Source organism: Cynocephalus volans, chromosome 10 (assembly GCF_027409185.1).
Source record: "Cynocephalus volans isolate mCynVol1 chromosome 10, mCynVol1.pri, whole genome shotgun sequence".
NCBI lineage: Eukaryota > Metazoa > Chordata > Mammalia > Dermoptera > Cynocephalidae > Cynocephalus > Cynocephalus volans.
The window spans coordinates 43,246,909-43,318,321 of NC_084469.1; the positions used below are offsets into that span (position 1 = coordinate 43,246,909).

Below are 71,413 nucleotides of genomic sequence, written 5' to 3' on the forward strand. Positions count from 1 at the left end.
TGAAGCCATAAGTCAGCAACTGAATTTTGTGAGTCCATCTGGTAACTGGGAGGCCCAAGATGTCTGCAATCTGTGTTACTGTGATTGATCCCAACTACAAAGAGAGATCTGCCTGGGTTCTGGTTTGGGATCCAGAGGGACTGAGCTGACCACTAATTATGATCCCGTAACTTCAAGGGGGGAGTGGTCACATGGCCCAATTCTAAGGGTAAATTGTGTATATGACCTATCCCTTCTGTTTATCAATAGAATCCTGCAGCTCCCACCCAAGGTGACAAGCTCTTAAGATATGTAAATGCTTTTATTCTCCCATCTCTGTATCTGCCGTGTCCAATATGGTAGTTACTAGCTACATGCGGCTCTTGAGTACTTGAAATCTGACTAGTGTGACTGAGGAACTGAATGTTTAGTTTTATATAATAGAAATTGAAAAACTGGTCCTTGGTTCAGTTATTGGAAAACTTTTAAGTATGTTTGGAATGACTTAAATATGTGAATCTACTCCCCCTCCTCCCACCAAGACTCCAATTATACGTATAATACGCTGTCTGAAGCTGTCCTTCAGCTCTGTTCACTTTTGTTTGTTTTATATCATCCAGGTTTCTACTTAACGTGTTCAATATTTTCTTTAGCTTTTTGAACATATAAAAGATATTTATAATAGCCATTTTAATGTCCTTGACTGTGAAATCCATCATCTGTTTCATTTTGGGGTCTGTTTCTATTGACCGAGTTCTCTCTTCATTATGGGCTGTGTTTCCTTGCTTCTTTGCCTCCTTGGTAATTTTTGATTGTCTGATGCCAGACACTGAAAAGTTTACCTTGTTTGGTGCTCCCCCACCTCTTTTCTTTCTTTTATTTATTTATTGTTTTTGTATTCCTTAAATATTTGAGGGGTTTTGTTTTGGATCACAGTTAAATTATGGGAAGCATTTTGATCCTTTTAAGCTTTTATGCTTTATGAGGAGTGACCAGAACAGCCCAAGTCTAGGGCTACTCTCCCCCGCTACAAAGGCAACACCCTTCTGAGTACTCCCCCTGATGCTCAATGTATTACAAGGCTTCTCCACTCTGGCTGTTGGGAATGTGAACTGTTTCCATCCCTGTGTGAGCTGCAGGAATTGTTTTATCTGCTCCTTTCTGGAAGTTATTTTCCCTGCCTCAGGTAGTTTACTTACATGCCTACACTGACCAGTAGCTGGAGACTTGAGGGGAACCAGCTGCAGATTTCTTTGTGCAGCTTTCTCTTCTCTGGTCATCTGTGCTGTGAATTCTAGCCACCATTACCCCCCTCTACATTCTGAATTCATGGAGAGCACTGGTTTCTGTCTGGAATAGTAGCCAACCTTCCCCATTTATCCAGAACCTAGGGGGCTCCCAGGGTCAGGACTGTCAGTGCTAAAACTTCAAAGTCCTAGGTGCCCTGTAGTGGGCTCCCTGTCCCTGTGCTGGAGCTTGCAAGCTCCTTCCAGGCAGTTTGCCATGGGAGGCATAGGGCTCATGTCATTTGTTTCTTTTCTATCAGGCATCCCCATTCCACAATTCCTGTTTTCCAGTATTTAAAAACCATTATTTCTTATATTTGGTCTGGTTTTTGTTGTTGATAGCAGGAGGCAAAATCTGTCCCTGGTACTCCATCATGGATGGAAGTGGAAGTCTTCTAGTCTAGTGACATCTACTGGAATTATTGATAATGTTTGTAATTAGGTCTATTTTATTATTTGATTTTTGTTTGTTTCCTCTGATTTTGTTCCTCTTTTCTTTCTTTCCTGCCTTATTTTGGATTATATGAATATGGTTATAATTCTATTTTAACTTATCCATTGACGTTTTAGCTATACCTCTTTGCATCATTTTTTTAGTGGTTGTTCTAGGGATTACAATATCTCCCCTTATCTTTTCACATCTACTTAAATTTAATATTGTATCACTTCACAAAAAAATATGTTTTGTTTTGTTTTTGCAGCTGGCTGGTATGGGGATTGGAACCTCTGACCTTGTTGTTACAACACCATGCTCTAACCAACTGAGCTAACCAGACAGCCCCACTTCACATAAAATATGAAAACCTTATAACCTTATCAGTCCATTTACACTTCCTTCCTGTCCTTTGTGTAGTAGTTGTCATATGTATTATATCTATACATATATTGTAAACCCTGTTAAGGTCAAATAAAAATATAGAGATGAATCTCTAAGAAAATGTTTTATTTGGGACAAATCGGATTGGAATCTGGAACATACATACAAACTGGGGTGGTCTCTAGTATATCCAAAGAACAAAGAAAGGATTGGGAGTTTCATTAGAGAGAGAAATGCTATGTATTGTTTTGAAAGAAAGCTCATTGGCACTAGTGAAGTTTTGGGGAGTTGGCAGACTTTGACTGCTGAGTAACGGCAGTAGGTAAAAGTCATGGTAGATGGTTTCAACAGCTACTAGGTAAAACTAGTCTTAGGGTTGTAGCAGGCTGTTTCAGCAGGTAGAATTGCAAAAAAATTCTTCTTGGAGTGAGTGCTGTGTGACTGACTGCTTTTTCCCCTGGCCTCTTGACTATGATTTAGTGGGGTTTTTTGTTTGTCTGTTTGTTTGGCAGCTGGCCAGTAAGGGGATCCTAACCCTTGATCTTGGTGTCTTGGTGTTGCAAGGCTGTGCTCTAACCAGCTGAGCCAACTAGTGAGCCCCTTCTCTGATTTATTTTGGGTATGATAAGAATGACCTAATTTGTATAGCCCACTTTCACAACCCCTCAAGACAATGTTATGATTTGTGCTTTAAATAGTTATATGTATTTTTATATAAATTAAGAGAAAAACAGACATTTATATTTACCCAGATAATTACCATTTCTGATGCTCTTCATGTCTTTCTGAATATCCAAGTCTCCATCTGGTACCTTTTCCGTTTGACCCATAGAACTTCCTTTTCATTTCTTGTAATGCAGATTTGCTAGAGAAAAATTCTCTTTCATTTATTGTCTTTCAGCACTTCAAAGACATAGTTTCATTGTCTTCTGGCTTCCACTGTTTCTCATCTTTCTGATAAGAAAAAAGAAATTGTTTCCCTGTATATAATGTCTTGTTTTTCTTTAACTGCTGTCTAGATTTACTCTTTATCGTTTGTTTTTAGTAGTTAAACTACAATGTGCCTATGCAAGTTTTCTTCACATTCATCCTACCTAGGATTCAATGGCATTTTCACCAAACTTAGGAAAAATTTTGCTGTTATTTCTTCAAATATTTTTTCTCTCTCTCATATCTCTCACCTCTCCTTCTGGGACTTGAAGTACATCTTGTTAAGCCTTTTGATATTGTTCTACTGGTCTCTTAGGCTCTGTTTATTTATTTTTTCCAGTATTTTTTTCTTTGTTCTTTTGATTAGACAATTTCAATAGATCTATCTTCAAGTTTATTGACTCTTTCCTATGTCATTTCCATTCTGCCTTTAAGCCCACTTGGTGACCTTTTCATTGCAGATACTGATATTTCATTTGGTTCTTTTATATAGTTTCTATTTCATCACCATTTCCTATCTTTTCATTCATTTCAAACATATTTTCCTTTATCTCACTGAGCACATTTACCATAGCCACTTTGAAATCCTCATATACTGATTTCAACATCTGATACATCCTAGGGTTGTATTTATTTTATCTATCAAAAAGGGGGCACATTTTCCTGTTTCTTCATTTGTCAAATAATTTTGGATTGTATCCTGGACCTTACAAATGTTATATTGTTGAAAATATGGATTTTGTTATATACCTTCAAAGACAGTTGATATTTGTTTTAGCAGGCAATTAACTTAGTATTTAATGGTCTCTTGGATAATAGCTTAAATCTCTGCTCACTTTTTGTTCTAGTTTGGCTACTTGAAATCTTCTCCATACATGAATGGTTCAGTAGTCAACTAGATACTTGGACATAGCTTATACATAGATTCTTGGGCTTCCCCTTTCTGACTCGCTTTTCAGTGGCTTTGGTTGTTCCGTACTCTGTCCTCAGCTTCTTCAGTCCAGAAATAACTGTGGGTTTTCTATCAAAGTTTCAGGCTCTTTGTTTAGATCCCACCAAGTGCAGCCTGTCCTTAGTCTATAAGCCATAAAAAACAGGTTATTCCCATTGGGTAGGTCCCTTTGTCTAAGTGTGTAGTGCCTTCCAACTGCCTGCTTTGGTTCACTCTCCAATGCCTTCAGATATATATGTATATTTATGAATATATATATATTCAGTTATAAATATATATATAAATATATATATATTTATGAATATATATATTCAGATATAAATATATATATATTCAGATATAAATATATATAATTATGTCTAGAGTTTGAGTTGTTATATGAGGGAGGATTCGTCTAGGATTATTGTTGGCCATCTCGGAAGCATAATTCCACAGGTGTTTTAAATTCTTTTAAATTTGAAAACAAAACTTTAAAAAGTAACAGGCAAATAGAGAGATAACATTTTAGGCCATGTTTGTCCCATGGATGGTATGGTCCTGCATGTTCAGCCTCACCTCCTCTGGTCCACTCTATGCTTTGCCATCAGATGATAAGATTCCAACTCTGCTTCAGCTCGTCTCTTCCCTGCACAGAAACTTTGGGTAGTTTTCATTGCTTATACGATCAAGTCCTGTCTGCTCATGTTCTTTCCAACTTGATTTTTCCTCCATCTTTTTATACTGAACAGTTTCAAATTTACAGAAAAATTGAGTACTGCATGAACACCCAGATACCTCTTATCCAATTTCTTAGTTGTCAACATTTTGCCACATTTCCTTTATGTGTTTATATCTGTTTCTCGCGCTCACTACACACACACACACACACACACACACACACACACACACACACACACTCTCTCACACTATTCTGACCCTTTAAAAATAAGTTGCAGATATCATGAAGCTTCAACTCTAATTACTTCAGCATATTTCTCCTTGAATAAGGACATTCCCCCAAGTAATCACACCACATTATCACATTGAAGAAAATTAATGCTAATTCCATAAAATCATCTGATATATATTCCATATTTAAATTTTTCCAACTGTCCCCAATTTTTCTTGGTAGCCTTTATGCAGGGGACAACCAGGGATCATGCCGTGCATTTCACTGCTGTCTCTTTATCTACAACTGTCCTCTTGCTTTTTTTTTTTGGCCAGAAAACAAGTCTTAATACATTTAAAAAGACTAAGATCATAGAAAATATGTTATCTGACCACAATAACAGAAGGGATTTTAGAAAATTCACAAATGTGTGGAAATTAAACAAGACTCTCCTAAGTAAACAATAGGTAAAAAGAAAAATCATACGGAAATTAAAGAGTACTTTGAGATAGAAATTGAAGAGCAACTTATCAAAATTTATAGGATGCAGGGCTCACTCAGGGCTTAGAGGAAAATTTATACTTGTAAACACCTATATTAAAAACAAGAACAATCCCAAATCAGTAATGTAAACTTCTACCTTAAGAAAATATTAAAAGTAGAGCATTCTTTCTTGTATATTTGTGATAGTGATTATTGGGTTTTTTAAATTTTTATTTTATTAATTTTTTTTTTTTTGCATTCTGTGATGTTGCAGAGCAGTTGAGAGACCACCCCAGTTGGGAGGGAGGGGGAGAGGGGAAAGGGGAAGGAAATGTGATGGAAGAAGGAAGAAGGAGGAGGGGCAGGATTGAGGTCTGTGGCACCCCCCACATTCCCACGGGGGAGACCGGGGCTTCCAGAGGTGGCTTGATCACTGCAGGGCTGGGTGCAGATGTCAGGTGGGTGTGGCAAAAGCTCTCACCTCTCACCTCCCCAGCTCAGGAACCTGGGGCCCTTCTTGCTGTGGTTTGGTGGTCACTGCTAAGCTGGCTGTGGGTGTGGGGAGGCCTGGCTGAGGCCCTCAGCCCCCCACAGCCCCAGCTCTTGGGAGAGCCCATGGTGCTTCCTACAGCACCTCGGTGGTCATTGCTGGGCTGGTTGCTCATGTTGGGGGGGTGACCGAGGCCCGATGCCCTCCACTGCCCCAGTTCAGGAGAGCCCAGGGCACTTCCTGCAGTGGATCAGTGGTCATCACTGGGGTGGTTGCGCTTGTTGGGGGTATGTGGCCAAGGCCTCAGCCCCTACCCTTGGGACTGATTGTGGGTATTGGGGGTCATGGCTGAGGCCTCTGACCCTCCCCTCTTTTTGGCTTGGTAGCCCAGGGGACTTCCGGTCCTTCTAGGTGTTATAGGTGTTCTCTGGTGAAATGAGACATTTACTAGTTAATATCAAACTCTGTCTCTGGTTGTGGGTACTTTTTTTTTTTTTTTTTTTCAGTTCTGTGTTGGATTATTTGCTTTTCCAGCCACTCAAACTCTGTGCTAGAACTAATTTGCTGTCCTTTGCTTACTTCTAAAATGGAGGAACTTCCTATGGGGACCAGTACTTGAGCTCTGTGATGCTTTGCTGCTGATTCCCTAGGGAAGGCTTTTTGTGCAGCTCAGGTTTTAACGGTTGACTTTATAGGTGCTTCCAGAGTTAGTGAAATCTAGTGCACCTGAGTTGTATAGAAACTCTGGTCTGGGCCTGGGTCTTTTCATCTAACTGAACCCCGTGCAATTCTATGTTCCTGAACAGTCTCCTCTGAGTGGCCCTATCCTAATTGGGGGGCAGACCAGCTGTCCATGCTGTGCCCCAATGTTCCCCTGGTGGGCCCGTCTCTCCCAATGCCCATGCTCCAAACACTTGCCATGGGACAGGCCATGCACTGTTCCCTTGAGATGACGCACCAGCCTCTGAGTGGCTCCTTTTTTTCAGTTGTTGCGGCTCCTCAGTCCTATTTGGGTCCATGGGAAAACTATTAGTGGTCTTGCTGGCCTGGGGGCCACCAAGGCCCTCTTCTCCCCTGCAGCCTTCAAGCAACTTCATTTGAAAGGCACAGCTGTGGACTTTTGCCAGCTCCTGCTCTGTGCGCTCAGCAGCTCCAGCCTGGAAATGGCCAAGATTTGAAATGGTTGGAGCGGTTTTTTCTTTCTCTCATCATGGCTTCTCCCACCTTCATGCACTCTGTAGGTCTCTCCTCCTCTTCCACTAGCTCTAGTGGCCCCTCTTGGCTGTCACTGCTTTTTTATAGTTGTAAATCGGTCAATTTGTGTGAGAGAGTGACACTGGGGACCATCTATTCTGCCATCTTGACCAGAAGCTGATTATTTTTTGGATTCCAGATGCAGGACTTCCTTGAGGATTTCTTATAGGGCTGGTCATGTGGTGGTGAATTCCTGCAGTTTTGGTCTGGAAAATACACTATTTTTCTCTCATTTTTGAAGGATACCTTGCTGGGTATAGTTTTTTTCTTTTAGTATTTTGAATATCTCATTCCATTTTCTTTTAGCCTGCAGAGTTTCTATTGAGAAGTCTGCTGTTAGTCTGACAGGGGCTCCCTTATAGATGACCTGGTGCTTTTCTCTTGCTTCTTTTAAGCTTCTCTTTGTCTTTGAGTTTTGCCAGTTTGACTATAATGTGTCTTGGAGAGGATCTTTTAGGATTGAATCTGTTTGGGGATCTTTGAGCCTCCTGGATCTGAAGGTCCATATCTCTCCATATACTTGGAAAGTTTTCCATTATTATTTCGTTGAATAGGTTTTCCATGCCTTTTCCTTTCTCCTCCCCTTCTGGAACACGTATGATTCGAATGTTTGTGTGCTTAAGGTTGTTTGCTAGCTCTTTTAGATTTTCTTCATTTTAAAAATTCTTCCCCCCCCCCTTTTTGTTTTTTGGTCTGCCTGGGTTATTTTGAAAAGACTATCTTCAAGATCTGAAATTCTTCTGCTTGTTCTAGTTTGTTGCTTAAGCTATTGGTTTTGTTTTTTATTTTGTTGAGTAAATCTTTCAGTTCCATGAGTTCTGCTACATTCTTTTTTAAGATATTAATCTCTGTAAATTTCCTCTTTCATATTCTGGATTTTTTTTCCCCTCATTTCATCATGTTGTTTGGGTCTTCTTGTATATCAGTGAGTTTCCTTAAGATTGTTGCTTGGAATTCCTTTTCAAACATTTCAAGGATTTCCTGCTCTATAGTGTCCAGTATTTGAGAATTACTGTATTCTTTTGGTAGTGTCATATTTTCTCAGGTTTTTATGTTTCTCATATCTCTATGTTGATGTCTGGTCATTTGGTAGAGCAGTTGCTTCTTCTATTACTCTGGAGTGGGCTTTGAGGAGAGAAACATCCTCTTCTTTTTCTGGTCTCTGGTAGAGACTCCTCTCCTTGTGTCAAAGCAGTTAAGTGTCTGGTGGGCCACCTGCATGGTGGCTATGGCTACTACTGTGGCATTGAGCCACTTTTGTGGCAGCCATGACTGTGGTGGCTACTGAAGTGGGCCCCTGTGCAGAAGTGGTGTTTCTGGCATGCTCTCTTGCCTGCTTCCAAGTGGAGGGGGCTGTACTCGGCTCCTAAAGTCATTATTTATTAATTCAAATAGAGAGAACAGAAATTCTTCTGTGGTTAAATGACCATATTGATAAAAAATGCTATAGACAAATATTAGGGCCTGAATGTTAAGTACACATTCTTGAAACCAAATTATATTTGTAAGCCCAACAATATCAGAACATTCTTTATACACAATGTTTATAGAGATGAATCACATATTATTTGTAATTCCTGACTTATTGACTATTTATGGTTTCACTTTTCAGTAAGATGATATTCTTTCCTCTAACAAAACACAGCTTGCCTTAACCAGTGTTTCATTCTGGGAATGATCTTGTTAGATTCTCCTATAAACATGTATTTGGGGTTAATTAATTAACTAATTAATTCTAAGTATTTTTGAGTACCTGCATGTAGCCAATAATATTCTGGGAACTGGGGGATATGGTAATAAGTAAAAAACACAAATATCATTATTTTCATGGATTTTCCATGCTACTGAGGGAAGAGACAATAAAAAATAAACAAGTAAATAAACACTGTGTTGGGTAGTAATAGATTCTTTGGAGAAAAATGAAGCAGGGTAGGGGGATTGGAAATTTGGGGAGGTGGTGTTGCAATTTTCAGGAGGGTAGAAGCATAACACCTCACCAAAAGGATGTGGTAAAGCCCTGAAGAAGGTTGAGGAGCATAAACCATGGAATACAGGGTGCAGTAGAAAGCATTTTAGGCAAAGGGGACTGCAAACACAAAGACCATAGGGCAAAAGTGTGCTTTTGTGCCAACCACAAATGCTTTATTCCAGTCCTCAGCCCATTAAACCCTATCGTTTAAATGCTCTCAGATCACTATCTTTACCTCTTAACTTGTATTTTTTTATATTGACATATACTTGCAAATATTTGTGAAGTAGTGTGTTGTGTCAATACATGCAAATACTGCACAATTTATTTCTTCAATTGTGATAGCTCTGTACAGCAATTGCCATTTCTTCTGATCTGCGGAGTGCCCTGAAGCGGTCAGCAGTGGGATGGTACAGGTGAGCTGTACCACACACCTCATTCAAGGAGCTTCCCCAGATCTTTGGGCCTCTTCTCCCCCAAGACATTGTCTGCACTCGTCTTCAAAGACCTTTTCACCATTTGCCTTGGTTTAGTCTCATACTAATTAGATCTGTGCTGCCCAATATAGTAGCTGCCCACGGCTAGTATGAACTGGACGGCCTGTAAATATAAAATGCCAGATTTCGGACACTTACTGCAAAAACTGTAAAAGTATAACATTTTTACAATAGCGCTCACATGTTGAAATGATGATATTTTGGCTATACTGGGTCAATCAGGATATATTACTAAATTTAATACCATCTGCTTTTTTTTTTTTTTTAATGTATCTACCAGAAAATGCATAATTAGATCAATGGCTCGCATTCTATATCAGGTGGGTAGTGCTGGGTCAGACCCTCACTAGACTGCGGGTCCCGGGTGGGGAGGGGCCCCAGGCCGCGTCCTGAAGCAGCATCCAGCAGGTAGCTGGCAGTTCCAGTGCACGGCTATGGCACTGCAGTGCCCAACGCAGGCTACGAAGCTGGGAGCGCCCTGCTGGAAGCCGCAGCTCAGGCGACTCCTTTCGCCCACGGAATTGACGGTGAGCCGGGGACGCGCTGCTCGGGTGGGAAGGCGCACGCTCAGGGTACAGACCCAGGCGAGCGAGGCGGCGAGGATCTGCACCGCCCGCGGCCCGTCGCCCCGCCTCTTTGCGGCAGAGCCCAGGCCGGTGCAAACCGGTTCAGTGTCCTGACGGATCTCCCGCGTCACCCAATCCTCAGCACGCCCCCGACTCCCCACCTCTCAGTGGGAGACCAGGAACGTCAGAGCGCCAGCGTCCCGGGAGGTGGCTGTGGACCAGACGGACTGTACTGACAGCCTATGAGGACAGCCGGAGGTGCCGCGGGCTGGAGGAAGACCAATGGCGTCGGCGCGGGGGCGGGTCCTCATTGGCTCCACCCCCCCTCCAGGTCTCCCGGGAGTCTTTGGGCGCGCGAGGAGGAGGCCGGCGTGGGCGGGGCCTGGCCCAGGCTGGCGCCTGCGCAGTGCGGCGCCGCTCGTCCGAACGATGACATAATCTTCACCCGCGGCCCGGCGCCCCGCCCCGCGCCGCCCTCCGCGAACCGAGAGAGCGCAGCGTGGGCGGCCCCAGGGCGGCCGCAGCTCGGGGCGGTGCCTTCCTCGCCCCCGCCTTCCCTCGGCGTTCTCGCAGCCCCATCTTTGTCCGGCTCCTGCGCTTTGTTCCCGGGCGCGTCGCTGAGCAGCCTCCGCGCCGCGCTGGCGTCGTCCTCGCCCCCGTCGCCGCCGCCCTCCGCGCGCGGCCGGGTCTTACCCCCCATGGTGTCCCGGCCGGAGCCCGAGGGCGAGGCCATGGACGCCGAGCTGGCGGTGGCACCGCCGGGCTGCTCGCACCTGAGCAGCTTCAAGGTGGACAACTGGAAGCAGAACCTGCGGGCCATCTACCAGTGCTTCGTGTGGAGCGGCGCGGCGGAGGCCCGCAAGCGCAAGGTGCGCGCTCCCCGCCGGGAGCTGCCCGGGCGGCCCCGGCCCCGGGACGCCCCCGCCTTCTGCGGCGCCGCGCGGTTCGCATCCTCCGGGGACGTTCGGCCCTGCGTAGGGGCGAGGGGGAGGTGGAAGGGAGGCCTACGACCCTCCTGCTGCCCCTCCCCCGGGCTGCGCTCCCCTGCTGGGGGAGGGGGAGGGGTCCTTCTCCTTTCCCACTTCCCTTCCCCCACCCCTGCCCCCTCCCCCTCTTCCTCTCTCAGCTCCGGGCGCGGGGGTGGGGACAGAGCAGGGGCGGGGGGGGGGGGGGGGGCGAGTGCCACCGTGGGCAGAGGACTGTCGAGGCAGGTCTCTGGCGTTCCAGCGCGAGGCCCCTGCGAGGAAGCCTCCGGGGCTGGGAGGTTTCGGTTGGGGGCGCCGAGGAGGAAATAACAGAATATGAGAAAAGAGAGGAAGACTGCGCCGGGCCTGAGCCGGGGTCTGCGGCGTTTAGTCCCTGTCGCCGTCTTGGGGATCCTTTGCACTGGAGTGTCCATCCACTCAGGTCGGGCGGGGTCACCTGCACGAGGACACGGAGCCGGACGTCCAGGACGAGGGGTCCTTAGGGTGTCGCTGTGGTCCTTGGGGTTCGCAGGCACAGAGAATACAGGGCGATGGTGGCTCTTCCCGCAGTTGGGCTTTGGGGCGGGAGGCTGGAGGCGGAGGGAGCCTTGCGCCCGGGCGAGGACAGCCGCGTCCAGCAGAGGCGCGTGGCCACGACCATGCGGGTCTGTGCTGCAGCCACGCAGGGTGGGTTTGAAAGAAAAGACCAGGCTGATGGGAAGGTGGGGCTTGTGCCTCCTGCGATGAGGCTCTCACCAGGAACTGAGCCCCTCCAAGAGCCATTGAGAAAGTGATACTCAGCGTTACATTGTTTCCCAGTCAGGACACCCGAGCAATTAGGGTTTTTATATAACGTTATTCTCTCCAAGTATCTGAATAAACATTGATTTTACAGTTTAACGCGATTTTGCTTATTACAATCTGAGATTGGGAGTTGTTTGTTAGGCAGTTTCCCCCGTGATTAGCACTTTTTAGTGGGAAAACTAACAGATTCGCTGGGATCGTAGGGAATGTTAAGCGTTAATTTTCTTTTTATCAGTAATGCTGAGGATCGTTATCTCAGAATGAATGAACTAAATCAGAGGTGAAAGAGATTTCTGTTAGGATCAGAGTCGGATGCTTGCTAACGGGCTCCCTTAAATGTGTTCCCTTAAAAAACACTGCCTTATTAAAACCGGTGTACTACAGGTGACAATCTATCATATTTTTAGCTGCTGTCATATTTTTAGTTTTGGAATTAAGACGTGTAACGTGTGTAAGATTCGTTTCTGCGTTGGATTAAGTAGGGGATCTCCCCTCCCCTTTTCCTTCCTCCCTTCCTTCGCCTTCCATCTCCCCCTCCCTGGTGATTTTTAACAAAACTGAAGGAGTCAAGTTTAAACCATCATTAACTTTACCTAATTTCCTGAAGGAAGGGTTTGTTTGTTTGTTTGTTTTGCTATATATGGCTCTGATTAATCTTTTAATTTCTAATTTCAGTTGCTTAGTTTGAAAGCTGTTGAACCACATCTGTATTATTCAGTAGTAAGAACTTGAGTTATGGACAGGGAGTGATAAATGTTTCTTTAAAATTCGGATCTGTTAGTAATTGCAGTGCCGTTTGGTGATATATCAGCAGTGAACCCTTAATGTCCTTCATCTGTTTTTGTTTGATTTGGGGGGAGTCATTTTCTTGTATCACTTCATGTCTTACGTGCATTTCTAGCACTCTCTAGTGGTACAGCTAAGGAAGAGTTGGTTTGAGAAATAGTTTAACCCTGGTGATTGATTAACCATGAATAATACCTGTTTGACAGTTTGCATGGGATTCTCAGCAGATCTGTAGACTGAGGATATTTGTGGTTTTAATGATATGAACTTTACTATGAAATAATACTTCAACTTAAATTATAATATTTGTAAACAAACAAAGGTGCCTTCGAGGTTGACATCTCAGCTACAATTTAACTACAAAAATGGATCCCTAGATGAACAGGGGTTACACGTTTTCTTATCTAAGGACAGGTGGGTTATGTTTTTTGTATCTAAACTTTGATTATTCTTTTTATAGGCAGGGATGAGAAGACATCAGATTTGATAACTTTCTGCCCAGTTTAGGCTTGAATTGTAGTAAAACTCTGGTGCTGCTGAATGGAAAAAATGTTTCCACAATTTGGGACTCAGTATTACCACAGTGGACTCTCTCATTTGCATTTCTGGTGCATGTTAAATGTAACATTTCTTACCACTTTAAGGTTTATGTGTAAAGATAAAAAGTTAGTAAAAAGTCAAGAAGTGGGGCCAGCCCTGTGGCTCACTCGGGAGAGTGCGGCACTGGGAGCACCGAGGCTGCGGGTTCGGATCCTATATAGGGATGGCCGGTGCACTCACTGGCTGAGCGTGGTGCAGACCACACCGTGCCAAGGGTTGCGATCCCCTTATCGGTCAAAAAAAAAGTCCATAAGTGTAACAGTTTTACTGGTTATTATAACAACACATTCTACTTTATATTTTGAATACATAGACACTTTGGGGGACAGGTAGTGTTTTTAAAATAATAATCTCTCTCTTCTTTGACTCTAAAAATTTTCAGCAGCTTGTCCTCAAAACACAGAGCTATAGTAAATTAAATACTTTACCAAATATGCTTTACCACAAGTGGAAGCATTGTTGAACATACTGTTAGCAATTTTGAACCATTACAATTCTGGCTTAATTTGGGTCGTAATCTGAAGGAAGGCTCCTAAGGCCTGGAATTTGGGGCCTAAATAAACCCTTTGGATAAAAGTTTTTAGGGAAACTTTTTGGTTTGGGAAAAGGGCTAGAAGGGAAGGAAAGCTACCCAAGCAATGGTAGATGAGAGGCCAGAAGGCTAACAGTCCAGAAATTGCACCTTACTTGAGTATTTTTTCTATTTTCTGTGTTTGTGGTCTTAACACCACTATTTAAGGAAATGTGGAATGGCACCCTTTGGAAGAGAGGGTGGCGATTCCATCTTTTTTTGGACCTGCCATGCTCTCTTCGGTCCAGAGTCAACTCTGAACTACTGCAGACTTACCCCTGTGTTTCTGCCTTGAAGAATAGAAGTCATAATTGTTAAATGACCATTTAAACAGTAGGTGTCAGATAGCAAGATAATAAATATCTGCAGTAAGCTCAAGCCTGGTAATCAGTTTAAAGAAGGAATAATCTTAGACAAGACGTTTTAACTGTGTATGTTTTGGTTTGCTGAGGGGTTGAAGTGTGATATGTCTACTTATTTCAAACCTGAGGTGTCTTTGAAAAGTGCAGTTTTATGTGTAGCAAACATTGGGGAGTAGAGTCAGAAAAGGAGAGAAATAAAAAAAACTCAACATAAAACATTAAAGTTTGACCATAATGGCCTAGTGTCCATTTAGTATCTTCACAAGTGACTACAGGAGCTCTCAGCCTGTGGACACTGTGCCTGAGAAGAGTGTAGCTTATGCATCAGTGTTTTAGAGGCATGGGTCGGGTGTGGAAAGGGAGGTCATTTCAGGTGAAAAAGGGTCTTGCATTATTAATCTTGAGTCAGTGGTACTTTGCCATGTGTCTTGGAAAGTGGTTGACTGTAGGGTTCTGTACTGGTCATCCTTGCTGTCCGTGCTTTTCCATTCTGGAGTCTGATCCTTCTCTTCAGTTATGAAAGAGCGTCTTATGTTTGAGCTTGAGTAGAAATCATTATTAGGGATAGCAGTTCTCTGTTACTGGCTTAGAGAAACAAAATACCTGGGTGACTGATAGAGAACACACAGGGTCTAGCAGAGAGAGTAAGAGCCATGAAGTCTGTGTGTGTCACTGTCTCCATCAGTGACTAAACTAGTCCTTGGCTCAGCCAGGTGTGAGAACACTGTTGAGAGCTCTGTTCTGTCTTTCATTAATTGTTTTTATTTGTTCAGTCTAGCTCATTTTCTGATATGTCCTTTTTTAGGTAGACCTTTTTCCTTTTCAAAATTTGTTTCTTTGAGGAATTAACTTTTTACTTTATAGGTGAACTGGATCTTTCAAATCATTACAACAAAACATTACACCATTCATACTAAGTAGGGGATAGGCCATTCAAGTAAAAGGTCTAAAATATGAAGCTTTTTCTTTTTTAATTAAAAGTTTCATTTTGAGATCATTGTAGATTGACATGCTGGTGTAAGAAATAATAGAGTGATCCTGTATGTTTTCTCCAGTTCCCCCAGTGGTAACATTTTGCAGAACTACAGTACAGTGTTGCAAGCAGGATATGGACATTGACACAATCCACCCATCTTATTCAGGTTTCCCCAGTTTTACTTCTACTCGTTTGTGTATGCACACACATTCTATGCAAATTAATAAATTATACTTTAGAATAATTTTAGATTTACAGAAACATTATAAGAACAATAAAGAGCTCCCCCATCAGTTTATCAGACTGTGTTTTTGATGACCGTGACAGTTTTGAGGAGTACTCATCTGGTATTTTGTAGAATGTCCCTCAGTTTGGGTTTGTCTGATGTTTTTCTCATGGTTCAACTGTGGTTGTAGGTTTGGGAGAGGAAGACCGCAGAGGTAAAGTGCCCTTCTCATCACATCCCATTAGGGTTGGTTGGTGAGCTCAGCTGGTTAGAGCACAGCCTTGTAGCACCAAGGTCACGGGTTCGGATTCCTGTACTGGCCAGCCACCAAAACAAAACAAATTACGTTGTATCGAGGGCGGTGCTATCAAGATGTCTTACCATTGTTGGTGGTAAGCTTGACCATGTGGCTGAGGTCATATTTGTGAGGTTTTCCCACTATAGAATGACTTGTTTTCCCTCCTTTCGTACTGTCCTTTTTGGAAGGAAATCACTCTGCACAGGTCATCCTTGAGCAGACAGTTTTGTTCCTCCTCCTTGAAGGTGGAGTAGCTACATAATTATTTGGAATTTTTTATATGGAAGATTTGCCCATTCTCGCCCATTTATGTGTTTATTCAAACATTTATATCAGTATGGACTTGAGCACTTTTACACTTTGGGTTAAAATCCAATACTACATTATTTTGTTGCTCCAATTGTTCTAGCTTTAGCCACTGGGAACACTCTCAGTTGGCTCCTAGGTTCCTTTGACATGTGTACATTATTTTTGTTTTTGTTTCTTGTTTTTGATCACTTTCTAACTTTCCGATGCTTCAAGATGTTCTAGGCTCATCTTGTATAGTTTCTGCCCCAGCCTTAGACTCTACCATTTCTCCAAGGATCCATGGTTTGTTTTATTGGAGGATGGAATTAGAAACCAAGATCTGGGCACTGGTGTGCTCATTGCTGCTGGGGTATCGTGGCTTCTCGGCCTCCTCAGGGGACAGAGCTAGGAAGTAGGCATGTGAATGCTAATCCGTGTGTACACACAGGTCTATAATTATGTTGATATATATCCATCTGCATGCATATTAAGCTATGCATGAGTTCATGTTGATGTCTCCAACTCTAATCTAGTTGGATCATTCTAGCTTGTCACTCTTGCTTATCTGTTCAGCAGAGAGAAACCTGGCTCGCACCATTCACAATCCATTTCTCTGTCTGTTCAGCCTCAGAATATATGTTTAGAGGTTTCAGAATTGTACCCTTTTAGGAAACAACCTAACCACCTAGTCTACCATGCTTAGGTATGGATCCTTTTCCCTTTAGTCTTACACTTTCCACTCATTTCCAAGTTACTTAGATTACCTTTCCCCCCAGGACTTTTCAGTGAGAGTGTGTCCTATGTCTGTAATACAACCAGATTCTTCTGTCATAGCCTGCTCTTCATCCTGGCATCCTCTGACTACCTCATCAGTTATTTAAAATTTTGCACACATTAAGTTTTGCTCTTTGTGCTGTGAAGTTTAGTAGATTTTGATAGATGTATCCACCACTTCAGCACTACACAGAACAGTTTCACTGCCCTAAAAAAAGTCCCATATTCAATCCTCCCCAACTCCTGGGCAACCACTGATCTGTTCTCTATGTCTGGGTTTTCCTTTTCCAAAATATCATATAGTTGGGTTCATATAAGCTGTAGCCTTTTCAGACTCGCTTCTTTCATTTAGCAGTGTGAATTGCGTGGCTTGATAGTTCATTCCTTTGGGGTTTTTTTTGTTTGTTTGTTTTCTTTTTTTGTTTGTTTGACATTTGGTGGCTGGCCAGTACAGGGATCAAACTCTGCACCTTGGGTTCATTCCTTTTTATCACTGAATAGTATTCCATCTTCCATTATTGGCTGAACTGTTGTCTTTTAAGGCTTTTTATCTACTGATTCTCTCCTCATCCCTTTCTTTTTCTTAGTTTTTTGTTTTGCTTTGTTTTTTCCTTTTGATTTATCTGTTGAATAACTTGGGCCTTTTGACTTGTTGACTTTCCCTGGATTTTGCTGATTGCACACTCATGTTGCAAGTTGAGAATGTTTTTGTTTTTGGCTGGCTGGCTGGCTGGTAAGGGGATCCAAACCCTTGACCTGGGTGTTATGAACACCACCTTTTCCCAAATGAGCTAACCAGCCAGTCTCCAAATGTTTTTTTGTCCCCTGTATTTCCTGCAAATTGGCAGCCAGTCCAGAGGCTGGGTCAGACTTGAACTTGATTACCTTGGCAAGATCTTAACTAGTGATATGTCTTCTATCAAGACTCTCCTGTCTTTAGCGCACAGACCTCATCAGATTGGTATCAAGCAGACAGAAGCTTAGAAAGGAAGTAAGTAAACTCAATTTTCAGGGACTATAATAACCTACCCTACAGATTGAGTGTTTTTCTTGCCTCTCGTTTTATGTTGGCTAGCACCTGTAGCAGAGTGTTGAAGAACAGAAATTAAAATAGAATCAGTAAATTTTATTATTACAGCAGCTCTGGTAAAAGACTCCAGGAATAAAGTGGGAACAACAGATTAAAATAAGGCTTCAAGATAATCTGCTTGCTCCCTGTACACAAGTAATTGACAACTGGGCGGCGAGCTCAAATTTGCCCCAGCCCTGCTTCTGCCCAGATGTGTGCCCCTGACCAGCTCACAGCATCTCTTGGGCTTCCCTCATGTTCCATTTATGATAATAGTACATTGCATTTACCTAGCATTTTACTTTTTATAGAGCACTTTTCATATTTAATTTCATTTTGGTTTTGGCGCTTGTGATATACTTTTTAGATAGGTCTGGGAGGTAAGTCTTCTGACCTTCCCAAGGACACTGCTAGTAGATGCCAGATCTGGGCCTTAAAATTAGATCAGTCTGAGTTTATGCTTCTGCTAAATGAGGTGGTCATTCCTGTAAATTTAAAGGGTTGGACTGTATGGATTCTAAGATCTATTTTAGCTCTGAGATGATTCAAAGGTCTGAGTCTGGCTTTCTGAGGTTGGGTAATTTATTTGAGAAGATTGTTTAATTTTGGTCAAGTCTTTAGCTTTTTAGTGCCACAGTTTTTTTTATGTCAAAAATAGAATGTTTATACCTGTCTTTTCACTTTTATCAGAGCTCATGGTGGTAGAAAAGAATTTTGAGTCCTTGAAAAAGTCACTGAAAAGGATGCATAAGATAATTAAACTTACTTTCTTAAAATTGTCACATTTTGATAGGCCAGTAGTAGTTGGAAGTCATGGGTAATGTGTGACACGTACGTTAGCGCTTAAAGTGCCATTTCATGCTTATACATTTCTGTAAGCTGGACTCAAAGTTCCCTGTGCAGTTAAGTCCCCCCACTGGTGTGAGCCACACTTGTGGACTTCAAGGACTGTTCACCCCTGCCCCTTCCCATCTTGGGGCAGGGGTGGGGGAGTGTGAGAAAGGAGATAAGAAAGAATAAGATACCCAAAGGAATATTCTTAATATTGAGACTGAATTAATGGACTTTCAGTGTGTTTCTTGCATTATATAAAATCAACAGCTACTAGATTACTTAAATTATTGATCCTTCCATTCTTGTCACATACAACCTAGTTATGTTTCAGGATTTACGTGCAGGCTACAGAATCTACATGAATTAGTTTATAGGAGAAAGGGATTTACTATAGAAATCATTGCAAGGGCTGCAGGAGCGGTGGACTCTAGGTTGACTCTCCAGGAGTGCTCACCAGCCTGCAGAACCCTTTGGCCTCTGTCGTCACTGTGCTGCCTCCTCGACTGGAAGCTGTTAGATCTGCAAACTGACCTAAAGCCACTGCTGACTGAGGCACCAGGAATGGATTCTCCCATAGAGCCTCTGGTGGGAGTGCCATCCTACCTCTTGCAGAAGCCACCCAGCCAGGAAGCTGTCTGCGGGGTGGGAAGCAGCCACAGCAGCCATGGGCTTCAGAAGCAATGCCCCTTTGCATGGTCCACGCCAGCAACGTGCATACCCTCCCTGCCACTTTCCCTGGCCAATCAGACCAGCACCATCTTCTGCAAGTGTGTCCTAAATCATGTTGGGTCTGAGCTGCAAGGGTGTCTAAGGAGTTAGAATAATAGCTAACGTGAATCCTGTATTCGTGTCCCGTGGCTGTTGTAACAAATTACCACAAACTGAGTGGCTGATAACAACAGAAATTTATTGTCTCAAATTCTGAGGCCAGAAGTGCAAAATAAGGAGAGAGGCACTGATACCTTCCTGTCTTGGTGGCTTCTGCAAGAGGTAATATGGTGCTCCCATCAGAAATCTACGGGAGAGTCCGCTCCTGGCCTCTTCCAGAGACTGGCCGCCCCCATCTTTATATTGCCTTCATTTCCATGTCTGATCTCTGCTTCTCTCAAGGATACTTTTCATGGCCTTTAGGGCCTGCTTGGATCATCAAGTATAATCTCCTCATCTCAGGACCCTTAATTTAGCTTTTTCCAAATCGGGACATTCACAGATCTGGGGGTTAATCACCTGCCTTTGTTTAAACATCTTGAGTATTGGTTTCAAACCTACAAATGTAATTATTATGAGTCTTATGATATCTAAGGTTAGTTCGAGCTACTCTAGTTTATGGAGTGGCTTTACCTTCTGTGGTAAATGAACTCAGGACACATATTATAAAAACCTTTCTGTAATTTAACAATGCCCATTTGGGGATCTAGAACTGAGCTGTGCAATATAGTTGTCACTAGCCACATATGCTATTTACACAAATTAAAATGAAATAAAATATAAAATTCAGTTTCTTGGTTTCACTGCCTGCATTTCAAGAGCTTGATAGCTACATATGGCTGGTGGCTACTATAACAATTCAGATGTAGAACATTCCAACATTGTATAATGTTTCTGTCAGACAGTGCTAATATGTAGAGAAATAATACAAACGACATATGGTTAAGATTTTATGAATACATCAAAGACAGCTTTCTGAATTCTGTATTTAGTACCAAGTGCTTTGTTGGTTTGCTGTTTAATTGATGTTAGAAGAAGAAGCTGTCTCTTAACTGTGTTGAATCCATCAGTCCAGTAAAATATGTCTTTACTGGTGAGTGGTGAACCCCAACAGTTGAGCATCCGAGGTCTGTAAACGTTTGTAAACGTATAAACACTGTCACCTAGAGGAAGACATTAGGTCCTTATTCCTTCTTTCTCTTAGGGAATCTCTTAGGGATTCTGTTTATTCCATGTGAATTGATAGCATACCCCTTATAAGAAAGAAACATTTATTCCGTAGAATTCTGCAAAATTTTGATCTCTCTGCTGAAATTATACCTTTTGTATACAAACTTTTCTGATTCCCCCCAATCCTCCTTAATCAGATGTGATTGTTCTTTTAATTTTCATAGTATTTCATCTATATCTGTTAGTATACCCACATAGATTACCACTGTGTGTGTTTATTTTGTATTATGGTTTCTTATTCCTCCTCTTAAAGGAAGTGGAAACCTTGGTGACTTTTCATAAAGTGAACACACTCACGTCCCTGCTGCACAGAGGAGAGAGGGCAGCACCCCAAACTCCAGAAACCCCCTCTTGCCCATTTTTGGTCCCTACCCTCCACACACAGGGGTATCCACTATCCAGACTTTGCATAACTATGAGTTAGCTTTGCCTGTTTTTGTACTTCATATAATGGGAGCATACAGTATATACTTATTTGTGTCTAGCTGCTTTTACTCAGTGTTGTATTTGTGAGATTTACCCATGTTGCTGAGTACACCAAAGATTCCTTTATTTTGCTACACAGCATTACATTGAATACCACAATTTATTCTTTTTACTACTGATGAATGTTTCTATTTCCAGTGTTGGGGTATTACAATTAATATTGCTATGAACTGCAGAGGATATTGACATTAATGAGATAGAAATAAAACACATGTATTTTGCAGGACCAAAGCCTGTAGCTTAGAAGGCCAAATCCTGTCGTTTAGAGGACCAATGTCCTGTAGTTTAGGAGGCCAGAGCCTCTAGCTTAGGGGGCCAAAGCTCAACCCTTTACAAAAACACGAAGAAATGCTAAGATTAAGACCAGAAAACTTTCACAGAACTAAAGACTTAGCTGCAGATAAGAGAATTGAAGCACAGTGAAAATTGATTGCTCTGGGGGCAGTTGCCCTTGGTGCAGCTAAACCTAAATGATGGGAAAGTATGTGAGCTGAAATCTTCAAGGATATTCTGCTAGTTAGTGCTTGGGTGATGTTCCACATCTTACCCTAAGATGTTTCTTTGAGTTTCTTGGGGAGTTAAGCACTGCTGTGGTGATTAATCTCATTGTTTCTTTTTGTACGTCACATAGCTTAGTTTTATGACTCCTTTTGATGGTAAATTGCTCGAACTATTTTAAGTTACACCTGCTTTAATGAAGATTGTCATGTAGCCAGTTTGTTTATGTTTTCACTATGACTGATTAACCACCTGTTTTTCTTCTATAACTTCCTTGTCTTTACAATAAAAACTGAAGCAAAAATTGACTCGGCTGTGCCTGGGCTCTCCTCTCTTGAAGGGGTTTTCCCTGGGTGCAGTCCCTTTGGGCTTCCCATTGCTCTGAATACATGGGCTTTGAGTAATCTTTTGTGTCTCCGTCACTCTGTGAGAGGTGCCAATGAACATTCTCTTACGTGTCTTCTGTGGTATATAAACCAAGGAGTGGAATTGTTGGGCAATAAGGTAGAAATTCAGCATAATAGTTTTCCCTTAATACGTTTTTGAAAATAAGCCTACAACAGATAGTAAGAATACTAAAATGAATATATACATTTATCTAGATTGATCAATTGTTAAATTTTTGCTCATTTGTTTTATGTCTTTGTATACCTTTTTTCCCGAATCATCGAGAGTTGGTTATAGACTTCATGATAGTTTACATGTAAGTGCATCTCCTAAAAACTAGGACATTCTTCTACATAACCACAATGCAATGATCACACTCAAAGTTTAATTTTGATATAATAGAATTATCTAGTACAGTCATGTGTTGCTTAACGACATGGATACATGCTGTCATTAGGGGTCATTAGGCGATTTGATCATGTGAACATCATAGATTGTACTAACACAAACCTAAATGGTGTCGCGGACAATGCCCCTAGGATATATGGTACAGCCTGTTGTTCCTACGCTGCAAACCTGTACAGCATGTTATTGTACTGAATTCTGTAAGCAACTGTAACACAATGATAAGTATTTGTGTGTCTAAACATATAAAGATAACGGGTTGTGCAACAACTTTACCATGGCTACTGCTCTGATGTCACTAGGTGGTAGGAATTTTTCAGCTCCATTATAATCCTAAGGGACCACCATGGTATATGTGGTCTGTATACAGTGCATGACTATATATAGTCCATGGTTAAATATCCCAGTTGTCCATAATGTCCTTTATGAATCAAAAAGTTTGCAGATTGGGTTCAGCTCAGGATCATGCCCCGCATTTATTTTCATGTCTCTCTAGATTCTGTTCATCTAGAATTCCCCACCTGTTGTTGTCTTTCATTACACTGACATTTTTGAAGAACTCAGGCTAGTCATTTTGCTAGTCATTTTTGCAAGTCCTTCCATTTGGACTTGTCTGAATGTTTCTCATGAGCAGATTCAAGGTGAGCCTCATTTGTAGGAGCACCCCGTGGGTCCTCTACTTTGCTGGAGCCCATGGTCACATTTGCTCAAGGTGGTGTTGGCCAGAGTCCTCTGTTGTAAAGGTAACTGTTCCCCTTTAATTGGCAGAAGTAGTATCTGGGATGATACTTTGAAACTGTAAATACCCAGTGCCCCAAGGAAGAGAGATACATACATACATACAATTTAATGTATTTTTTTACTGAGGTGAAATTCACATTAACATAAAATTAACCATTTTACTTTATTTATTTATTTTTTTCTTTTTTTTTTGGTGGCTGGCCAGTATAGGGATCAAACCCTGGACTTTGGTGTTACCAACACCATGCTCTAAGCAGCTGAGCTAACTGGACAACCCCCACAGTTAACCATTAAAGTGAATAGTTCAGCAGCACGTAGTGCATTCACAGTGCTGTGCGGTCACCACCCCACCTCCGTTGAGTTACAAAACATTTTCATCACTTCCTGTTCTCCCTCTCCTTAGTACCTGGCAACCTCCAGTCTCAGTTCTGTCTTGGTGCATTCACCTATTCTGAACATTTCATGTAAACGGAATCACACCGATTTATGTGATCTTTTGAGTTTGGCTTCCTTCACTTAGCATGTTTTTAGGGTACAGTCATATTGTGGTCTGGATCAGTACTTCTTTCCTTTTCATGGTGGAATAACATTCCATCCTTTCTGTACCAGTTTGTTTGTCCAGTCATCCATTGATGGGTGTTTGGGCCGTTTCTACTATTTTGGCTTTTGTGAATGACCCAGTATTTTTCTACCCAATGGCTTAACATTCATTGATGATTCTTGTCTGAATCAATTATTTCTATGAAGATTGTAAAATGAAGATTTTGTATTTTTGTATTTCCTACTACATTTCCTACTCCTTTGAAGAAGACTTTGAAGAGTGTGTGTATTTATAGTGTTAATTTCAGTATGGACTTAGGATTCTTTTTTTTTTATTCAGTATAAATAATCATTCTTGTTATTCATTTTTATGCTCAAATTGTACCAGAACTGCCCAGTGGGAATTCTTACGTTGTCTCCTATTCATTTTTACATGTCCCTGTCAGGGCTGTAAGTCGGTGGTATGGGGCCGTTTGGGTGTACCAGAGTTGTTTACCACTGGTGCTCGTAATTGCCGTGATTGAAATTTTAGGTTTCTGCGGCCTGTTTCTTGGCAATAAGCTTTTCCTTTTTCTTGTTCCTGTATGTTTGTTTGATTCATGTCCCTGCTGTTGTCTTAGAATTTGGGTTATCAAACCTAAATGATATCCTGGTTCAGGAGTTGCTGCTGGAGTGGGGACAGGAGCTGGGTGTGGGCACCTGTTGGGACTTGGGTGGAGAATGTGGTGAACATTCCAGTAACTCTGGTAGTTGATGTGGGCTGAGTTTTCCTATATGGAGCTAGTTTCAAGTTAAATGAAGTCAGTCCCTTTTGGGGCAATTGAAAGGTTAATGAAGTAATCTTTTAGAGTAGTGAGGCTTTGAGGTGAACTTCCCATCCTTTCCTCCCTTAGCTGTCCAGTTGTGGGTTGTGCTCACAGGTTTCCTTTGAGAACGCCTGTCTTGTCACACACTGCTTATTAATTCTCTTCTCTGAATTTCAGGCCAAGTCCTGCGTTTGCCATGTCTGTGGTGTCCACCTGAATAGGCTGCACTCTTGCCTCTACTGTGTCTTCTTTGGCTGTTTCACAAAGAAACATATTCACGAACATGCAAAGTCGAAACGGCACAACCTGGGTAAGGCGCCCTTCTGTGACGGGATAGTCATTGCCCCCAGCTTCTGTTCTTGGAATCTCTACTTACAGTTGCACTCTTCCAAAAGACCACTTCTCTTAAGTAAAATAATTTGTGCCCTTCCTGTGAAACCTTACAGGAGAAATGAAAGAGATAAATGGATTATATACCCAGTTTACCTTAAGGCTTTTAAATTGGTGTTAACATTTTATTTAACCTTAAATGATAAATGACAGTGGCTTACTGTTATGTTCAGCTAATTTTCTATGAAATGTTGATATGAAATCTTTTAGTACTTTCTCTGCCAATGAAATATCAGAACATTTGAAGCACAGTTAGAAATTAGATTAGGCAAAAATTTGCAAAGAAAGATCTTAAATGCAGTATTAGGTTATTGATGCCAACATGGAGTTGGGTATATGTAGGTGATTTTTTTCTTTGCTTTCAGCCACGGGTTTTCATTGCTTCCAATAATACAGGTTCATGAAAAGTCTAGCTTAACACTTTCTGTGGCAAGATAAATTTACCTTTCATATACTTAAAAATTCAATCTTCTTCCATATTCTGGAAGTTACATAACACTGAGTTTTGCTCTGGTTTTCTTTTCTGGCTGTGGTCATTAAATGTTTCTTTCTCTCCTGCAAAATAGCATTTTCAGTTAAATGCTTGCAACCTTGTTAGGATGTCCTTCACAAAATCACTTTCAGAGGATCCAGGGCAGAGAACCTGTTTTAGAAAATATTTTGTGTGAGACTAGCAATTCCAGCTCAAGATATTTTTAGGCCTTTTCCCTTAAAGTGACGATACGATACTCTCTCGAAAACATTGGTCTAAAAAGTCGTAATTTAAAACAATATTATGCAAGCTTTTAAATCACTGCACTAATCCGTGTCTCTTAAACCTCTCTATAAGGAGTACACATAGTAAAGGATAAATCCTGTGGTTTTAGCTGAGACTAACACATCATCATGTCTGTTTTTTTCTCATTTTTTTTAAGAAGTTGAGAAGTTTTAAGGCAAAACAGATCTTTATTTTATATAGGTTTGAGCATCCCTAATATGATATCTGAAAGGCTCCAGAACCCAAAACTTTTTGAGCGTCGACATGATGCTCAAAGAAGTGCTCATTTGAGCTTTTTGGATTAGGAATCCTCAACTGGTGTGTATTCTGCAAATATTCCAAAATCTGAAATACGAAACACTTCTGGTCCCAATCATTTTGGATTGGGGTACTCAGCCTTTCTGATGTGTTTATGAGCCAACATTTTATATGGACACGTGGAAGCTATCACCTCAGTATCGTGCTGTTTGCAACAACTACAGTTGTTGTAAAGGAAACGTGTCTTTAATTTCTAGGTGACAAGGTGCTAGTTCATATTAAATAAACATGAAATTCACAAAACAAAACCCATCCCTCATGATGTTTTATAATTTACCTCAAACTTTGTGAGTTTTTTTTTAAGTAATGGAGATGAACTTATAGTAACTAATTTGTCTCCAGTGCACATATCTCATTTGTGACTAATAACTAATTGCAACTGTTTGCAAAAAGGCCATTTAGAATGAGGGGCTCATGTTTTCACAATGAGCTAACTCACCTTTTTTGAAGAAGAGCTCATGGCTTATAGGGCTCTCCCCAGCCACGGATGAGCCAGACGCCTGACCAGAGGAAAGGGACCAGGCAGTTAGTGATGACATCTTACATTGAGTAACTGGAGGGAAAGGACACTGGTCAGGACAGTGTGGGTATAGTACTATTCTGTGGTATCTCCTTTGTGTCGATATTTGTTTTTAGTAATATAAATGAAGAGTATTCCTGCCATATCTGATTCTTAGGCTACTATTACACCTGGCTGTGATTCAGTGTGGTTAAAAGGTTATGGAAAATTGGAAATATGTTTGTACTTAAGAAAATTGTCTGAAGAATCTTATTGTTACCCAGCATCATCTATAAAAATCTTTTCAGAAATTTGTGGTGTTAATTCATTTTAGCAAACAATTTACAAACTGCCTTTACTTCTGCTAGAATGAATAAATTTTTATAAAGTTTTCTTTAAGAAACAAAACCATGAAATGGGAGAAGTGTCCAACTGTTCACTGAGTTAGAATCCATGAATTTCTTGAAGGTTAAATATGTGTGGTAAGGCTAGAAATTAATTTTAAGTTTCCTTTGTGACTTGATATATAGGTTTTTGACCATTTAGTATGATGTCAGCTGTGGATTTTTTGTATATGTCTGCTTTATCATATTGAAGAAGCTACCTTCTATTCCTAGTTTATTTAGCGTTTTTATCATGAAAGGGTGTTGAATTTTGTCAAATGCTTTTTCTTTATCAATTGAGATGGTGGTGTGGGTTTTTTCCCTTTATTCTGTTCATGTGTTGTATTACATGGATTGATTTGGTTTTCATATGTTCAACTCTCATTATACTGCAGGAATAATCTCATTTGGCCATGGTGTAAAATGCTTTTAATATGCTGTTGAATTCACTTTGCTAGTATTGTGTGAAGGATTTTTGCATAAGTGTTCATACGGATATTAATCTGTAGTTTTCTTGCAGTGTCTTTGACTTGGGTATCAGGGTAACGCTGGCCTCACGAAATGGGTTAGGAAGTGTTCCCTTTCTCTTCTACTTTTTGAAAGAGTTTAGGAAGGATTGGTGTAATTCTTTGAATGTTTGGTAGAATTCACCAGTGAAGTCATCTGGTACTGGGCTTTTAGTTGTTGGGAGGTTTTTGGTAACTGATTCAACCTCCATACTAGTTATAGGTTTATTCAGATTTTCTATTTCTTAATGAGTCAGTTTTGGTAGATTGTGTGTTTTGGGGAATTTATCCATTTCATCCTCTTTGTTGATATACAATTGTTCATGGTATTCTCTTATAATTCTTTTTATTTTGGTAAAGTCAATAGTAATGATCTCACTTTCATTTCTAATTTTATTTATTTATTTTTTAATCATATATTTTTTGGTGACCGGCCAGTACAGGGATCGAACCCTGGACTTGGTGTTATCAGACTGTGCTCTAACCACCTGAGCCACTTCTGATTTTAGTTGCTTGCGTCTTCTCTGTTTTGTTCTTTGTCAGTCTAGCAATAGGTTTGTCAATTTTGTTGATCTTTTCAGAGAAGAAATTTTTGGTTTTATTGATTTTTTTTCCCCTATTTTTCTATTCTCTATTTTATTTATCTCCACTCTAATCTTTATTATTTTCTTCCTTCTGCAGGCATTGGGTTTAGTTTGCTCTTATATTTTATTTTTCCTAGTTCCCTGAAGTACACAGTTAGATTATTGATTGAGATCTTTCTTCTTTTTTAACATAGGCATTGACAGTTGTAAATTTCCCTCTTAGCACTGCTTTCTGCATCCCATAAGTTTTGGGGTGATGTGTTTTTCATTTTCATTTATCTCAAGGTATTTTCTGATTTCACTGTGATTTTTTTTTTTTTGACTCATTGTGAGTATTTTTGTTTGATTTCCACATATTTGTAAATTTTCTAGTTTTGCTTCTGTTACTGATTTATAGTTTTATTCCATTGTGATCAGAAGAGATTCTTTTATGATTTGATGGTACAGCTGCTGTGGAAAACAGTCTGGCAGTTTCTCAAAAAGCTACACGCAGAATTTACCATATGATCCAGCAGTTCCACTTCTAGTGATATAGCCAAAAATATTGAAAGCAGCAATTCGAACAGATGTTCGTACGCCAGCGTTCATTGCAGCAATATTCACAATAGCCGAAAGGTGGAAACAGCACAACTGAGCATTGACATATGAGTGGACAAACAAAATATGATATATACAAACAATAGAATATTATTCAGCCATAAATAGAAATGAAGTTGTGATAGACACTACAGCATGGATGAACCTTGCAGACATGTTAAGTGAAATAAACCATATCTAAAAGGATGAATACTGTGTAATTCCACTTATGTGAGAATAGGCAAATTCGTAGACAGAAAGTAAGTTTGGAGTTACTAGGTGCTGGGGTCGGGGAGAGGGAGTTAATGCTTAGTTGTGACAGAGTTTTTGTTTGAAGTAATGAAAAAGTCTCGAAAATAAATAGTAATGATGGTTGCACAACATTGTGAACACAGGTGATGCCACTGGATTTTACACTTAGAAAGGGATAAAGTGGCAAACTCTATGTTCTATATATTACCATAACTTAAAAAATTATAATGTAATATACCAACAGTCATTGAATTAATCATATACTTTAAACAGGTGAATTGTGTGGAATGATAATAAAACTGTTTGAAATAGGTGCTAGGCTAAGTAAACTGCATCCCCACAGACCTGGGGGGATAAAAGTTGTGAAAGAGATGTGAGATTGAAGTTTTTAATTCAACAGCTCTTCTTAATATCTGAAAATGAGTGTTAATTGCCCAAGGAAGATTATTCTTACAGTTTAATATGATCAAAGAGCTAAGGAGCATACTAAAAGACAGTAGCTGGAGGAACTGTGCTTTTTCTTTTGTACCTCAGTGAGTTCAGACTGTTCAGTGAACCAGGTTCATGTGGCATTGAGACTTGTACTGTAGTTAACCTCGCAGACAACGTTGCAGGCTTGGCAGTACTGTCACCCGCGTATAGATGGGAGCTCTAAGGTTGTGGCGGACTGTTTGCTGTGCCTGGTGCCTAACGTGCAAGAAGTAGATACTCTGCTAAACTCGCTAAACAACTGTCAACATATGCTGAGCAAATGAGGATTAAGTGCCTTGTCCGGATCATGTAACCGAGAAATGGCAGAGCCAGGATTCAGGCCCAGGCTTGTTAGACTCCAAAGCCTGTGCTCTTTTTTTTTTTTTTAAGCAGTATATTTATTACCTGCCTATCTCCTGCTCCCTGACACTTTCCCCTCCCCCTTCCCCCACATTAAGGAGGGAAAACACATTTGGTTTACTTTGATTCCTAAATTACTGTCCTTCTAAAGCAGGTAACAGGTAAAGCGATACCTGAGTGTGAATTAACGGGATTGGATTGCTGCTCCTTGGGAGATTGGCATGGAGGGAGGAGAGTGGGAAAGCAAAGCTTGAAAGTGTTAAGACTGGCATGAGAAAAATGAGGGGGGGGGGGTCGCTGGTTCTCCCTCCTCTGTGCATGCTGCACCACCCCCGCCACCGTCACAGACAGGTTCACACGCTTCATGCACTGTCGGTTTGTGCTTGTCAGTTGATGGAAGGTGTTCTGCCAGGTGTTCAAGGCAGTTCAGTTGAGCAGCCTCGTGTTGTATGAGGAACAGGGAATCCTTTTTTTGGTGGGTGGCCGGCACAGGGATTGAACCCTGGACCTCGGTATCAGCACCACCTTCTAACCAACTGAGCTCACCAGCCAGCCCCAAGGAACAAGAAACCTTGATTGCCTTGTGGCCAAGTTCTTCTTCGTCTAAGGGATAGCTGGTGGCATGATCAAGTGGGACCTGAAGTGGATTATTAGATCATTTACTCACCTGGGCACGCAGTTTTAATCAGAGCAGCACGAGAAGCCTAAAGTGAGTCTTCCTGAATATTGTGGGTGATGCTCTTACGAACAGAATGATAGTAGTGAACTGACATATAAAAACAAAAGCAGACATCATCCTCTAGCAGTAGGAGAGCCCCTACAACACAGGGCCCGCCTCCGCACTGACTGGACAGGTGTTTCAATCTCGTTCTAGGCAGCTACATTCCCATACAGTACTTCAGCCTTTTGTCTTGGCACAGTCAAGGCTTTGTCCTTAGAATAGTTACTTTGGACTATGAAATAATTTTCCAAGGGAACTACCTTGATTGTAGATGTTGGTTTGGGTTTTTAAATTTTATGATGAGGTGACTTTCACATAACATGATTAACCATATTAAAGTATACAGTCCAGTGGCATTTAGTACACTTGCAGTGATGCGTGACCACTGCCTCTCTAGTTTTAAATCTTTTTCACATCTCAGAGCACCCAATGTCCATTAACTAATCACTGCCCATCCCCTGACAACTGCTAGTCTGCTTTTTGTCTCTGGATTTGCCTGTCCTGGATATTTCATATAAATGGAACCATCCACTATGTGACCCTTTGCATCTGGCCTCTTTTTGTTAGTGTGTTTTCAAAATTCATCCAAGTTGTAGTATGTGTTAGTATTTCATCGCTACAATTTGTATGGCCAAATAATATTCCATTGTGTGTATATACACCACATTTTCTTTATCCATTCATCTGTTGATGGACATTTGGGTTGTTTGGACTTTTGGCTCTTATGACTAATGCTGCTGTAAACATTCCTTTGTCATTCTATGTGGGTGTAAGTTTTCATTTCTCTAAGATATGTACCTAGAACTGAGATGGCTGGGTCACATGGTAACACTTGCATGAAAGCAGCCTTCCCTGCTGTGCCGCACCCTCTTACATCCCTCCAGCAGGGTGCAAGGGTCAGGTTTCCCCACCTCCTCTCCATGTTCTGTTCTTTTTCTCTTTTCTTTTTTTCTTTTTTTTAATAGTCATCGTAGTGAGTGTGAAGTGGTATCTCATTGTGACTTTGATTTGCATTTTCTTAATGACCAGTGAAGTTGAACATTTTTTATGTGCTTACTGGGCCATTTGTATATGTTTGGAGAAATATCAGTTCAAATCCATTGCCTGTTTTTTAAATGGGTTTTCATTTATATATATATATATATATATATTTTTTTTTTTTTTTTTTCCTGGATAGTTGACCCTTGGCAGGTACATGATTTGCATTTATTTTCTCCCATTTGGTAGGTTGTCTTCTCACTTTCTTGGTAATGTCTTTTTATTTATTTTATTGTGATAAAACATATATAACATAAGGATTGCCATTTGAAGCATCTTTAAGCATATAATTGCATGTAATAAATTACATTCATAATGCTGTGTGACTACCACCTCTATCTATTTCTGAAACTTTTTCATCAATCTAAACATAAACTCTGTATCCATTAAGCAATAACTTCTCATTATTTCTTCCCCCAGTTTCTGGTAACCTAATTTACTTCTGTCTCTGAAAAAAAAATTGTTTTAATTTATTTTTTCTTAATTGACCCATGATATTTGTATGTATTTTTGAGTACAATATGATATTTTGCTACATTTTTACAGTGTGCAACAATCATATCAGGGTATTTAGCAAATCCACCACCTCAAATATTTATCTCTGTGTTGGGAACATTCAAAATCCTCTCAATGAACTACTTGAAGTTATGCAGTAATTAATTGTTGGCTATAGTCTCCCTGTATTGCTGTAGATCACTAGGACCTTATTCTTCCTGTCTCTCGACAATTTTGTATCCATTGACCACTCTCCCCACACTCATCCCTCTGCCCCCTCCCCTCCCCTTGCCAGTCTCTAGTAACCACAGTTCTACTCTCTACTTCTATAAGATCAACTTTTTTAGCTTTCACATTACGAGTGATTATTTCTCTTTCTGTGCCTGGCTTATTTCACTTAACATAATTTTCTCCAAGACTCATCCATTTTGCTGCACGTGGCAGAATTTCATTCTTTTTATGACTGAATAGTATTCCATTGTGTATATTTGAACCACATGTTCTTTATCCAGTCATTCACTGATGGACACTTAGGTTGGTTCCAAATCTTGGCTGTTGTGACTAGAGCTGCAACGAACATGGGAGAGCAGGTATCCTTCTGCCTTGATTTCCATTCCTTTGGGTATATACCCAGCAGTGGGATTGCTGAATCATATGGTAGTTCTATTTGATCATGTCTTTTGATGCATTAAGTTTTAAATTTTGATGAAGTCTAGTTTACCTGTTTCTTTCGTTACTTGTGCTTTTGGTGCAAAATGCAAGGTCATAAAGATTTCCCCCTATCTTTCCTTCTAAAAGTTTCATGCTTTTGACTCATATTTAGGTCTGTGATCCATTTTGAGTTAAGTTTTGTATGTGGGGTGAGGTAAGGATCCTGCTTCATTTTTTTGTGTGTGGACATCCAGTTGTCCCGATGCTATTTGTTACAGGGACTGTTCTGTCCCCAGAACACTCACGGCACCCTTTCAACATCAGTTGGCTTTGTACAGCAGGAGTGTTGCCATGTGGAAGCGCCTTGGAGAAGGGCTTAGTCTAGGAGGACTTCAACACGCTCTGGGGTGGTTGTGCCCCTTCCCTCAGCTGGTATTTTTGTTGTCGGCTGTGTGTGTGGCATATTCAGTGAATGCCTCTGCTTGCCTGCAGATCCCACCATCCTTACTGTAAGCTTGTCCCCGACAGATTTCTCCTTGATATCCACAGGCCAAGAGCGGCACTGCTCATGAATATGTAGGGCCAAAGGACAGTTGGCTTCACTTTCTGTGACAGCTCTGAGGAAGACTTTAACATACTTCAGTTTGTTGGAATTTTGCTAGTTTTTTGAGGGGGTCAAAGGGTAACCATGGAATTCTTAAATTGCTGTTTTGAGTTTTAACAGATCTGCTTTAGGGCCGGCCCTGTGGCGCACTCGGGAGAGTGCAGCGCTTGGGAGCGCGCAGCGGCGCTCCTGCCGTGGGTTTGGATCCTATATGGGACTGGCCGGTGTGCTCACTGGCTGAGCGCGGTGCGGGTGACACCGAGCCAAGGGTTGCGATCCCCTTACCGGTCACAAAAAGACAAAAAAAGAAAAAAAAATAGATCTGCTTTAGAGGATTTTACAGATCTACCATAATATTAATTTAGGACGTAGTAACTCAAGATGAAATAAAATATAACTGAGATTTTTTGAAAAGACATCACTGTTTATCAGGAGGCATACTTAAGTTGTATGTGCTAATTTAATCTTCACACAGACCTGTGAGGCATTAGTACCCTTACTATCACCATTTTACCAAAGGGGAAACTGAGGCTCAGAGAAGTGGAGTAATTTATCAAAGCGACATAACTCGCAAGTGGCAGAGCTAGGATTGATACCAGCTGTTCTAAATCAATGCTCTCCACTCTGTTTTAATGCCTCCTCCCAGCGTCGGCTACTTCTTTATGAATTTAAGGCCCCCCCCCACTATTTTTTTTTATTATTGAATTGAGAGTATCTTTCTTCCAGATGCTCAAAGGACTTAAGTGATTAAGAACCCTGATATTATTCCTGTTTTATAGATGATGTAGTTGGGAAAGTGCATTGGCCCCACCTGCAGGTGGGCAGCAGGCAGCTCTGGGTCCAGATATCAAGGTTTTCCGGGTAGAAACTATTTTACCTCTGTTCTTAAAGTCAGTGTAGCAAATAGCTGCCAACAGCAGAGGTAATAGAAGATGGCTGTCACATTCTTTTTTGTAAAGTATCAGGAATTCTAGATGTAGTAAAGCATAGTTACTGTATGTCACGATTCCTGTCAGGAATCCTTATGGACTTAAAATAATCAATGAAATTTTACTCATTTTAAATGTCACACTTTGAGAGATGGCAGCAGAGGTTCTGATACTTGAATATTAGGTCCTTTGTAAAGTATGGATTGGCACTTCTCTTAGATTCCTCAGCCATTGGTAGGAGCTTCCAGAGAGTACACACCCCTCACCTGCTCAGGACCGACAGTCTGAGTGGGAGGACGTCCTTTTGGACCAGGGTGCAGGGACATGAGCAGGAGATGATTTAGACAGTGTCTGAAAACCTTGCTTACATGTTTAACTCTCTGTCCTAAAGTGTTCCCGTTTAACTTTTAATTAAATGTTTTATCTGTACCCCTTTTCTCTTTTCAGCCATAGATCTGACATATGGAGGTATATACTGCTTCTTGTGTCAGGACTACGTATATGACAAAGACATGGAAATAATCGCCAAAGAAGAACAGCGGAAAGCTTGGAAGATGCAAGGTTTGCTTTTGCGTAAATTCACCTTCCTGATCTGTCTCTTAATCCTGCAGTTTCCTTGTGTCCATCAAGGGCAGAGCTCAGTAAGAGAGAGAAATACTTTGGGGAAGAGTGAGTCTGGCAAGTGGCAGACACATTTGTGCAGGTCAGTTATGGCTTGGTGGGAAGAGACCCTGCCTGCTCACTCCTTCCTGAGAGTGCACAGCAGAGCCCACTGAGGACACAGAAGAGGCAGGAGAAGGGCTGGCCATGCAGCTGCCTGTGTGCATAGCCTGCCAGGTGCTCCCCTAGCCCACGAACATCCCCCCAACTCCCCACCTCCCACCTCCCACCTCCCCAGCCTGCAACTGTTGGGAGGGGCTCTGTGGGGCCAAGGAAGAAGAATGCACACCAGCAAAGCACCGCCTCACCTGCTGGACCACGACTCAGCGCCCAGAAACCCTGAGGAGTGGTTTGCCCTCAGTGTTACAGTATCCTAGGAAGCGATCTCTCTGCAGTAATAGTGAAAATAAACATACTGATTCCTTCCAGGAGGGAAGACCATTTTTATGATGAAATGGTTGTGAAATCTCTTTTAAAACTCTGAATTGCCTGGGTGATGTCAAATCTGTGTCAACAGAATGAAATGGTCAGGTTGAAAATGGAGTGGTCTACACTTACCCGTCCTGGGTAGGTGACACTCGCTCTCCCGCCAGGTGCCTGTGCCACTCTGGCATCCATCTGGGTTTCTCACCTGCCGTCATTTCCCCGTCCATTCCCGTACTCTTTTTTAGCTTCATAGAGAGTCAGAGATACACAGACATTATGCAGCCATGTTGTTGTTTCTTCATTTCTTCTTGGTACCCTGATTTTTTTTTCTTTCTTTAATTTTCAGTTCCAACAGGTGCTCATAGTGGTTTATAATGACAGTGATAAGTATAATTTGCCCCAGTTGACAGTGAGCATCTCATCTCTCAAGCAGCAGGACCACCACTGTTTACAAAGAGCACATGTAAACTGGGCACCTGTTGTACACATTTGTGCCTTGATTGTTCTGCATTAGACACAGCCCCGTGTTTAATGGAAGAATAGAAACAGGTACTCTCAGTGATCAAAATTATTTGTGTTTAACAGATATTTTCTGGAGTTTAAGTGTCCTGCATAAGAAATAATATACCCACACTTAGTTATGGTGTTGTTAATACAGGTCTCTTTAAATACAGGTCCCTTTGACTTGTTTTTCACTATTCTTTTCCCCTTGAAAAATTTAATAACATTGCAATTAAGTGTGGGTATATTATTTCTTTGTGCAGAACACTTAAACCACAGGGGTAAGAAATGCATGTCCTGTGATAAAATAGAGTTCTTCCAAAATTATTCTGTAATTCCATCTGCTTGCGAGATGCTGTCTCTTTTAAAGTTTATTGAATTGTGAAGGAATATTAGGTAGCATGGAAAAAGTACCTCTGAGTGAATAGGGTGTGTACTAGGATGAAATATGATGCTTATTAGCATTTATACCATTATCGTCTTTGGTTTGAATCTTTCATGGGATACAGCTGTTCAACAGTTGGATCTTTTTTAGTTTGCCCAAAAATACATTTTTTCTCTCTCAGCTTTACTCATCTGCAAGAGAATCCTTCATCTCGGTTGCCAGGTAGTTCCCACTGGTGCTGCTGATGCTGCAGTCTCTGGACTCAAGGACTGAAGACATTTGGAAAAATACCTATCTTGGCATTAGTGTTAGGGTGGCTTTAGTTGGAGGTGTTGCTTTCCTTCTTGCAGGAATCATAGCTTATGCACAGCACACTCTCCGAGAGAAACTCCTTTAAGTGTTCTGTTAGCCTTTCTTGGCACTGTAGGGTTTTAGAAAGTCTTAATGTTATGGATGTTCCTCTTTGAAATACAACCTGATGGATAGTGTGTCATCACAACTTTTATTTGTAAACACACTTGATGAAAATATAGCTAACACCACCTGGAACTGCCCTTCATCTGCTTAGGTGTTGGAGAGAAGTTTTCAACTTGGGAACCAACCAAACGGGAGCTTGAACTGCTGAAACACAACCCAAAAAGGAGAAAGATCACCTCTAACTGCACCATAGGTGAGTGGAGGACATTGTTCAGAATCTGGTTTCTTTTCACTCCTAGTCAGGCTTCTTTCTCAAGTTTTAGAGTAACTGCACAATTGTGGGTTTTATAACTCAGTGCGGTTCCATCTAAGCCCTTGTGTACCTGTCAGTCATTGGTGTGCTCAACAGCCAGGTCTTGAGCACCTGTTCTCTGCAGAGACCTGACAGAGGCTTGGGGCGCAGAGTGATGGGCAGAAGCAGCCCCTGCCCGGGCCCTTAGAGTCTCCTTGTAAAAGGTCCCAAGTTTATTCTGGCCACGGTGAAGCTGGGTATGGTCATCTTCAGGGAGAGAAAATGACATATGTGTATGTGAGAGTGTTCTCTGGGTTTTCTAAAGTTGAGGAAAATATTTTTAAAGCTTTTTTTGTTTGTTAGAGTCGCTCCATTCTGGCCTGGCCTATTGTTGTAGAAAATATATTTGGGTAATTCTGTCAAAGCATATAATGGCCAAAGTGGGAGGAGGGTGATGATGGTGAACATTCCTCTGTACGGTCCATATAAAAGTAGCGTAAAAATTAGAGAAATGCTATATCCCTTGCTCTTTTCTTCCTTCTTAAATGAATGAATAAAAGAAAGGGACAGAATGTGTGCGTGTACGGGAAGCCCCTGGGATTCAGCAGCACATGCAGTAGCGTGTACAAGTAACTCCCGCTCTCGCGTGGCATCCCTCCAGGTCTGCGAGGGCTGATCAACCTCGGGAACACGTGCTTCATGAACTGCATTGTGCAGGCCCTGACCCACACGCCACTTCTGCGGGACTTCTTCCTGTCCGACAGGCACCGCTGTGAGATGCAGAGTCCCAGCTCCTGTCTGGTCTGTGAGATGTCCTCACTGTTTCAGGAGGTGAGCACTGGGAGCTTCTGCAGTGGAACCTTCCTGTAACTACTTTCTTTTGCCCTTTTTCAAAAAATAAAATAAGATTGACTATAATAGAGGAAGGTAGATTTCTTGAACTTTCTGTAGTAAATATTTAATATGTACATTTATGATAGAAGACAGTTTTTCCAAAAGGAATGGTTAGATAAGAATCTGTTGGCATGATTTTTAGAGGCACACTGATGACTCAGGATGAGAAAGAGAAGAGCCCCTTGAAAGGGGCATGGCAGAGTTGATGGTGGGTAACATTTGTCTCTGTAGACACGGGTGATTCCACCCCTTCCTCCCTTGTCTGCCATCCTGATTCAGGAAGGCGTGTAGGGGTGCACACGCCACTTTCCTGCTTTGTTTTCAAGGATCATGGATTTCCTCTATAGTCAAAACTTTCCAAGTGCACTTCATCAGAGGCCTCTGTCTTTGTGAGCCTCTGTCTGCCCTGCACACCAGGCTCTGAGCCCTTCATCTGATCACAGGCTGCATCGTGGTGGGCTTATCCACATCTGTCTCTAACCAAAGGATGAGAGCATGATGGAGCTCGGGCCTCGGGCTGGAGCCCCAGCACCTGCCAACTCAGTAACCTCAGTCAGGCTGCTCAGAGCTGAAATAACTCAGTTAATCCCAGCTAACACATGGGGCGGGTGCAGCCCTGCAGGTTGCTGAGAGGACCCAGATGTTCTCAGGTGTCCCGCACAGCAAACGCTGCCTCGTCTGCTTTTGTGGATAACTCTTGAGTGCAGCGCAGCCATGCCTGTTCCCTTACATGTTGGTCAGTGGCTGCTTTTGTGCTACAGCTGCAGAGTTGAGTAGTTGGATAGAGACAATCTGACCTGCAAAGCCTAAATTACTTACTATCTGGCCCTTTTCAGAGAAAGGTTGTTGACCTCTGGTCTAGCCTAACCTGTTACTAAGTACCTCCAGCATACCATTAACTACTGGGGTCACTGCAGCCAACAGGCTGAATCAAACTATTGGAGGACCAGAATAGGAGAAAGAAGGGTACAATTGAGAAATGAGTGCGTGGTTGTCACTAGTTTCACCTGGGCTGCTATTAGGCGATAAATTCATCTCTCATAGATTGTTTTTAAAACTTAGGGTTTTTTTAGGGTATAGTTTACAGTCAGTAAAATTTACCTTTTAGTGTATAGATCTGAGAGTTCAGAGAAATGCACAGGTATGTAACTACTGCCACGCACAGGGCAAAGAAAAGTTCTGTCACCTCCCAAAACTCCCTCGTGCCCTTCAAATTTATGATGGGATCATTTACACAGAAAATGCCAAAGAATCTAGAAAAAGTTACTAGAACTAAAAAATGAGTTAGTACAGTCACAGGACAAAGATCAGTACAGAAAAAAAGCCCCTCCCCCCCCGCCCCTCCAACGCCTAAGCCCCTGGTGGCTACCAGTCTGTTTCTGTACCTGAGTTTCCTTTCCCAGCATGTCCTGTAGGTGAAAGTATGTAGTGAGCAGCCTTTCCAAATCTGGCTGCTGCTTATTGTGGTACATTGGGATTCCACCCATGTTGTTGCATGTGTCAGAGATTTGCTGCTTTTTATTGCTGACTAATATTCCATTGTATGGTGGATTGCAGCTCAGCTGTCCATTTCCCCGTTCAGACATATTTGGGTTGATTGCAGTTTCTAGCGATAAAGAATAAAACTGTGGTAAACTTTTATATACAGGTTTTCGTGTGAAAATTAGTGTTTCTCTCCAGTATCTCTCTACATTTATTTAGGTCTTCAGTTTTTCTCATCAGTGTTTTGTGATTGTCAGTATACAAATCTTGCACATATTCCATTATGTTTATCCCTAAGTATTTCATGTTTTTGGTGCTGTCATAAGTTGTACTGTTTTTAGTTTCAGTTTTTAATTGTTCATTGCTAGTATCTGGAAATAGTTTTTGTGTGTTCATCTTTGTCCTGTGACCTTGGTAACTCATTTTTTAGTTCTGGTAATTTTTTCTAGATTCTTTGGAATTTTCTACGTAAATTTTTCCATCATAAATTTGAAGAAAGAAGGGTGGGTTTGTTTCTTTCCAGTCTCTGTGCCTTTTACTTGTTTTCCTTGCCTTACAGTATAGGGCCTCCAGGATAAGAGTGGGTAAGAGTGGTAAGGTGGACGTCCTAGCTTTGTCTTGATCGAGTGTGACTTAGCTGTGCGTTTTTCTTAGGTACGCTTCAGCAGATTGAGGAATTTCTTTCTAATCCCTGTTTGCTGAGGGTATCATGAATGGATTTTATCCTTTTTCAAATGCTTTTTCTATAGCTGTTGAGATAGATTTTTAATTTCGATTTTTTAATTTTGTTAAAAATTAAATGTAAAATTCTTTGATTTTTTTCAAATGGTCAACCAGTCTTACATTCCAATTTAGAAAAAGGTTGTCAGCAGGAACAGAGGAATGTTATGTCATGGTAAAGGGTTCTTCCGTATCCTCACTGACAGATCTTTTCTGTGTGCCCTTCCATGTTTCTGAAAGGAATTTTGAAATCGCCAGCTGTAATTGTGGTTTGTCTATTACTCCACTCAGTTTCACTAGTTTTTGCAGCATGTATTTTGGATCTCTGTTATTAGTTGCATGCACATTTAGTGGTGTGTGTCTACTGCTGGTCCAGTGTCCAGGGACTGCACTTGGAGAACCACTGCTCTGTAGCCTGATCTTTGGGGTCTCTCATGCATATGTGAAGAGGTATTCGTGCTGTTTGTTTAGAGATTTGGCCTTTTTGTTGGATTTCTACCACATAATCTATTGTAGGTATCTGTTTTACAGCTAATGTAATGAAAACTGCATATTTGCAACTTACAGAAATTCTTTATTAATCTAAAATACTTTCAAACACGAGTCCTGATCGATGTGGTAGGCACTTGCCTCCTGAGTTACAGTGTTCACTGACAGGGGTTCAGCGTGTGGTTTAGCCACCTCGTCGTCCTTCTTTGTTAGTATGAGCAGTTTTGTTTTCTGTTACCTGTTGACAGGAGTTCCTAATTCTTCTCTTTATCAGATGACACATTAGCATCTCTTCCTTACAGCTCTTCTCCACCTCTCACCTTTTACTATCTTAAAAGCATAATCCTTATTAAGCCTATTTAGGAATTTGATATTTCTTCCTTTCTTGCCCACCTCATGCTGATTCTTTGCAAACTTCCAGTTAATATCTAGTGTGTGTCTTGAGTGTATAAGCCCTTTTGGAACTTAAGAACAAAGCTGATTTCATTATTATCTATTAATAGGTACACTTTTTACCATGTTATTTGTTTTCATGATTATTTTTAGAATTCATAATGTAGAATTTTGAATCTGTCTTAAAGGTACGTTATGCATGTGTTCTAAGCAAAATTAATGCTGGCTCAGAAGGTAAAATCTGAAGTCTAATGTCAGATGGTCTCGCATGTTCCTGCTTCTGCATCTGAACAGGCGAGAACCCTCTGCGGAGTCTTCCCTAGTTAGGGAGCTGTGGACTGGAGGATGCACCGCCAGGTGTGGGATCCTGAGCAGAGTCACTGGAGAGAATTGTCTGGCCAGCCCTGGAGCTGACTGCGGTTACCTCCGGGCTAGCCTCTGAACACACACACAACACAGAAATATTCAACAGCTGCCTAGAATTGGTTGTTGCTAGTTTGATAGAAATGATTCCGTTTTCTTTTTCCTTTCGCAAACTGATTTTTATTTGGACCCAAGTGTTCAGTGAGTCCAGCAGTTTTCCTTCTCATTCTCCCTGAGCAGTTCTACTCGGGGCACCGGTCTCCTCACATCCCGTACAAGCTGTTGCACCTGGTGTGGACTCACGCGCGGCACCTGGCGGGGTATGAGCAGCAGGACGCCCACGAGTTCCTCATCGCGGCCCTGGACGTGCTCCACCGGCACTGCAAAGGTGGGCTCGCGCTCCTGCCGCCCAGCGCCTTTGTCGGGGGCAGCAGGGGACTGTGTGCACACATGGAAAACAAGGCGGGTGGCATATTTGATTTGTGTGACAGACTTTGTAATCTTGGTTTTCTTTTCTTTCAATAAGAAAAATGCCATAGTTACCTCAAAGAGGTTCTTTCTAGTTTGTTGTTAAGAGAAGATTGTTTGGTGGTGTTTTCTGACCTGGCGGGGGTGCAGCAGCCTGGCAGTTGGTCCTCTGTGACCGGCATGGTGAGCAGCCACGTCTGGAGCCCTTGCTGCACCCCTGCCCCTGTGGCCTCTGCCTGCCAGGGTGGCTCTTGGGTCCTCTGGGTCCTCGGGCCTGAGGCTTCTGAACACTCCCCAAATACAGCTGAACCATGAAAACCATCTCCCTCTCCTGGGGGAGTCTCAAAAAGACTTATTGTTGCTCTGAAATAACCAGAGAGAGCTGGGGCACAGAAGTGAACCTGTGCACCTGCCAGTTCCTCCCTGACCCTGATTCCAGCCAATGTCCTTTACTTTAGTTTAATTTTTTTTATTTTTGTTTTTGGTGGCTGGCCAGTACAGGGATCTGAACCCTTAACCATGGTGTTGTAACACTGTGTTCTAACCAGCAGAGCTAACCGTCTAGCCCAGCTGTTTAATTTTAAAGTCTCTTGGGATCTTATTGGGACTTGGATTCTCTCATAGCATAGACCCACAGCCTGGCCCAGACGGTGCTATCCTCATGGAGGGTCTCAGATATGTGTGGGTTTTGATAGTGGCGGGGGTGGGCAGCAGCTCTTAGGGCTGGAAGTGGGAGATTAGGACTGAATAATGCGAGCCAAGATCAGTTCCACCCCACTGAGTTCCCAGTTTGAAGGGTGTGGTTCTCAAACACGAGTGTGGGTCAGTCACCTGTGGGCTGCTTAACACACTGCTGGCATTGCCAATTCAGTAGGCCTGGGGGGAGGTCAGAATTTTTCACTCCTACTTAGTTCTCAGGTGGTACTGATGCTGCTGGTTCAGGTGCCACTCTCTGAGAGCCACCGTGCTGAGGTAACAGATTTACTGGGTTACCTGTGGCCTCTGGGCTGGCTGGTGCAGCTAGTTGTAGACAGTATCTCATAGGCTAATTTCATCTTTTAAAGAATAAAGCCCTGTTTTTCCGGGTCACTTTGTCAACAGCTCATGAGCTGGCTCTCCTGGTGCTCTTATCACCGCAGGGCTGTGCTGACAGGGCCTGTGGCACTCTCAGATGTGCTGCAGAGTCGGAGGTCCCAGCCCAGAAGCAGCCCACACTTTGAGATAAGATGGCTTGTTTTCATCAACTGTCATGGCTTAGAGTTCTGGAGTTTTTGGTACTTAAATTTTTTTTTACCAAAGACATAACACGATCCTTTTAATGCTTGCCCTAGGAATCAAAGTTGCTTAATGGCTTGAGTAAGGTTTGGATTCCTAGTGGTGATGTATAACATACAAACAGAAAAGAGCCATCTGTCTGTGAGAGATTAGTTATCACTCTAAGCACCTGACAAGAATAATCAAGAGCCTTCTGTAACCAGTGGAACTTTGTTCTAAAAATCAGTTATTTGGAAATGGGTTGCTATTAAATTTTTTATATAAGCAAAAAATGATGAAACACTGTGGTCTCCTTCTGACAATTCCATCTGGAATGTGTGGGGAGGATTGTAAGGGGTTCTTAGAAGGGCAATCATCAGACCCAGGAGCGAGGCTGCCCAGCCGCCGTGTGCCTGACTGTGCATAGTCCTTTATGTCATTGCAGCCTCCATGGCATCTGCCCGTTCATTTTTCTTTGCATCTTCCTGTATGCGTTTTCTAGTACCCTAACATTTTGTCCCTGAATTTGAGATTCTTCTGGGTGGCATTTTCTCCCTAATAAACTCTGGTCAACTGCTGTCAGAGGACTCAGTGGCCATTCTTTATCCCTCTGTAACAATTCAATTCAACTTTTTTTTGGTGGCTGGCTGGTACTGGGATCTGAACCCTTAACCTTGGCGTTATCAGCACCACACTCCCCTAAGTGAGCCACTGGCCAGCCCTAATTCAACTTTTTGACATGTAATTTATACACAGATGGCTGCAGACTTCATCCTTATTGTTTAGTTGAATGAGAGTTACATATGATATAAGCCATATTTGAATATATAATCCACTACATGAGTTTTGCATTCATTTATCTACACACACGAATAAAACGTGTATTGAAGGGAGAGGGTGGGAGAGGTACTTCCAGACACAATTGACCCGAGACATCAGCTGTCTGCCTGAGGTTCCAGTTGCAGGAGCTGATGGGGAAACACCTGCATGGAGTCATGCTGTGGTGCTTTATGCAGTGAGGGAACATTTTCTCTAGTTGAGGAGAGGTAGGGGCTTCCCTGGGAGTATTTCGCCTACAATATGTTCAGCCATCTCACTGGAAAAATGTTTATTCAGTTATTCTGTATATGAAAAGGGCAGTCAGTAACCTTACTCGGTTATTGGGCATCAGATATACTTTGTTGCCAAGACAGAAGCTAAGGAGATCTTCATAGAGAAAGAAGAATAATAGTAATGCAGGTTCTGTGACTTCTCATCAAATTAAATGGTGACGAGACCGTCCACCAGGTCCCTCTGCTGAACTGGTAAATATCTTCGCACGCTCTTAAGGTGCCTGCACTCTGCCTTCCTTGCGCTTCTGCCGGGTAAACGTGCGCTTCTCCTGGGAACTCGCTGTCTTTGTGGTGCACAGACGCTAATCACAGAACCGTGGTCTGTCCCCAGGTGACGATAACGGGAAGAAGGCCAACAACCCCAACCACTGCAACTGCATCATAGACCAGATCTTCACGGGTGGGCTGCAGTCGGACGTCACCTGCCAGGTCTGCCAGTAAGTGCGAGGTGGGCGGCTGCACAGCTCATCCTCAGCAGAAAGCCAGACATCCTGAAATGTCCAAGCCTGCCAGGCCGTGCCAGCATCACAGCGCATTTCCCAACCGGCAGAACTGCTCTGAGAGGTTTCTAAAGTGGACTCTCAGGCCTAAAGCATGGTTGGCATTGCCATCCTGCCCTCTAGGTTATTTGGCTCTTAGTGGAGCATCTGCAGCAGCAACCAGATGATAAGCAGGAGACAGTTCACGTCAACAACTATGCCATGGTCATTTGTTGAGATAAAATAACTCTTAATAGAAAAAACACGAGAGGCATTAGCAGACTCCCCGAGTGCTGAAGGTGTTGCATTTGGCCCTCCCAACTTCTGTCCCTAGGAGTGTGTCTACTGCCGCTGTTCCCAGGAACCCAGGGATAGATCATATATGGCAGATTTTTGACAAACATGCTCCAAAGTGTGTTAGTTTTAATCATTTCATGTTTCCTTTTCCACTTTCTCCGATATATCACCCCTAATTCTTTTACAGGTATAGTATCTGCCTAGAGCTCTGAGCTTTTAGTGCCAGGTAGAGAATCCATTCTTTTGTTAGGTTAGAGGAGCTCTCTGACTCAACCTCGGTGCACTCTGATGTTTTTTATTCCACTCCAATTTTTTAAACACTGGTTATGATCCACTAAAATTATTTCAGAGTATACAATGGATTACCACTTGAAGTCTGTGTAGGGTGGACTAGATAGTGGAGAAGGGTCAGCGCTGCCTCTGTCACAGATGTGGCTTCCTCTTAAGTAGCTTAAATCATTTTGAGCCTTGGCTCTAAACAGTTTAGACCTCACTGGCCCTTAACTCCTGAGTTCGGTTATCAGGAGGTTGTCGCTGATTGATAGATATCCTGTTTAATATCTGTGAGCACTTGCACAGGTCCTCCCCCAAGCAGTGTGGCCAGGATTTGGTAGCTGGTGCTAAGAGAAAACTCTTGTTTACATTCTTGCCCTGGGATTGTACCAGTGGCAGCTGTCACTCAATGGGACAGAGAAAAAAATAACTAAAATAAATATCTGTAGTAAATTTCCTGATGTGTGAGTTCCCTTTTTTATATTGTGAAGTAAATCTCTAGGAAGGCATGGCCCTTGTTCAGTACAGCATTGAATGACCAGCAGTGCAGCTGTGCCCAGCCGTGCACTCGTTGGAATGTGCTTGGGGGTCTCCACTGCCACCTAGGGTAGCAGGTCCCAGCTTCCAGGTAATGATCTTACAGTCTCAGGTGCAGCTGAGGTAGATCCGTGGATTCAGAGCCTCTGGACCTGAAGCCTGGGAATTTATACTCTTCCAGAAAATTCCCCAAATGATTGTGATGATCTTCCAGGTTCAGAAACTGTTGCCTTAGCAGCAGCCCTTACCTTATGTGGTCTGCACATGTCCCTCTCTGGGCCACACATTGACAGTGAGCACGTCTGCTTCGACCAATCTGAGATGTCACTGGGTCAGAAGGACAGAGCTGGGAAAGGGTGCTGAGATGCCCTCTACCAGGGGCTGCCTCTGGAGCACGGCCGGTGTCCTCACATGTGTCTTGATCTCCTTTTGCTTCCAGTGGCGTCTCCACCACAATAGACCCCTTCTGGGACATCAGTTTAGATCTGCCTGGCTCTTCCACCCCGTTCTGGCCGCTGAGCCCCGGGAGCGAGGGCAGCGTGGTGAATGGAGAGAGCCACGTGTCAGGAACCACTACGCTCACGGACTGCCTGCGAAGGTAAGACACCGCCATACTCATGCAGAGAAGCAGCGCCTTCCTCGCAGGAGGGCTGTGTGGAAGCAGTGGTCGATCAGAGCAAAGGCCTGAATTCAGGACCAAACTAGGATCTTTCTTTCATGTGTCCAGGATAGTGCATTGACAGAAGGTACAGCTCTCACCTGCAGTTGGCCGCGGCTGATGCTCAGTAGCTCATACTAGTTTGTCTTTTTTTTCCTGGCGAGGTGACATATCTGTCCACCAGCTTTGCGTTGTAGGGTACCTGCATCCTAAGCTACTATTCCAATCCCACTCCACCCTGTAAATGAGCCGAGAGCCGAAGAGCAGACGGGAAACCCCTCGTCTTCTGTGGTGGACGACCCACGTCAGAGTGCGCACTGAGGGCTGGCCCCTTGCTCAGTGGTACATGCCTTTTCCGCAAGCAATTAAAACACATTCGTGGTGTTCTGCACTTTACTTACTTTATCGATTTAGATAAGTGATAAGATTTAGGATTTAAGTAGCTGTAGCCTACAGTTGCGGAAAGAGGAGAAACATTCCTAAACTTTAATCAAGTACAGTTGTGTCTTAACTTTATTTTCTTTTGCTTGCATTAATCAAAGTTTACTGCAGAGGAGTCCTTGATGCAGAAGCGTCCTTGTTGAGTGAAGTATTCCTTAGCAGAGGCACAAGCGTTTTGGTTTTTATCTTGCTACAGGCCCATATTTGCATGTTTAGAATTTTAAAATGCATCAATTTTGTCTCACTGATGGGTCCAGACATAGAATGGAGTATCAAATTTTTAATTTGGGAAACAAGTGAATAACCGAAACCAAACACATTTTTCAAGAGTCTTTACTACTAAATTAAATTTAGTCATAAATTTCAGTACTAGTGAAACTCTGCCAAAAGCAGACAATGAGGGAGGAATCCATGCCTCACGAGCTGGCCTGTGCAGAGCTGCACGTGGTGGGGCGCCATGGGGTTGTGATGGCACCAGGAGGTCGCCAGGAGAGGTGGTGTGACCCCATCTCCAGGCTGTGTTGAGCACCTTCTGCTGCGACGACTGGATGACAGAGCTGATAGGAGAGGTCAGCTGTCGGGAGGGGCCCCAGCTTGCCCAAGGCGAGGTGGCGGAATTTCCACAGGATAAACAGGGGCTTCCATTCCTGGTTGTGAAAGATTGAATTTTTTGTTTGTTTTTCAGCTTTAAAGTTTAAAATTTGGCATGCACTATATGGAAACATTTGTTTTGTGGGTCTTGTCTTCAGTAGCTACCACCTGTGCCGGAAATGCCCACGAACTTGTCTGAGGCAGCCTTTATATGACATAATCTTCACTGTTAGAAAATTACCGTTTCTCTAGACATCTCATTTTTTTAAATTAAACTTTCTGTGTTTAGGTAATTGTAGTTTCCCATGCCAGGTAAGAAATAACACAGAGATCCCATGCCCCTTTACCCAGTGTCCCCATGGCAACACCCGTGGTGCCGTGGCATGGTATTGGTCAGGATCTGACACTGACACAGAAGTTTGCCACACTCCCTCACCACAGGGCCCACAGCCACCTCCCCCCCAGCCCCGGCAACCCGTGCATCCGTCCCCCATTTGCATAAACTTCACATTCGAGAATGTCACGGGAATGGAATCACATAACGTGTAACCTTTGGGATTGGCTTTCTTCACTCACTCAGTTCTTGGGGGGCCAGCCAGGGCGCCACATGTATCAGTCTCATCCTTTCATTGTTCCAGGGTATGGACGTCTCAGTCTGTTTAACCGTTTACCTGTTGAAGGATAAGTGGATTGTTTCCAGTTTTTGACTATTATTACGAATAAAACTGCTGTAAACATTTGTGTAGAGTTTTTATGTGAACATAGGCCATTCATTTTTCTGAGACAAATTCAATTGCTGGGTTGTAGGGTAGTTACAAAATTATTACCATTTCCCCAGAGTTTTTATTTAAACAAAATATTAAAGATAAGTATTTTTTGGTGGCCTGGTGGTTTGGTCTGGAGCAGCTGAAACCGATTTTAGCAGTCACTTCCTGCTTCCTGCTACGAGGTGCCATTGGGGGCCATCTAGGGGAGGGAGCCCGCCTCCTCAGCCAGCGAGCTACAGGGACCCACAGACCCAGCAGCACAGTGTCCTAAAGTAGACACATCAGAATGACACCTTCTCAGGTTACCTTTGAAATAAAAGGAACTCTTTTACCAGTTTTCACAGTATGTGCAAGCTGTGATGCCTCGAGGAACGTAATCCTCAAAATGCTGTGGCTTCTCTTCTAGAGAGTGGGACAGGGGAAGACATGTCATGGGAGGCAGCCATGGCACTCGGGAGGAGTATCAGCTCAGTGTTGCTGCTTGACAGGGCACTTTTTAGAACCACAAAAGTGAAATTATTGTTGATGGCAGACAATTTGGAATCCACAGTGGCGCTGAAACTCTGGATTCCAGGTGGCTGATGTGTCAGACTGAAATAAGATTACGTTTGCTTTATTCTGAAAAACCTTCTGTGTCAATAACCAAGAAGAAATTTTAAAAATCTAGATTTAAAAAAATAAATATTTTTCAATGAGAATAGAGAAGGTGAAGGAAGAAATAGCTTCTGTTTTTCATTGTGAAATTATCAACGTCCTTAACTGTGTGCGTGTGTTTTTAGTAGGGAAATCAACCTATTGAGAGTGATAAAATGCCTCTTTGCTGTCTTCTTCCTGTCTCTTACCTCTCCCATCTTTTGCAGATTTACCAGACCAGAGCACTTGGGAAGCAGCGCCAAGATCAAGTGTAGCGGTTGCCACAGCTACCAGGAGTCCACAAAGCAGCTCACCATGAAGAAGCTGCCCATCGTAGCCTGTTTTCATCTCAAAGTATGCGTTCCAGAAAGCCAGCTCTAGTGCGGGCTTGATTTTTAGTTCACAGTACAGCTTGCAGCTTACTGGTGTGCTGTGCAGAGTGCGTTTTCTAATTGCAGCGAGTTAGGAGGGAAAGCTAAAGAAACGAGAGGATGTGAGCTATGATTTTTCCTGTCTGTTCCTGAGAGGTTGGTTGTGGTAAACAAAAGTAATTGCCTCATAATAAAAATAGGATGTGAGTTACTCTGCTGGGGTGGAGAGGTATTAAGGATTTATTACTTCTCCTATCCAAATTCTTCCATCTCCTCCCTCCCCAAGTTTCTTTTACTTTAGAACAAAGACCTTCAGCATTGTGATCCAGTCCAGAGTCAGCAGGCATTTTCTGTGAAAGGCCACATAGTAAATATTTTAGGCTTCATGGGCCACATATGATCTCTGTTACATATTTTTTTATTTTACGGCCCTCCAAAATGTGAAAAAACCATTCCTAGCTCCCTAGCTGTATTTGGTGGCCCTTGATCTCATCAAAGGGACGTCTTTTGTCTGGTGGAAACACATCCCTGGTGTTTATCACTGAACAGGCTGTTATTTCAAGACTGCACTTGAACCTTGTAAATTAGATTTGTGTGGGTTAACATTGTATATTGAGTCTGTAAGCTCTAGGTGTGGCCAAAGGGCAGTTCAGAAGTAAAGTAAGAGGCTCAGAGAGTGTCCTTGGAGGTAGCTGCCAAGCCCGTGAGCTGACATGGTGTCACCTGCTCCCCTCCCCCTCCTCGTTTCTGTAGCGATTTGAACACTCGGCCAAGCTGAGGCGGAAGATCACCACCTACGTGTCCTTCCCCCTGGAGCTGGACATGACCCCCTTCATGGCCTCCAGGTAGGAAAGAGTTTGTTCACCTGTGTCATGGTCAGGAGAGTGGCCCTGTTAGGGCAGGAGTCCAGCACTGGGCTCTGTGTCGGGGTGAACATAGAAACGAATATAAACGTGCCTTCCAGGACCTAATTATTCATCCCGGTCTTAACCCAGGGCACGTGCGTTTCAATGAGTTGCTTTTCCTCAGATACACTGTTCCTGCTTTGCCTTTCCCTCAGCTTTCCTTTATCAACTTTCACACTTGGGAAGTCATCCAGGTGGGATCACAGCGAGAAGGCAGCATTTTAGTTGATGGACTAGATTTTGAAATAACAGACAAAAATAGTTGATTTTACAATTGTAGACTCCATTTTTCTTGTTTTCAAATCTTTATATCATAGACACTTTAACTCTCAAAAAAACCGGGATCAAGGTATTGGCAGGGCCGCACCTCCAAAGTGTGTAGGGAAGATTCCGTTCCTCACCCTTCTGTCTTCTGGGAGCTGCAGGCGTTCCTTTTGTGGCCAGACCCCTCCTCTGTCCCCCTGGTCACAAGGCCATCGAATCTGTGTCTGATCCTTTTCTTCTCTATTGAAGACACTGGTCGTTGGGTTGAGGGCCCACCCAGGTCATCCAGGATGAGCTCATCATGATATCTTTATTTTAATTACATGTGCAGAGACCTTTTTTACACATAGGGTCTCATTCACAGATCCTGAGAGTTGAGACGTGGACACAGGTTGCCCCCTGCACCATCTACAGCGAATTGCCTTTTGTTAGTTATTGGCATCTTGCTTGTGCCCTTTCTCGTGGTGGTCCTGCCTCTGTGGTACACAAGTAACTGTCTCAAATAAAACAAGACCATCAGAATTACTGCTCCATGTTGCCACCCTGCACCTGGGAGAGTGAGGCAGCCCAGCCGTGATTTCACGTGTCCAGGGAGGTAGTGGTGCTACTGCTGCTGTCAGGGGCTTCAAGATCTTCATGTTTCAGCTGATAGCAGCAGGTAAACGCACTAAATAGAGCTTGCCGCTCCACGTTTCCAGCACTGCTCCCCCCTATCTTACCAGAAGATGTGCTGGTAGTAAAATAAGTAGCAGTAACCTTGGTTCTTTTTGAGGAAGCAACTGTTCAGGTGTTCAGTGGACTTAACATACTTTCCGAAACTATCCCTCTTCCTGTGTGGGGACGAGAACTTTCACCATCTGGAGTATCACAAATAAAGCAGAAGCATCCCAGATCCAACTTCCTTTGTGAGTGAAGCCCATCCAGAAGCAGATGGCCCTGTGGTCCTGCTCAAGAGAGGACCCAGTATTGACTAATCAAGAGGCATGGCCATGTAGCTCTGGGGCCCGGGTGTACATTTCACAGCCTGAGCCTGTATCCTGACTGTAACATGGGGATAATTTCTGCCTGAAATGGAGTTGTTGGGAGAACTAGAAAGCACATGGAAAATGCACCCTCACAGTGTCTGGCATGGTAGGCCTTCAGTAACTGCTGATGTTATCATTAGAGCTTTGTGTCTCTTTCATAATTACTTTAAATGATGCTGAGTTTTGCTGGTGTTTGTTACAGCAAAGAGAGCAGGATGAACGGACAGTACCAGCAGCCCACGGACAGTCTCAGTAACGATAACAAGTGAGTGATGCGTGGCCTATGTCCTGGGCCTCTCTGGTCGGGAGCCCTGCAGGAGGCCCACCGGGGTCTCTCGGGGTGGTGCACGTAGCAGCGGCATCAGCACAGCTCTTGTGTCTTGTGGCCACTGACCTTGCCCGGCCTGGCTGCCCTGCCCTCTGTGAGGACAGCACCGTCCACCCGTGTGTTACAAATGCTCTCTCCGCAACTGAGGTTCTGTCTGGACCACTGGGCTCTGCCTTCATTGGCACATGACGAGGCCTCTGTTCCTCCTTGTACCGTTCTTCTTGCTGTTGGTGTTGTAGAAGGAATGAAAGGCTAGAGTGGGTACAGCATCTCCACCCGACTGCTCTCACCCCTTCACTAGACACGGTTACAGGAAGCAGCTGGGCCTGGTGAGGGCCAGGCACCCTCTCCCTGCGCAGCCCACTGGGCATCAGCGCCAGCTCTGGGGTGTCGTGGTTGGCCACAGGCCACCCCTTCCCTGCCTGGGCTGTCTGCTTCTGCTGGTGATGATACTGAGACACCTACTCTCTCTCCCAACTCCTTTCCTCCCACACTAGATATTCCTTGTTTGCAGTTGTTAACCATCAAGGGACCTTGGAGAGTGGCCACTACACCAGCTTCATCCGGCAGCACAAAGACCAGTGGTTCAAATGTGATGATGCCATCATCACCAAGGCCAGCATCAAGGACGTGCTGGACAGTGAAGGGTATGTCCCTGGGGTTGGGAGCACACCCAGCGGTAGAAGCTTTGCTTCTCCTCATCCACATCTGCATCCAAATCCACATCTGTGTCTGGTACCATTCGAGGACATTCACCTTTAGCTGCCGAAGTCACAGGGCCTTGATCTAGGTAGAATACCAGGCTCGATAGGAGGCTGCACCCAACCAGAGGCCCTCCTGCCGCCCTCCTTTTGCGCAGAGAGCATCGCAGCAGTCATTTATTTTAACCACGGCGTGCACTGAACACATCAGCTCTTTATCAGCTCCTCTCTCCATTCCCTGTTTTATTCCTTCATGGCTTGGAAAACCATGGCCCCTCCAGCATCCAGGAGGCCCCTTTCCTCCTTTACCTTCAGCCTCACTAAGTTCTTAGTCTTAAACCATCAGTGGGATTCCTAGCCCCAGTGATGAGACGAAGCCAGTGGCCACGAACCCTGCCACGGGCCTGGGCTTTGTATTCTGAGTGATGGGGAAGCCCTTTGGGAGGTTTTATGTAGAAAAGCTGTGTGTTAGAGGACAGCCTTGATGGTGGTGAGGTGGGTTTAGGCTGGAACCTGCTGCCAGACGCCAGGCCCCACACAAGGGCCGCGGCCACTGCAGACAGGAGAGGGAGCTGGCAGAGAGGGCCGTGGGAGGCTGGCTGAGGCGGGGGGGCGCTGGGGTGGGTGCCCCCGGCCAACAAAAGGACCTTTCCTCCTTGGGGACAGAAAAACCAAAGCTGTCTAACTAAGAAATTGGACTCAGGGCACACATCCTTTCGTTAGGGTTTTGATGCATCTCGAGTTAGAACATAAGCGCCCTCCTCTCTGCCTTCGCAGGTACTTACTGTTCTACCACAAGCAGTTCCTGGAGTACGAGTAACCGTGTCTGCAGCCGGTCAGAAAAAATGAAGGCAACGAGCTGGCAGCCCTCACACGGTGACCCCCTCCCCAACGTGACCTTGCCTCCCACACAGACGCCCCCTCGTCTGTGGGCCTCTGCACCAAAACTGCACAGAAGACAGAATTAAGGGGGGTGCGCTGTGTGTGGGGAAGGGCAGAGCAGATCTGTCACTTGCACGTCTCCCGTGCTCCTCAGAAGTGTGTGCGGGAGACTGGGGTGTCCTCACGCGTGGGCAGCCTCTGCCTGGCACTCCATTCAGCTGTGGCCCAGCACACGGTTTAATCAGGTGCCACCTGTTTTTAAATTATGGGTCCATTAAAGCAGTAGAGGAGACAAAGACAGTGTGCAAGGACAGAGGACTTTGCCAGTGCCTTTGTCTCATGCATCATGGTAATAACCGTGTCGGGTGTGGGACTCTTAGCCTCCGTTTTTTCAGCAGCTGTAGAGCAGTCCCCAGAGCCTGGGAAACTGAAGGCACTAATTTGGGTTTCCAAGCACGTCTGTTCAGCAGCTAACTTAGCATCAAACTGCATGTGGAAGCATCGGCCCTGATGTTATCTCTAGGTTTTCTAGAAATAGGCATTTTCTTAATCCCTCTCCCCTTTTCTCTTTTTCCACAGTGGTGAATTTCATAAATGTGATAATAGTAAAGTGAATGAATTACTGAGTTTTTACTGAAATTTAGATCGTTTCTCCTTTATTCTTGAGAGTGAATCTTGCTTTTTGATTGGTGCTGTGAACACCCCGTGGAAGCGTCTGTGTCTGCTGGTTAAGGGCAGATGGACACACTGGAGGAGACTTGGGCTGCAGCCGGTAAAGGTCTCTTGTCTGCATCTGTGGAGCATGCAGAGCATTTTCCACTGGTTTCGCTGGTTCTCTTCCTCCTGTTTTTCTTCCTGGTCTTCTGTCCTATTGCCTGTCTCTCGCCTCTTGCCATCTCATGTATCAGATTTGAAGCTGACAGCTTCCAGCGGAGACCGTGTTAGGTTGGTCACATGCCTCTGCTTTACATTTGGTGTCATTTCCGTCATGGCAAGAATCAAATGACTCCATGATTGAGCTTGGCAGAGCTGATTGAGGAAGTAGAACGATATGCATTGTTGCTTGTGAGATATTTTGCATGCATCTGTCTATTCAAACTCAAACTTAGATTGTTTATCCATTTCTGAGAAATTACAACCTAGGGACCTGGGGGAGAAAAAGCTGTTCTAACATAGTTTGTGAAACAGCCATCTCTCAAGCTGTGCTAGTCTTGGGAGCCCCGTCTGCATCTGAACTGTGGGATCTTCAGTGCTGGAGAGAGTAGAATCGTCTGTTTCAGAGGCCAACAAATGTTTTTCATGAAGAGCCAGGTAGTCTCTATTGTAGGCTTTGTGGGCTGTATAGTCTCCACCATAGATAACGTGTAAACACACGAGTGTGGCTGTGTCGCAATCAAACTTTATTTATGGACACTGAAATTTGAATTACTGTAATTTTTGTGTGTCAAGAAATTTTGAGTGTTTTAAAAAACTATTTTAAAAGGTGAAACTATTCTTAGTTGACAGGCCACACAAAAGCAAGCAGCAGGCCAGATCCAGGTCACAAGCTGGTTAGGTTGGGGGGGAGCCGCAGCTGCCGCTCAGTGCAGAAAATGCTACAAGTCACAGCTGCACAGTCATCCTATGTGGCAAAAGCCTTAGGGATACGGTTTTTTGAGCACTTGCCTGTTCATTTTCTGTTGTATTTCTGCATTTAAAGAATACAAGTTGAAGCATGTTTTAAAATAAGAAACAGAAAAATGAATGGGCCCAGATGCTCAGAAATGGCTCTGTGTGACCAAGTTCTGTGTGTTCAGAACTTGTGTGTTCTGTGCAGTGAAGATCTCTTTTGGGGAGAGGTGTTATCGTCTTTCAATCAGGAGCAGATCTAATGGGAGGGAGAGTTGGCTGAAGTTGGCCTGCAGGCCTCCAAGCCGGGGAGCTCCTTCCTGAAGGCCGGCCCCATGGCGCCCATGCTTTACTGGACGTCCAGATGCGATGTGGGAAAAGCCGCACGTGTGCTGGCCTCCGCCCTTCTGGCGGTTACCTGTGGTTTGGCCCAACCCTGGCTCCCCACGCCCCCTGCGCCCCCTGCACCCCCCTCCATTCTCCTCTTATGCTTGTGTGCAGGGGCCTCAGCTGCTCCAGGAGCATCGGGGCTGGGGAGAGACAGACAGTGCTGCATTTGGTTTTTTGTAGGCATCAAACTTCTGTGTCCACATCACCCCCTCATTCACTGTGGTGTTTGTGTTGTCAGCATTCCCCTGTGCCTGCCACTGTGAGCAATTCTCCAGTGGTCCTGGGGGACTGCTCCCCTGAGTGGGGGGCCATGGGCATTGCCCTCTGCCTAGGTTATGGACATTAGGTCCTGTGTTTGACGTGCTTGTGTGAATTAACTTTGTTGGGAACAAAATATCTACGTGGTGGGTTTGGTAGTTTCTTTTTTAGCTCCCAGTCCAGCTGTTAAATTCAGGAAAGTGGTCTTCCCTTTCCTGGTACCCACTCCCGTGTAGGTGTTCAGATTGTCACAAAGTGCATCTTACCACTAAGGGACTCATTGGGTGACCCCCAGCCCCATACACACTCATACCAATGTGTTAAAAATAACCTGGCTCTCTGAGATGCTGGCTGTCATTTGAGCGCTTCACAGTGAGACGGCTGGACTTTCCCTCTGCAGATGTCTGAAGTGAGTGTTTGGAGATATGAGACGTGCTGGGAGGCGTGGGGTGGCTGGGCTGGTGGCTCCCTCCAGCCCGTGGGCCTCCTCAGGCCTGGCTCCCCTCCCACCAGGCACTGGACAGTCCGGGGCTCTTTCCTGCAGCAGCACCCTGTATACCTGAATGCTATTGTATTTTGCTTGGTACGTGTGCTTTTCATTGTATAAAATTACTTTTCTTTTGACAATTCAAGTGACTGTTTCGTTTACTATAACTTTGAAAACAAAAGATGTAAGAAAAAACCCCAATGATTGTGTGTGGTTGGAGACTTTACTACCGAGATGTTTACAACTTTCTTTTACCTGTGCTTTTGAGGAGCTGTGTGGCTCTTTCCCCTCCCTCCCAATGGCTTGTAGTCTTTCCTACGTCATAATAAACCTACATTTTATTCCGGAAACTGGCCAGTTCTCCCCTTATTAACACAAGCAGCCTGAAAGAGGGTGGCAGAAGGTGAAAGGCCGCAATCTGTGAACACCAACTGGGGCGGCCTTCCTTTGACGGGGGCATCCCCAGCCCCACCAAGTCAGTGGCCCGAGATGCAGGCAGCCCAGGACTCGCCTGGGTGTTGGGAAGTCCATGCCCATGCATTTCCTCCTTTTGTAGGCAGGAGGTTTACATCCAGGATTCAGAACAGCCAGGGACTCTCAGACTTTGGGGTGTATAAAGTCACTGGGGGCTTTTAAATGCAGGGATCCTTGCCAGAGCTGAGTGGTAAAAATACACATTTGTAGCAGGCTCCTCACTTGGTGAGAAAATAGGAAATGTAACGGGTACACTTGACACGCAGAGAGAAAACATGCCTAGCTGTCAGTCCATGGTTGCCACAGGCTGTAGCTGACCTCTGTGACATCCTCTCCATGCGCCCCCACCCCGCACACACTCCTCTTGCCCTCAGCTGGGCAGGGCCTGTTACCTGGTTGCCCCAGACCTTAATTTCTGAAGCATCTGAGTTCTGAATCCATTTCACTCCCTCCCTTTGGGGTACCCTCATTGCGATCCTTTGTGGCAAGTTATTTTACTTCCTTTACATGAAAACACTCAGAAGCATCAGGGAATCCCCCCGGCTTCCAGACCCGTCCTCCTCATCTCTGTTCTGTAGCAGTCTCTTCAAATTAAATAGGACCACCGTCGTGTCCCTCTCAAGGGAGCTTTCGCCCTTGGGATCTAAGACCTTAAGGCCAACAAAACTCAAGTTTTCTGTGACAGGAGGAAGAAGGTTGTGCGGTTGGGTTATTAGGTGTGTTGGGAAGAGCAGCCTCCACCTCCACACCTTGATTCTCAGACCTGTGTATTCAGGCCATTGGAGAGGTCGGCACCATACAGCAGTTTCTAGTTAAACGTAAAGCTCATCCTTTAAGACAAACGTGCCCGAGTCTTGCGTGAGGCCAGCTGCTGGCAGCTGTGATGTGTGCATGGACGTGAGCCCATTGCCGCACGCCCTTTGCTGTGAGCTGGGGGCTCTAATCAGAAGCAATGTCGTGCCAGCAGGTGACGCTAAGGGGTAGGGCGGGTAAGTCCACACCCAGGAAAAGGTTTATTCCAGTGGAGACAAATCTCAGTCCTTTGATGGAAGGGGCCGAGTGTAGTCAACCTGACAGCAGGTGGATAGCTGGTCCTCCCGGGGAAATGAGGCCATCCCAGTGTGAGGCTGTGTGGTTAGAAGATCAGACAGCAGTAGTGTCACCCTGGCTGGCCTTGATCAGGGAAAGCATGGGATGTTGACCCTAGCTGAGTCTCCACCCCTGTCTAATGGCCACCTTGTTCACGGGCCCACCGAGCAAGCATGGTGGCTGGGGAAGCAAGCTGACTGCTTCCCCGAGGCCTGCAGAGTATTAAGAGCGTTCTCTGCAGGGATCCTCTTTGGTGGGAACAGAACACATCTGAACAAAGGGAGCATAGATACAGGTACTTTCACAGTCTGGGCCCATTTCGAGGGCTCCGTCCCGACCCAGATCTTGTCACTAATCTCGGTCCTGTTTCTTTCAAGTCGTTGACCATCAGCCAAAGTGTTAGCAGCTCCCCGTGCATCGATGTAGATCTGTATCCTGGGCCCTGTCTCATTGCAGACAGTGTGGGAGGGGAGACTGCCTGCTTCACTGTCCCTGAGGACCACCCTGAGTAGGCAGGTAGTGCTCAGTGTCCACACCATGGTACCAGCATCTCATGGAGACCTGGCCAAACTAGCCTTGACTTTTTTCTTCCTCAGTCATCTGGTCATGAGGAGCGCTTGAGGGGCACTGCAGCAGGTATCCATGTGGGAGGCGCAGGGAGAGCCTGCCAGACACGCCCGTGCTCCTCCTGGCACCATTCCTCTAGATGACAGACACTGCTGCACACACCAGCCTGCAGGCCACGCCTGTCAGACAGCACCCACTTTATTATGGGATGCTCAGGCCACATGGTCAGCTGATGACCTGTGATTAGGTGTTCAGTCTCTACTAAATGCAAGCAGAAGCTATTTCTAAGGAGAATAAATATCTGCAGAAGAAGACATAGATTTGATTTGCTCTGGAATGCTGAAGGTCTGTGCTGAGATTCTCCCATTATTCCTTGCTAGAGTCTCTGTAAAGCATCCTTATTTGCCATGGACATGTGGAGTAGCACTGGATCTTCTGATCATATGATCTCAGTGGGAGGCCAGCGTAAATGACAGCCTGAACTCAGGCCCCTCTTGGAATGGATGGCCCTGTGATGCCTCCATAGACGGGTTGGCCCAGCATACTCAAGTGTGGTGTGTGCTGCCTCCAGAATCCAGCACAGCCTGTCAAGCACTGCCTCTTCCCGTAGTAGAGGGGTGAGGGGCAGCAGCTTGATTTTCATCTTAAAGAGGATATCTTAATATGCTTTAGGCCACTAGACCCCCCCAAAACTTCATGGAGTTAGGAGCCACTGAGTTTGGTGAGTTTATCTCTCACCCTTTAGTTCACGTATGTGTTATTAAAGCATCAATAATATTAGCTATTTCCTGCTTATCAGATCCAGTCAGGAAAATGTGATCAGTGTAGTGGACCAGAGTGATATTTTATGGAATATCAAGATGGTCAGTATGTCTGTAGACTCTGACCGCAGCAAGCAGGAGAATTCACATAGCCCTGAGGCCACACTGGGAAGGCGCACTGTTGGTCCTGCTGAGTAACTGCTCTGGTGGGCCTTACAAATGGGTAAGGAGAAAAAGGCTTTAGCCAGGTCAGTAGATGTATACTTGGTGCCAGGGGGCATGTCAGTATGATCCTGTAAAGAGACTACATCTGCGACCACAGCCACAACTGGGCAGCACGTGGTGAGGTTTACAGTAGTCTGCGCTCATCCTCTAAGATCCGTCAGACTTCTGCACAGGCCGGAGAGGTGCGTTAGATGGGGACGTGGTAGGTATTATCACTGCTGCTGCTTTCAAGTCTTTGATGGGGGTGTCAATCTTTGAACCGCCCCCCCACCTCCCGAATGCAGCATTGCTTCTGGTTTGCTGTCTTGGCAGGGAGGTGACTTCGACAATGTCCTTCCAGCCATACTATCCTTCACCCAGAGGAGCACAGAGTTATGTGGGGATGTTACCAGTTGCACAGTCAGCCAGTTATGCATGCGGGAACTGGGGACATAACCACAGAGTGGGTGACATATGCGTCAGGTTAAAATGAGAGATGTGCATCTGATTCCTGGCAAGATCTCTGAGCCAGCGCCTGCTTCCCTGTGCTTGTCCCTCTGCTGTGGCCACTGGCAACGCTCGTGGGAAGAGCCTCCCTCAACCGGCACGTCCCAGATACGGGATGCCGTGGACGAGGGTCTCTAGCTGACTCTGGACAGACACGGTTACTGTTATGTGAGCAAGAAATACAATTTTCACCATTTAAAAAAGAAAAGTGATGATCTTGGTCTGCATCAATAAAGAACAATCTACAAAATAGGGAGGGGCCAGATCTGGTCTTTTCTTACATCCACGGTACTTAACCTAGCGCCTGGCCCACAATAAGTCTTCACTGAATGACGATCCCACCTATCTTGTCACTCCCATAACCAAAAAATATCCCAAATGGGATACAATGGTGAGCCAAAAGGGGCCGGGCCCGCAGAGAGGGGAGGAAAACATCCACAGGGTGTTCACACGACCTGTGTGGTTTGCGCTCTGGCGATCGGGCAGAGCAGCCCAGGAGCCCAGCAGAGGCAGTGGCAGTTAGCACGTCAGGGGGGCAGTGTCCCCAGGAGAGGGGACGACACCAGCAGACACGCCAGGCAGCAGGGGTCCAGGTGATGGCTGGCACACACGGGAGGAGAGACTGTACGCTGGCAGTGTCAGGAGCAGCAGCACATGACAAGGAGCTGGTTGCTCAGAACATACATCAAATCTCTTCCTCCTTGCTGAGGACTGGCTCATGGAAGAAGAACTCGATTCAAAGAGGTAGGACCCCACCCCAGAAAAGAGCGCTGTCTGACGGTGGGCCCGTCGCCGCTCTGTGCAGCTGAGAGCAAAAGGACTGAAGCGCGGGGCCTGGGCTTCTGCAGAGGAGTGGAACGTGGCAGGTTGGGGTCCTCCAGAGAAGCTGTTCCTGGGCAGGCAGGAGGTTTTCTGGGAAGTGCACTCAGGACCAGCACCTGCCCGCACAAGGGAGGAGGAAGGGAGAGCCAGAGTGAGACAGGGAGGGTCTGGAACGAAGGACCCGCAGTCAGAACAAAGGAGCTCCAGGCTGGGGGAAGCCGGGCCTCCAGAGAGCCAAGGGCCAGGCCTCTGTATCCTGGCGTGGCGCAGTCCTGGGTGCAGGTTGTCCCCAGGAAGAGGGCACGGTCGTGTGCAAGGTGGCTCTGCTCACAGCACACTTCCTAGAGAAGGACTGGTCTGTGAGCCATCACCAAGCAACCTCCGCTCGGGGTTGCAGATGAGGGCTTGGGAGCCGGGTGGTGCCCCACAGCATCTGCCACATTAAATGCAGTCTCTCTGACTCCCAGAATGCCCAAGCACAAAGTCCCGTCTTGTGACAGACAGACCCAGGGGGGTCCAATTTAATCCAGAGGAAACCTGAAGCAGCTGGGGCAGGACACTGTTCCTCCCTGGTGTGCTCTGGACCCCAGCTCCCACTTTGCACACCTTACCCCGCAGTGACGGAAACACCCTGTACCTTCGTATGGGAAGGAATTGATCCACCCACTTTTCCCCGGAGTGTGGGAGTTCGTTTAAATTTGCAACAATCCTCTTCATGCACCAGACTTGTGAAGGCTCACAGGGATGGATGGAAGCCCCACGTGACCGCCCTCCCCAGTTTCGCTGCCACAGGAAGCAGGTGACATCGTGGGAAACGAGATAGGAGATGTGACTGGGGCTCTAGTGCACACCTGGCGGTGTTTCCTGGGCTAGCCGTTCCCCTCTGAGGCCGCAGCCCCTCATCTGTACGATGGGAACAGGGAGAGGTCACCATGGGTGGTCTGGGAAGTCTCTCCCAACTCTGACATCTGATGATTCTAAGGACTTTTCTCCCTGCTTCTCCTGATGGTGGAACCCACGAGCCGGGAGTGGATAAAATGTCAGTAGCTGGGAGAGATAGAGGAAATGTAAAGACGTATTTTTGTAGAATGTTAAAACTAGAAAAGACTTTAGAAATTATCCCATCGGACTCCTAAGTTCATTCGTTCAACCACTATTTGGTGGCAGGCACTGTTTTAGACACCAGGCAACGAGAGGGACTAAAGTCCTGTCCTCATGGAGGGGGACACACAGGTGTGAGCATGTGTAGGCACATGAGGCGGTGGTGGGGATGGCCGAGGTGGGCTGCTGTGTGCGCAGGTGGTCGGGGAGGATGCTCCAGCACGGCGACCTTGATGCACAGACCTAGGAGAGCGCGTATGGCTGTTGGGGTAGAAGATTCCAGGTAAAAGACACATCACGCCTCAAGGGGAAATCGAGGCAAGCTCACGTCCAGTCTGTGGTTGAGTTCACCCCACGCTTAGTTGTTTCCCAGTGTGTATATCCGTCACTTCTCTGACTGTGTCATAGCCTGGTGCCCACAGAGAACCAGCGGGAAGACTCCTCCTGGTGTCTAGCCAGGCTGTCCCAGCCAGTGTAATCACGTGGTTTCTTCTGCCTTGTCAGGGGCTGATTGCTGCAGGCTAAAATGCAAGTTTCCAGGCTCTCTACTGGTTTTTTGGGGTTTTTTTTTTTTTTTGCTGGCTGATATAGGGATTGAACCCTGGACCTTGATGTTATCAGCACCACCTCTAACTAACTGAGCTAACCGGCCAGTTCTCTACTGTATGAAATTGTAGCTTTAACCTTCTCTGCAATGTAGTCCAGTGATTAAGAGCACAGAATATGGAACCAGACTGCCTGGCTCCCGTCCTGGTTCTGGGTACCTTTGGACAAGCTAATTAAATTCTCAGAGTCTCAGCATCTTCATCTATAAATGGGGACAATAATAGTAATAGTAATAATAGCTTTAATCAGTCCATGTGTTAGTCTTTACAAATTTGTTGCATGAACAGTCTTATAAGGAAACATTGACTTAATCCATGTAAAGTGCTTAGAACAAAGCTTGGCGTGTAGTAAGGATTGTACAGATGTGCTTTTAAAACCCAAACCTGAGGTGTGTCAAAGGCTGGGGCTCTTTGGGGTCTCCTGTTCGTCTTCTGACTAGGAAGGGGAAAACTGTACTAACAAGCCCAGCTGTCAGTTTTCTAGGATACATTTGGGTTTTCCTTTGATGAGTCTATCAATGAGAAAGTGTCCCCCAAAATTAGGAAGGAGAAACAAGGTATTTTGCCAAGGAGATCTGGGACCTTTGCCTGTTCTGTGGGAGCAGGGACCTCATTTCAGACTCAGGCGTGGCACTGCCAGTTTTATGCCTCGACCGAGCACTTCTCAAGCCTGGCTGGAGCTTAAAAAACATCCTGATCCCTGGCCCCGCACCCTGGAGGTGCCCATTCAAGTGGCCTGAGCTGTGGCCCAGATTCAGCACCGGTTGAGAACCACTGGCCTGGATGGTTTGAGCAGAATATTCAGGGCCAGGTAAACACACCTGGAGGAAATCTCATCCTTCCCTATCTCCTTTATTCCAAAAATAAATTTTGACAAGCTTCCAAAGCCATGTGTAATACAATAAGATTTTGGAGATTTTAGAGAATTAGGGAGCGGGCAAACTTTACATAGAGGGAATGCTCTCTGAGAAGGTGACATTGGAACTGAGACCTGCGGTACAAGGAACACCCTCCGACCTGAGTGAAGGCAGAGAGGAGAGCGTTCCTAGCGGAGCCAGCAGCAGGAAGGCCTCAGGGCAGGACTGGGAAGCGGGCGGCTCCTCTGGGAAGGGGCTGCCCGTGGCTGGGGGGCAGTGGGGTCGTGAAGGGTGACAGAGTGAGGGTTGAGAGGAAGCCAGGGCCAGACCATGTGGGGCGTGAAGAGCCTGCATGGAGCAGAGATTGTATTCCAATTGTGTTGAGAAGGGCTTTAAGCAATGAAGAGATGTGATCTGATGGATGTTTCCAACACCACTCTGGCTTCCAGCTGCCACCTAGGAAGGAGAAAACCAGAAAGGGCACCACTCCTCTACCCTGTCCGTTAAAGGCCGAATAATCTACAAAATCATGGCTTTTCCTGAACCCATCAGAAAGCTCAAGTCACAAGACAACCAACTAGCCTGAAGTCTACAGAAGGCAGGTGCCTCCAAGGAGAGAGGAAGTGTGAAGACTGGGCACAGGGAAGGAGATGGCCTTGCCAGGCAGGTGGGTGAGAGTTGGGCTGCTAGTGCTCAGTGTGAGTTAGCGTGAGTGTGTGCAGCTCCTGGGAGCTGTAGACAAGGGCAGCTCGCACCGCTTGCAGGTTCTTCTCCACAGACTTCCACTGGGCTTGTGCATGTGCACGTGTGCACACACACGTGTTGGGCACAGAGTGTGAGACCAGAGAGAGCCTCAGTGGTGCAAGCAGTGGGAGTGGAGCAACGCTGCTGCAGAAAATTCATCCACGCTCTTCCCTAACAGACAAAAGCCATAGACTTGGGCAAAAGGGCAGCAAACCCTGTTAACCTCAGGGTACAGGTAAAGACCCACTGAGGTTGGTGGGAAGGAAAAGAAAATACTCTCCACTGCAATTGGGGGGCAGAAAATTGACCCAGTCCACTAGAGGGCTCGTCCTCCTGGAGGAAGGAAGGATCTACAAAAAAGCCTCTTTCTCTTTGCCCAGAAACACAGGGCTGGCTTCAGACCGAGACTGAAACAGGACAACAGACCGTCCCCCTGCCCCTCCACCAGCTTAGCAAGCACCAAGTACCAAGTAACAGTAGTTTATAAATACTGTCGATTTTCACAATGTTCTGTTGGTTCTACCTTCAAAATATATCCTAATTCCAACCACTCGTCATGACCTCTTTAATCTGAGTGCCCATCACTTCTCACCTAGATTACTATGCCAGCCTCCCCCGGCCTTGCTGCTGCCACCACGGATGGGGACCAAAAATGTGGCCGCGGCGCACGGGGAAGGTGTAAAGCTGAGTGTGGTTCAGGAATGTTGCGAGCCCAGCCCCCACCCAGGAACATGCCAGCACTGGGGGATTTGAAGCCAGTGGTGCACTGAAGCTAAACACAAAAGCAACAAAACCCACGCCCAGCTCAACTCATGACTACATCAACTCACACTAATGGACTGGCTGAAGCAGAGCCATCTCCACGTCCAGGCATAAACACTTCTTATGTGAGTCTCTAGTGTCGACACATGTTTGACATTCAAGCCAAAATCACAAGACACACAAAAGAGCAAGTAATACAACCCATTGTTGACAGACAACAGAACAAGACGCGGGTGGGCCGCATGCATGAATAGGAAGGGAGTGTCAGCAGAGAGATGGAAACTGTAAGGAAGAGTCTAATGGAAATGCTAAAAGGAAAAAATAAATAAAAAACATGGTAAGAAAGACGAAGAATGTCTTTGACAGGCCTATCAGTACACTTGACACATTGTCTTGACTCTTTCTTTTCTTTGTGCTTTAGTTTGGGTCAATAGAAATTACCCAAATTAAAACACAAAGAAAAAAAAAAGTCAAAGCAAAACAAAACAGAAGAGTAGACACCTTGTCCCACACCCAGGGCTTTACAGCAAACATTTGCTGTAAAGATCCAGATAGTAAATGTCATAGGCTTTGTGGACCACACAGTCTCCACTGCAACTGCTCAACAGTTACACAACTGTACCATTGAGGCACAAAAGCATCTGTAGACAATAAGTTAGCATATGGGGTGACTGAGCTCCAATAAAACTTTATTTACTAAAACAGGTGATGGGCTGGATCTGGGCTGTGGGCCATAGTTTGCCAACCCTTGCCCGACTTCATGGCAACACTGATATTTATGCCTCTTTAAAAAATGTGTAATGTGGCCGGCCCCATGGCTCACTCGGGAGAGTGCAGCGCTGGTAGCGCTGAGGCCGCGGGTTCAGATCCTGTATAGGGATAACCAGTGCACTCATTGGCTGAGCGTGGTGCTGACAACACCGAGCCAGGGGTTACAATCCCCTTACCAGTCAAAAAAAAAAAAAAAATGTGTAATGGTTGTTTACAATATACATGTTTGTTTAATCAGTCAACCCTCAAATAATACTGTATTACTTCACATATAGTGTAGGAACCTTACAGTATCCTCCCAACACTCCCCCACCCGTCTTTTGTGCTGCTGTTGGACATTTGACTTTTATGTGTTTTGCAAACTCACAATACATTGCTACTATTTGTGCTTCAGAAAGTGAATATCTTGGGCCGGCCCGTGGCTCACTCGGGAGAGTGTGATGCTGATAACACCAAGGCCACGGGTTCGGATCCTATATAGGGATGGCTGATGCGCTCACTGGTGAGCGTGGTGCTGACAACACCAAGTTAAGGGTTAAGATCCCCTTACCGGTCATCTTTAAAAAAAAAAAGAAAAGAAAGAAAGTGAATATCTCTTATAGTGATTACAATAAGAAACACAGTGTCTTTTATATGTACCTCCATTTCTGGAGATCTTCATTTCTTAGTGTTCGTCTGGGTCTCTGGTGTTACATTCTTTCCATCTGAAGGACTTTCACATTTCTCTTAGTGCTGATCTGCTGGTAATGAATTCTCTGTTTTCATTTGTTTGAAAGTCTTTATTTCTCTTGCATTTTTGAAAGACATTTTTTCTGGGTACAAAATTCAGAGTTGCCAGTTTTTTTCTTTCCAGCATTTTAAGGATGTCACTCTATTATCTTCTGACTCATGTGGCTTCAGACACGACATCTGCTGTATTTCCCGTCCTTGCTCCTCTGTGATGTGTGCTTTACAATTATTTTCTGTATTGTACTTTTTCAGCAGTTTGAATTTGATGTGTCCACAAGTTTTTTCGGTTTATTTTGTTCTTTACACTGCTTGGGGTTCTCTGAGATTTTTGTAGCTTGATGTTTTTCATTTTTACAAAACATTTCATCGTTACCTCTTCGAACAGTCACCCCGTATGCTTACTTATCGTCTACGGATGCTTTGTGCCACAATGGCACATTTGCATAATTTTTGAGTAGTTGCAGTGGAGACTGTGTGGTCCACAAAGCCTATGACATTTACTATCTGGATCTTTCCAGAAAATGCTTTCTGAGCCCTGGGTGGGGGACAAGGTGGCAGTGGCAAGGCCAGGGGGAGGCTGGCACAGTAATCTAGGTGAGAAATGATGGGGATTCAGATTAAAGAGGTCATGACAAGTGGCTGGAATTAGGATGTATTTTGAAGGTAGAACCAAAAGAACATGGATAAAATTGACAGTATTTATAGAGTTTCAGATTTCCTTTCTAGCAAAGGATCCCTTTCTTTAAAAATTTTTTTTTCAGACAAAAGAGCAATTGAAAAACTGACCCCAAAAACCCACAAGATTGTTTTTATCTGAATGAAGTTGGGATTGGACGCTTAGTACCCCCAACTCCCCCAGCAGCTACAGAAGCATCTTATAGAGCCCCTCAGGTTCAGATGAGCAGAATTTGAAAACTATAGAACTGAAGGAATAGAAATCTGCATATCTTTCAGAGAAGCCTTAACATCCCAAGCTGCATCTTTGCAGGACTCTAATGTGCTGTTAATTTGCCAACATCCAGCAAGCATCTGCACCAGTTACAGGGTTTTAGCGTCGATCCTGTTGTGGGAATGGAAGCTGCTTGTACCAGGCATGCTGGAGTGGAGACAGTCATTGGCTGCATGGGCTGCTGTACAGTGGGTCAGATGCATGTCTTGGGTGGGTACTTTTTAGATGCCATCTTGACTGGAGACAAAGATAGAGCAGAGGTGGCCTCAGGGAGGGCATGTGTTATGGGTAAAATTTGTCCCCAGAAATCCATGTATTGAAGGCTTAACCTCCAGTGCTTCAGAATGTGACCTTATTTGGAGATGGGGTCTTTACAAAGATAAGCTAAAATGAAGTCTTTAGGGTGGGTTCTAATCCAATATAAAAAGGGCTATTGGGACACAGAGACACACACAGACGAAAGAGGTGAAGAGACGGGGAAGATGGCCACCTGCAAGCCAAGGAGAGGCCTGGAACAATACTTCCTTCACAGCCCTCGGAACCACCCTGCTGCCACCTTGAACTCGAACATCCAGCGTGCAGAACTGGGAGACAGTAACTTACCCAGCTGTAGCACCTGGTCTGTGGTGCGTGGTTAGGGCAGCCCCAGCAGATGAGTACAGCCTGTTAGCCCATGGATGGTGAAAACACGGAGCCACAGAGGGACACCGGGTTGCTGTCTACACCTCCCAGCTGTGGGACCGTTTGGTGTGTGTAGGTATGTAGGATAATTTTGGGTGGTGCAGGATGAATAATTTCAACTTACATGATCACGTACGTATCTCACTGTGTAAATACTTCTAAGAATGGTTATGCCACCTGAGGTTTAAACGCGACTAAAAATATAGGTTCAAATGCTAATAAAAAATGGATGCCCATGAAAACACTCTCTTGCTGTGTGGTCCGGGGAACATCCATTATTCCATCAGAGAGATTTACTGCTTTGAGCTCGAGCTGCCCTCCCATCCTCTCCCCTCCACGCCCCCGCTACACACACGCACGCACACATGCCCACGAGCACATATGCACACACACGCACACACGCGCACACGTGAACACATGCACACATACACACGCACGCGCACACATGCACACGCACACGCGCACACATGCACACACGCTCACATGCACACGCGCACACGGTGCTTCATGCCCTCACGAAGAGGGCAGCGAAGGGAATATGTGTTGGAAGACAAACGAAGCCAGCTCAGCCCCTCGCTCTGCTGGTGTGGGCCGCACGCTCTCCGCAGACGGTTCTTCGCTCTCCCGGGCTCCCTCGGGGGTGGGAGAGCGGCCGGGAGGCTGGAGCAGGGGGCCCGGGAAGCGACGGGCGGCCGGCCTCGGCTGCTCAGACGGGAAGGTTTGATTGCACAGGAGGCGGGCTTCCTGGGGGCGGTGACAGTGGGCACAGAGGCCTTTATTGCATGCGTGTTCGGGTGACGGCGATCTACCCACGGTTGGCATTGGACATGGCGAGGGCCCCGGCCTCCTCCTCAGGCCGCGCCCCCCTCCCTCCCACCCCCTCCCCCGCCCCCGTTCACGCGCCCGGGCCCCCCTCCTGGGCGGGCGCGCACACGATGCAGAGGCCGCCGCCCGGGGCGCGCGCGCAGGGCTGCAGGGCCGCGGTCCCGACGCGGAACCCGCACGGCCCGGGGGTCCCCGGCGGGCCCGCGCTCTCCTGGGTGGGCGTCCTGCGCTCCGGGAAGCAGAAGCTGCACGTCTCCACCGGCTCGGGCGGCGCGTCCGCGGCGCTGTCAGCCTCCATCGCGTGCTCTGCGGGGGCAGAGGGAAGGGCGTCGGCTCCCCGCGCGCCCACCCCCAGGGTCCCCTGCTGGGGCTCCGGGAATCTCCCCGATCCAGGAGCTAGGGACAACCACCGGCCCGGCCGCCCCCAGGCCCGTCCCAGCCTGTGCAGGGCCGGGTTTGCAAAGCTTGGCGCTCCCCAAGCCAGCCACACGCCGCAGGGTGACCGCCTCCTCCCGGTCCTAGCCCTGACAGCCCTGCGTCCTGGGAACCCCCCAAACCCCGGCCAACCCGATGGCCGGCCACCCTACACCCACCCTTCCGCAGCTGCAGGCTCTCTCTTCTTGCTGAGATGTTTCAACCTGATTTTCCACCATAGACAAATACTACAGGGCTGCGCCCCAGACCTCTCCCGGGAAGATTTGGCAAAATGCTCGCCACTCAGAAGCCGGGACAGCGACAGGACCGCGGGATGGCCCGAGGCTGGACGGCAGCCATGAGAAGGGCACGCCCGGTTTCGCGCACTCACCCTGGGAGGACTTGGCCTGGGTTGGACAGGGGCCTGGGAGGGGCTGGCAGGAGAACTGTCCCCCCTTCCTCTTGAGGAAGCACGTCACCGCCAGGAGGAAGCAGCCCAGGACAGCGAAGAGACAGAGCCCCAGAGTGCTGTAGACCAGCGCCAGCTGATCGGCGCTCAGCTTCGGCCCTGGGGACACTGCAAGACAGCGGTGACACCTTGAGTTCAGGAGGCAACTCCCCTCCTCCTCAGGCCAGCAGCAGACCCCAGGTCCCCTCCCGCAGCCGTGGTCTTTCTTTCCCCCTCGGTAGGCTCCAGCAGTCCACACAGCCACACCCACCCTCATGCTCCCTGGATCCTGGAGGAAACTGACCCCCTCTGCAGTATGACCAGTCCTGCCTATGCATAGCAACTTCTTCACGACCTCAAAGCTGAGCACTTCTCAAGCTGGCTGTTTTTGTTGTTGCTACTTTCTGGGGATGTAGACTGGGACAGTGCCAGAGGTGGCCCGATGAATGAATGGACGAGCGTGCAGGGAGGATGCCTCTGCCTGTCCTGACTGGGCCTTCCCTCCAAGGAGGAGCCTTCCTGAGTGAGCATATGCTTTGCATCACTGAGCCTGGGCAGCATGTGTAGACCAGGGGAAGTGGGGAGCCTGGACTCGACCGGGGCCAACGCAGTCCCCTTGAAATTCCTCCTTATCCCAAGCTTTTCCTAATCCCTGGAATTGGGGCATCCCCCAGGCCCTGGGGTGGAAGGACAGTCAAGTTAGATTTAATATAACGTGAGTACAATGTACTCATGACGTGGACCAGTAACTGAGCCCTTACTGAGTGTCTGGCACTTTCTGTACAAAAATCCTCCTTAATCCTCCTGCTCCAACAGAGGATTGAGTACCTCATTTGAAAAATTGAGATATAATTTGTGTACCATCAAATTCATCATTTAAAAATGTACAGTTCAGTGATTTTTAGCATGTTCACAAGGTTGTGCAACCATCAGCGCTATCTAATTTGAAAGCCTTTCTGTCACTCAAAAACAAACCCTGTCCCAATAGCAGTCAGTCTCCATCCCCTCTCCCCTCAGGCCCTGGCAAGGGGCTTATCCACTTTCTGTTTCTTTGGATTTGCCTTTTCTGGATGTTTCATATACATGGAATCATACCCTGTGTGGCCTTTTGGGTCTGGCTTCTTTTATTTAGCATCATGTATTCACAGTTCATCCACGTCGTGCCATGGATCAGAACATTATTCCTTTTTAAGCCTGAACAACATTCTGTTGTATGGCCAGAACACAGGCTGTGTATCCACTCACCAGTGATGGACAACTGGGTTGTTGCCATCTTTTGGCCACTGTGAACGCTGCTGCTATGAACATTCACGCACAAGTTTTTGTGTGGATGCGTTTCCATTTTCTTGCGTGCCTACCTAGGAGACTTGCTGGGTCACATGACAACTCAGTTTAACTTTGTGAGGAACTGCCAGGCTGCTTTCCACAGCGCCCTCACCTTTTCACACTCCATTTTGCAAACGACAAAACTGAATCTGAAAGTCACATTGTTCTCAGTCTCAGGCCTGCAACTGGGAGCAGGTCTGACTGATGCCCCGGCCGGTGTTCCTGGCCAGTATGCCACACAGAGGCCATGGGGTGGGCCCTGCCCTCTCTCTTACACATGCTCTCAGGTCAGGAGCTGTATAAAGTGACGGCGCTGCAGGACTCTTAGCAGTCATCTGGTGTCACCTGACATTTACAGAGGGGAGACAGGAGGTCTGAGTGAGCTAGTGACATACCCCAGGCCAAGGCGCTGTCCTTGGAGTCCCATGCCCAGAGCTCAGAGACGCCATCAAGGAGGGGAGCAAAGACCCTCCCCCCCATGGGGCATGCCCCACACACATCTGGAGACAGAGGCTAACCTGCTCCCACTCACCTCTGGAATAAAAGGAAACCATCATACTGGCCGGATCCCCATGGAGAAGCCAGCACCCTTCATGGCAGATGGATGGAATGACGGGCTACAAGACTGTTGCTGAGCAAATTGAATTGCCATGTTGATTCAATGAGGAAGACTAAACATTCATGTTTTTCAAATATTTTCAGCATGAGACTCTCACACAAACACCACCCTGCGAGACTATGCCAGTGAGTGTTCAGAGATTGTCCCCGTGGAACAGCCACCAGACCTCATGCCCTTGTGGAATCCCCTCCCTTCAAATCTGGGCAGAGGTGGGCCTCACCTTGTCCAGCAGAATGTGGTAGAGTCAACTCTGTGCCAGTCCTGGCACAACACCGTAAGGAGCCCTGGCAGGGCTGGACAGTTAGCTCGGCTGGTTAGAGCACGGTGTTGTAACACCAAGGTCAAGTGTTCGGATCCCTGTACCAGCTGGCCACCAAAAAATAAGTAAATAAATAAGAAGTTCTGGCAGCCCCAGGGTTTGCTCTCCT

At 45.1% G+C, this 71,413-nt stretch overlaps 2 protein-coding genes and 1 non-coding gene across 3 annotated transcripts in view; 2 read left to right on the forward strand and 1 right to left on the reverse strand.

Annotated features, from left to right (window-relative positions):
* The first annotated feature begins 10,584 nt into the window (after positions 1-10,584).
* USP22 (ubiquitin specific peptidase 22) lies at positions 10,585-56,080 on the forward strand. Its single transcript, XM_063112087.1, has 13 exons — positions 10,585-10,960; positions 24,623-24,755; positions 34,427-34,540; positions 36,520-36,621; positions 37,322-37,491; positions 41,242-41,389; positions 44,167-44,272; positions 45,861-46,019; positions 48,739-48,865; positions 49,636-49,727; positions 51,279-51,341; positions 51,902-52,051; positions 52,883-56,080. The coding sequence occupies exons 1-13, from the start codon at positions 10,790-10,792 to the stop codon at positions 52,923-52,925; spliced, it is 1,578 nt and encodes a 525-aa protein (XP_062968157.1). The 5' UTR covers positions 10,585-10,789; the 3' UTR covers positions 52,926-56,080.
* LOC134389844 (small nucleolar RNA SNORA30/SNORA37 family) lies at positions 45,176-45,304 on the forward strand. The gene has a single exon (XR_010024803.1). It is a non-coding gene; the product is annotated as a small nucleolar RNA SNORA30/SNORA37 family (small nucleolar RNA).
* A 12,168-nt stretch (positions 56,081-68,248) lies between the features above and the next one.
* Positions 68,249-71,413, reverse strand: part of TNFRSF13B (TNF receptor superfamily member 13B) — a 14,265-nt gene continuing 11,100 nt past the window's right edge. The window contains exons 4-5 of the mRNA XM_063109846.1: positions 68,984-69,169; positions 68,249-68,484 (exon numbers count right to left, since the gene is read on the reverse strand). Of these exons, the coding sequence (XP_062965916.1) occupies positions 68,249-68,484; positions 68,984-69,169 (422 nt within the window). The remainder of the gene's footprint in view (positions 68,485-68,983; positions 69,170-71,413) is intronic.

Coding starts and splice junctions, on each gene's coding strand:
- USP22 (XM_063112087.1), top strand. CDS start 10,790: ATGGTGTCCCGGCCGGAGCCCGAGGGCGAGGCCATGGACGCCGAGCTG. Junction 41,390..44,166: donor GCTCCACCGGCACTGCAAAG/GTGGGCTCGCGC, acceptor GTCTGTCCCCAG/GTGACGATAACGGGAAGAAG. Junction 46,020..48,738: donor CTCACGGACTGCCTGCGAAG/GTAAGACACCGC, acceptor CATCTTTTGCAG/ATTTACCAGACCAGAGCACT.